This window comes from Dryobates pubescens, chromosome 11, assembly GCF_014839835.1.
Source record: "Dryobates pubescens isolate bDryPub1 chromosome 11, bDryPub1.pri, whole genome shotgun sequence".
Classification (NCBI taxonomy): Eukaryota; Metazoa; Chordata; class Aves; order Piciformes; family Picidae; genus Dryobates; species Dryobates pubescens.
Genome location: NC_071622.1, coordinates 1,364,165 through 1,431,213, shown reverse-complemented (window position 1 = coordinate 1,431,213; position 67,049 = coordinate 1,364,165). Strand labels below are relative to the sequence as shown.

General features: G+C 60.9%; 5 protein-coding genes across 6 annotated transcripts in view; all 5 read right to left on the bottom strand.

Moving 5' to 3' along the window:
- The window catches only part of OLFML2B (olfactomedin like 2B), a 19,050-nt gene extending 15,400 nt beyond the window's left edge, over positions 1-3,650 (bottom strand). The window contains exons 1-2 of the mRNA XM_054165199.1: positions 3,378-3,650; positions 2,041-2,304 (exon numbers count right to left, since the gene is read on the bottom strand). Of these exons, the coding sequence (XP_054021174.1) occupies positions 2,041-2,304; positions 3,378-3,521 (408 nt within the window). The 5' untranslated portion in view covers positions 3,522-3,650. The remainder of the gene's footprint in view (positions 1-2,040; positions 2,305-3,377) is intronic.
- Positions 3,651-19,075: 15,425 nt separating this feature from the next.
- Positions 19,076-25,674, bottom strand: HSD17B7 (hydroxysteroid 17-beta dehydrogenase 7). The gene is made up of 9 exons (XM_009909107.2): positions 25,586-25,674; positions 25,170-25,373; positions 24,965-25,057; positions 23,970-24,084; positions 23,303-23,497; positions 22,001-22,105; positions 20,901-20,957; positions 20,049-20,147; positions 19,076-19,706 (listed from the first exon to the last, which is right to left on the bottom strand). The coding sequence occupies exons 1-9, from the start codon at positions 25,618-25,620 to the stop codon at positions 19,611-19,613; spliced, it is 999 nt and encodes a 332-aa protein (XP_009907409.2). The 5' UTR covers positions 25,621-25,674; the 3' UTR covers positions 19,076-19,610.
- A 1,607-nt stretch (positions 25,675-27,281) lies between these two features.
- DDR2 (discoidin domain receptor tyrosine kinase 2) lies at positions 27,282-46,914 on the bottom strand. Its single transcript, XM_054165436.1, has 17 exons — positions 46,802-46,914; positions 42,770-42,861; positions 39,867-39,969; positions 39,139-39,370; positions 38,920-39,067; positions 38,519-38,624; positions 36,716-36,899; positions 35,792-36,035; positions 35,590-35,652; positions 34,749-34,879; positions 34,040-34,250; positions 32,853-33,076; positions 32,601-32,737; positions 31,515-31,706; positions 30,567-30,801; positions 29,158-29,307; positions 27,282-28,483 (listed from the first exon to the last, which is right to left on the bottom strand). The coding sequence occupies exons 1-17, from the start codon at positions 46,912-46,914 to the stop codon at positions 28,346-28,348; spliced, it is 2,703 nt and encodes a 900-aa protein (XP_054021411.1). The 3' UTR covers positions 27,282-28,345.
- Positions 46,915-51,119: 4,205 nt separating this feature from the next.
- On the bottom strand, positions 51,120-62,399 carry UAP1 (UDP-N-acetylglucosamine pyrophosphorylase 1). Of its 2 annotated transcripts, XM_054165571.1 has the most exons (10): positions 61,856-62,399; positions 61,569-61,773; positions 60,369-60,544; positions 59,633-59,805; positions 58,295-58,488; positions 57,602-57,745; positions 56,729-56,917; positions 55,137-55,208; positions 51,966-52,032; positions 51,120-51,268 (listed from the first exon to the last, which is right to left on the bottom strand). In XM_054165571.1, exons 1-10 carry the CDS (start codon positions 62,184-62,186, stop codon positions 51,176-51,178), a joined length of 1,644 nt encoding a protein of 547 aa, XP_054021546.1. In that variant the 5' UTR covers positions 62,187-62,399; the 3' UTR covers positions 51,120-51,175. The 2 variants fall into 2 exon arrangements, with proteins under 2 accessions (XP_054021546.1, XP_054021547.1); XM_054165572.1 differs by lacking the exon at positions 55,137-55,208 and having other exon boundaries at positions 51,122-51,268.
- Positions 62,400-66,883: 4,484 nt separating this feature from the next.
- UHMK1 (U2AF homology motif kinase 1) overlaps positions 66,884-67,049 on the bottom strand; it is a 17,837-nt gene continuing 17,671 nt past the window's right edge. The window contains exon 8 of the mRNA XM_054165547.1: positions 66,884-67,049. This exon is cut by the window's right edge and continues 1,239 nt beyond it. The gene's annotated coding sequence lies outside the window, so the exon portion shown is untranslated.

Here is a 67,049-nt window from a genome sequence, read left to right as displayed (position 1 = left end):
CTTCCTCACCACCCCCTTGGGGACACCGTCCTCCAGCCATCCACTGCAAGGGAGGCTCTCATCTGGGGGAACCTCCACAGCCCTCCCCCAAACAGCATATCCAAGGGGTCTGAGTCAGAGCATGAGAAAGCCTGGTTAAAAACAGACATAGAGCACGACTACAAACATCCCTCTGCTCATCAGACCATCAAGGAGAGTAACCCTCTGGGGCTGTTAGGAGCAATGAGGTAGCTTGGCCATCGCTCCCAGCCCCCCTTCCTGCAAGCCAGCGTGGGAGCTGCTTCTCACGAGTCACTGGAGCTGTGCTTTCCTCCTCCTGTCTCCCAGCCTCTTCTAGGAGAGGTGGCTGCTCCTGGCATGCCCAGCTCCAAGAGGTCTGTGCTCAGGGAGGAAGCACACCCCTTTTCACAGCTCTGGGGTTTGACTTTCACAGCAAAGGAAAAAAGCAAACCCAAACCCCACGTGTGTATACTTGGATAAGTCTTGTGAAAGAGTTTGGCTGTGGATCCTTGCAAAATGAGCAGGAAGGCCTGGGCCAGTTCCTAGAGGACACAAACTTTCACACCACAGCTGGCTGTGAGCAGCTCCCCAGTGGGAAGAGGCAGCTGGAGCCAAGGGCGCAGCTAGCCACACCGCCGCGGCTCCAAGAGGCTGGCTGCCTCCAACAAGGACAGGGAGAGAGCTGGGAGCTGCTGGTGGAGGAGCTCTGCCTGCCTCCAGGCAAGGGACTACAGGGGTGGCTCTCTCACCTCAAAGGTTGTCCCCTTCCCTGACAGCTCACAACTCCTTTAAGGCCAAATGGGACATCCTGGCTCCTCCTGCAGATGAGGGACCACCTAACAGCTCCAGATGGAGACTCCTCTTTCCCTGAAGTGATGGATTGTCTGCCTGTGCCTGCTTATCCTGCCTAGCTGTAGGGGGTCTTGGACAAGAAGCTGCTAACTGTCTACAGTTGGACAAGATGGAACACATCCTGGAGCTCCAAATTAATTAGCACCAAGCCCCGGTGGCGGCCCCAGCGCGGGCTGCCCCGCGGCTCCCTGCGCACCGCCTGCCTTCCCACCTCAGCTGGGACTAGCAGCACTGCCCCGGGGTTCCTCCCACAGAAACAGAGTCAGAGAGATGTCAGGGTTGGGAGGCACCTCAAGGCTCAGCCAGTTCCAACCCCCCTGCCATGGGCAGGGACACCTCACACTACAGCAGGTTGCTCAAAGTCACATCCAGCCTGGCCTTCAAAGCCTCCATCACCACCCATGTGAGCGCCATCAGCGCTCAGCCATCTGCTCTGGAGATTCCCTAGGGCTAGACCGAGCCAGTGGCCCTCTGGGGAGGATTTCTGCTGCCCCTACCCAGGTAACAAACTGGAAACCTCAGCAGAGCCTGCTGCCAGCTGCAAGCCCAGGAGAAGGAACCATCCAGTATAAGCCAGGAGTCCTTAGGACAAACACCGTCACTCACACCGCAAAAGAGGTGCAGCTTACTGAAGTGACCAAATGCAACAACAACAACAAAGTACAGAAGCACCAACATTTCCAACAACAACAGCAACATTTCCAGGCTGCCATCAGCCAGCTGTGTCACACACCCTCACACTGACGCATCAGCAGCTTCCAGCCGGGGGGAGCCAAACCAGCTTTATGCGTGGGTCCTCAGGAGCCCCTCTCTGCGAGGGGGAAAGCGGCCTGGCAGCTGCTGAGTGAAGCAGAGCTGTCCCCAGGGGGACACTTAGTAGCGCTGGACAAAGGGCAGGGAGCAGCCCAGTGCCTCCTGGGCTTCCAGCACAGGCAAAGCCACACTGGATCCCGGGCAGCATGGGATGAACCCAGTGAATCATCGACTGCAGCTGCTCCAATCAGTTGCTTAAGCTGAGCTTGGGTTTTGTATCGAGCACACAGATAAAAAGGGAACTGGCTTGGGGGGGGGGGAGGGGGGGGGGGAGGGAATCTTTGGGGAAAACAGTTTGTATAGAAAAAGCTCTGGAAGAAAGAAAAGGCTTCATAAGCTCTTCCCTCCCCCCACAAGAGAGTCCCCAGTTCCTACCTTGAGGTCGCTGCTGTCTGCCTCCCGCAGCTTCTTCAGCCTGAAGTCCCCCTCGCAAGGGTTGAGCGCCGAGGGGGGAGCCACACAGGCACACTTGCAGCTGGGTCCTGAGGTGATGGTCTCCACGGTGTAAAAATCCTCTGCTCTGAAAGCACCTTCGTTAATCCTCTGGCAGGCACCGCGGCCCAGGGGTCTGACCAGGCATTTGCACCGGCAGTCGGAGCCTTCGGACACCGCCTTCACCTTGTCGTAGTCACCTAACAGCTGAGCACAGGGCACCCTGCTGGTTAGCTCCCTGCTTGTCCCAGCAAGGGACAAGGACGCTCCAGACCCGGAGGTCGAAACAAGGGCGCCCTGGACACCCTGAGCCTCGAGGAAACTGGCCAGCTCTTTCCAAACCTGCTGACTAAGAGGTTTTCTAGAGAGCTGTCTGCTCCCTGCCTACGAGGGGGGACAAAAATTGGCTTCTTCCACCAAGCTGCTCTGTACTGCATGTCGTGTAAAATGGACCTGACTACTCTGAACTTTCTATGTGCAGAGTTTAAACACGAGCCCCATCCTGCTGCCTGTCGGTGCTCCGTGCCCAGTGTGCCACACGAGTCACCTGCCCACCCTGAGCCCGCTGCCTTTATCCAGGCAAACAGGGCCCGGGCGAGTGAGGGCCACCCCACAACCTGGTGTGGAAGCAGTGTTCCCGATCAGCCCCATACAATGCCAGGAATTTCCTTTACAGAGATTTGCAGACAGCTCTTCTGAAAGCCCGAGCACAAAAATAACTTCGAGGGTATGTTTCCAATAGTCTCCACGTTAGCCATTTCCGAGGGCAGATAATAGCACACGGTCTGATCGGCCAAATCTAACAGAAACCTCCACCGCATCCCACTGGCAGGGAAAGAGAGCCTGGATCCCTCCCTCTGCACACAAAGAGGCTCCACCAAATCCCCTCCCAAGCAGCGCCCTGCTTTCCGAGTCCTCCCAGAGAAACGATGGGACGGAGGCTGTGAGCTGCTCCTCGTTGGGCTTTCAGGGAGTTCACTGCACCCCGGGAAATAAAACTCCCTGCAGCGGCACTCGCCCAGCGCTCAGCAGCGGTGCTGAGTGCGTGCACAGCATCACCCAGCACGGCTGAGCAGGTACCCCCGGCATCACCCGGCCACCCCCGTGTACCCGCAGCACCACTCGCTCAGGGAGCACACACCATCACCCAGCACCGCCGAGCATGTACCCCCAGCAGCGCCCGGGCTACGCACAGCATCTCCCCGGGGGATGCGCGGCATCACACCCACACCGCAGGTACCCCGCACCCCCCGAGGTGTCCCGCATCCCCCCGCAGGTACCTGGGAGAGGATGTTCTCCTGATTGTCCGCCTCGTCCTGCAGCGGCTCGGCGGAGGGTCCGGCCGTGCCGGCGGGGGTGGTCCCTGCCCGGCAGCCGGCGCCCAGCGCGGCCAGGCAGAGCAGCAGCGGCAGCGGCCGAGCCATGGACGGGCGGCGGAGGGGGCCAGGGTCGGGGCCGGCGCGGAGCCGCCGCTGCTCGCTCAGGTGCGGCGCGGCGGGCGCGGGCGGGGCCGAGCCGGGCCGGGCTCCCGCCCCGGTCCTCCCCTCTCTCCCTCCCCCCGCGGCGGGCCGGGCCTCCGGGCGGGGCCGGGCGGGCAGCGGGGCGGGACCGGGGCCGCCCCGGGCGGTGCTTCCCACCTGCGGCGGGGGCCCGGTGCTCCAGCTGCCTCCGTGGGAAAGGGGGAGCCCCAAGCCCCGGGGGAAGTCTGGGTCCAGGGGGAGATCCGGGGGCGGTCGTGGGCACCGTCCACCCGAGGAAGGCGGTGGTGAGCTCCCGTACTTGGGACTTCTTTGGAGGGGCCAAAACGGCCCCAATTCCCTGCTCGTCCCAAGCCAACCTGTGCACAGCACCCCTGTGGTTTGCCAGGCAGCGGGTGGGGAGGTAAAGCCATCCCTGCAGGCTGCCTGGCTCCCACCCTCCATGCGCTTTGTGTCACAGGGAAGACATCCTCACGGGCACGGCACGGCACGGCACGGCACACCATGCCTACAGCTTCCCAGTAAGGCTGCGTGTCTGGGGTCGCACAAGCAGTTCATGCCTTGAACGCCGGCTCCGAGCCACGAGCACAGAGCTCTGCGCGCTGACCGCAGTGTGGGCTGACGCCGTCGGGAAGAGGCTGTGCTCTGGCAGGACCCTCTGGCAGGACCCTCTGGCAGGACCCTCTGGCAGGACCCTCTGGCAGGACCCTCTGGCAGGACCCTGTCCTCCTGCACCTCCTGCCAAACGGAAACGTCCCGGACGCGCTGTTCCCGGGCAAAGCTCAGGCGCAGCATCCTCTGCTGCGTAGGTGTCTGTACTGCCCTGGCTGTGTCTGCCTGGGCCTTGCTAACTCGGATGAAACCTGAGAGTCCCTACTGACGGCGATCAAACCCACGCCAGCACCGAGCCCCAGGCATGGCACAGGCTCCCCTTTGCCTTAGAACCTGCCCAAGGGGCAGAGGCACGAGTGGGTGGCACAAGAGGCAGCATGAAGCTCTCGCTGAAGCAAGGCTGTGCACTAGTGAAGCACCTCCAGTTCTTAACACACATATCCCTTATCCCATCTCAGACCTGATGCCCTTTATCCCATCTCAGACCTGATGCCCTTTATCCCACCCCAGACCTGATGCCCTTTATCCCATCTCAGACCTGATGCCCCTTATCCCACCCCAGACCTGATGCCTGCAGCCTTGGGACCAGCCACCTCTCTAGGGGTGTTCCAGCTCTCCCATTTCATTGCTCTCTCCCACAGACTGGTTGCAGGGATGAAGCTGCCAGACACACACACACAAAATAATACCTTGTGTGGGAGAGGAAGCTGCTGTGGCATGGCAGACAGCAGAAGCTGCTGACTCCAGGGCCAGGACCACAGGCTTCATGTGGTATGGCACTGTGCCTTCCTCTCTTCCAGCCTCCCTGAGAGGCAAAGCTTGTGGAGAAGGGGGGCAGGGGTGTGTGTGTCCCTGCAGCAAGGCTCAGCAAGACAGAGCAGGATGGGGAGCAGCCAAGGAGCAGCCAAGGACAAGGATAGGCAACCTTTGGGCAGCTAGAGAGCAGTAGGAGGGGAAGAGTGTTTCTAAAAGCCTCCTCTGCACCAGCCTCCCTCGAGGGTAAAATGTCCCTTGGGCACCAGCTCCTTCACTTCCATTTCCACTGCTCAGTGCTGACAACAGCTGAGCTTCCCCGGGGGCAGGCACTCCATCTGTCAGCACAGGCTGCCCTAAGGCTGGAAGAGCAGAGCTTTGGGAGGCCCAGCTGCTCTGCAGGGCCTCCAGGAGCTCTCAGATGGCTCAGGACACAGGACCCCCAGCCAGCCGTGTCACCATCAGGGCCAGCAGCTGCCAGCAGCCCCGGGGGAGTCCCACAGCAAGCATCACCTAAACCTTTTCCTAATGCTCACTTTCAAAGGCTTGGAAATGGAGGGAAACAAATCAATCACAGTATTCCAAAGTGAAAAGGCAAGATTCCCACGTACCCTGTGTGACATCCTGTGTTGGTTTCCTTTCTTTATAAGGGAAAGCTTTCTGGTGGTATTTAGCTTGGGTCAAAGACAAGTTTCAGCCTGTCCTTTGGGGCAAGAGGAGACAGCAACAGGCACTTTGGGTTCACTGTGGTCATCTCTAAAGTCTAAACACTGCCCCATCAGGGAACAAAAGGAAGACAAACCCACAGACGAGGAGCACAGGGGAGCAATCAAGTGTGGTCCTGTTTTTTCTGGAGGCTGACCCAGATCCTGGCCTGAGCTCCAGGCCCAAGCATCCTTTTATTTGAAGACTGGCCCTGACCCTGGCCCAGGCAGGAGGCCCCAATGTCCCTCACACCCGACTCCATCATAGAACCATTAGGGTTGAAAGGATCCTCAAGGATCATCTAATTCACACACACCCCCCACCCCCCTCCATGCCCAGGGACACCTCACACTACAGCAGGTTGCTCACAGCCACCTCCAGCCTGGCTGCAAACACCTCCAGGCAGGAGGCTGCCACCACCTCCCTGGGCAGCCTGTGCCAGGCTCTCACCACCCTCCTGGGGAACAACTTCTTCCTCACATCCAATCTCAATCTCCCCATTTCTAGTTTTGCTCCATCCCCCCAGTCCTATCACTCCCTGACACCCTCAAATGTCCCTCCCCAGCTTTCTTGGAGCCCCCTTTGCCTTCAGATACATCCTGTGATTGGTCTTGTGCAAAGCCCCAGCAGCCCAAGGAAGCAGGTAGAGAGTACTCTTCAGGTGCCTCAAGTGAAAAGATCACCAGGTCTATGACAAGAAAGGCATTTACCAGCTTGGTGAGAGGCAACAGAGCATCTCTGTGCCTAGAGCTGTAGGCACAGAAACCTGCTCCTGGCAAGCCCCCTCGGGAAGCATTCTGTGCCCCTCCCAAGCTGCCTGTGCTGCTCCGGGCACCCGTGAGCCCGGGCAGGGCTGTGTGAAAGGTGCTGCCCGCAGACAGGCTGTGCCATTAGGGGTCAGGTCAGGCCACGGGTCTGCCGGCGAGAGGACTTGATGCCGGCCACGGAGAGCCATTCACTTTGCTTTGAAGGCATGCCGAGCTCGGCAGCACCGCGGCCGGCAGCGGCACACTGTGCTCTTGGAGGACAACCTCAGCTCCGGGGCGGCCGGGCGCTCCTCTCGCCGGAGCATCGCTGCCTGGGGGGTTCCTCAGTGCCGAGCTAAGAGCCTGGGCAGGTGCCGGGGCAGGACTCCGGGCAGGTCCCCGAACCCCCTGGCGTGGCCAGGCTGTTGCCCATCAGCAGCCGAGTCCGCTCGGTGAGGCCGCAGCACCACCGCGTGGTCCTGCATCCCCTCTGCCCGCGGCTCTGCCTCCCCACCGCGTGGTCCTGCATCCCCTCTGCCCGCGGCTCTGCCTCCCCACCGCGTGGTCCTGCATCCCCTCTGCCCGCGGCTCTGCCTCCCCACCGCGTGGTCCTGCATCCCCTCTGCCTGCGGCTCTGCCTCCCCACCGCGTGGTCCTGCATCCCCTCTGCCTGCGGCTCTGCCTCCCCACCGCGTGGTCCTGCATCCCCTCTGCCTGCGGCTCTGCCTCCCCACCGCGTGGTCCTGCATCCCCTCTGCCCGCGGCTCTGCCTCCCCACCGCGTGGTCCTGCATCCCCTCTGCCCGGGGCTCTGCCTCCCCACCGCGTGGTCCTGCATCCCCTCTGCCTGCGGCTCTGCCTCCCCACCGCGTGGTCCTGCATCCCCTCTGCCCGCGGCTCTGCCTCCCCACCGCGTGGTCCTGCATCCCCTCTGCCCGGGGCTCTGCCTCCTCACCGCGTGGTCCTGCATCCCCTCTGCCTGCGGCTCTGCCTCCCCACCGCGTGGTCCTGCATCCCTTCTGCCTGCGGCTCTGCCTCCCCACCGCGTGGTCCTGCATCCCCTCTGCCTGCGGCTCTGCCTCCCCACCGCGTGGTCCTGCATCCCCTCTGCCCGGGGCTCTGCCTCCCCACCGCGTGGTCCTGCATCCCCTCTGCCCGGGGCTCTGCCTCCCCACCGCGTGGTCCTGCATCCCCTCTGCCCGGGGCTCTGCCTCCCCACCGCGTGGTCCTGCATCCCCTCTGCCCGGGGCTCTGCCTCCCCACCGCGTGGTCCTGCATCCCCTCTGCCTGCGGCTCTGCCTCCCCACCGCGTGGTCCTGCATCCCCTCTGCCTGCGGCTCTGCCTCCCCACCGCGTGGTCCTGCATCCCCTCTGCCTGCGGCTCTGCCTCCCCACCGCGTGGTCCTGCATCCCCTCTGCCTGGGGCTGTCCCTCCTTAAGATCCTTTGCAATTAAAATGCTTCAGGCTGGGACAGAGAGCCACTGTTGGCCTGCCTGAGACCCTCCCAGGTGCTCCTGCAGGGTGAACAGCCGCAGCACACTCTGCCTGTCCTCACTGGAGAGGTGCTCCAGTCCCTTCACCACCCCAGTGACCCCTCACAGGACTCTCCAGTGTGCCCTTATCTCTTGTGCTGGGGCAGCCCAGATCTGAATGCATCATTCCAGGTGTGGCCCCAGCGGTGCCGAGCAGAGGGGGAGGGTGACCTCCTTCCACCTGCTGGCAGCACTCCCCCACCACAGCCTAGGACACCAGTGCCTTTCCTTGCTGCAGGGGCACGTTGCTGGCTTACAATCAACTTGGTGTCCCCCAGCACCCCCAGGGCCTTTCCCCCGGAGCTGCTTTCCAGCTGGGCAGTCCCCAGCACCTATCAGTGCTTGGGGTTGTTCCTCCCCAGGTGCACTTCCCTGAGCCATGTGAGCTCCCTGCCAGCCTCTTTCCACAGCCTGTCTCTGGATGGCAGCACGACCCTCTGGCATGTCAGCCACTCCTGCCAGTCTTGCAGCAGTGTGGGTGGGAACGACCCAGTCCTGCGCAGGACACGGCCCAGCTACCTCATGGCCAAACTCTGAGAGGTACCTGGCCTCCCTGGTGGGACACATGCTGTTCTTTGTTGTCTGGCCCTTAGGTGAGCAAGCTGAGCTGTGGCAGATCCCTGTCCACTCGTGGTGCACGTTGCAGTCCTTCCCAGCACCTCCCTGTGGCCTCAGCTCCTGTGGATTTCGATCCCGTGCCTGGGGTGCCAGCACCACATCCTGTGGAGAGACAGAGACCAAAGCTGCAGCAGCCTGGTTTGGGTGTCAGCATTCCCACCCCGGGTTTTGCAAGGCATCGTGAGCCAGCCTTGCTGTGCCTTCCAGAGTCATGTGTAGCAAGAGGCTGGTGGAGGAAACCATCGCGTCCCTGGGCCCTGCGGCTCAGAGCTGCTGCCAACGGCGACCAGGGGTCAGGAAGGCAATGCCGCCGAGGGCCAGCAGAGAGCATTTGACCTGAGAAGTGGCCTCAGTGCCGCTCAGCCGGGGACAGCAGGTGGCAGGGAGGCAAGGCAGCCTGGCAAGGGTCCCGCCGGCGGGCGGTGACAGTCCCTTGTTTATCAGCTGCAGCAGGCATCACTGCTGCGGGTGCCTGGGGTGGGGGAAGCTCCCTCCCTGCCCCCGGCCGCCGGGGCAGGAAGTTCATCTCGGGGAGCAGATCGGACAGACAGGAAAGGTCCTGACGTGGTCCTGACCTGCACAGCAATTTGCAAGCAGTGACACTGCTGCTTATGCCTCTGAGTCAAGCAAGGCCTGGCTGAGCAGCCACGTGCCCTGAAAACCACCTTCCCGGGGCTGTCCAACCCAGGTTGCCTGCAGGAGACACGACTGCATCAAGCCTGACCTCCTGGCACCCTCCTCCAGCAAGCCCATGGCAAACAGTGGTGCATCAAGAGGAGTGTGGCCAGCAGGCCAGGGGGGGTCTCCTCCCGCTCTGCTCTGCCCTGCTGAGACCTCCCCTGGAATATTGCATCCAGCTCTGGGCTCCCCAGCTCAGGAGGGACAGGGATCTGCTGGGGAGAGTCCAAGGGAGGGCTGCCAGGATGCTGAAGGGACTGCAGCACTGCCTGGGGAGGAGAGGCTGAGAGCCCTGGGGCTGTTCAGTCTGGAGAGGAGAAGGCTGAGAGGGATCTGATCAATGGCTATCAATAGCTGAGGGCTGGGGGTCAGGAGGGAGGGGACAGGCTCTGCTCATTGTGCCCTGGGATAGGACAAGGAGCAATGGATGGAAACTCCAGCACAGGAGGTTCCACCTCAACACAAGGAGGAACTTCTTCACTGTGAGGGTCCCAGAGCCCTGGAGCAGGCTGCCCAGAGAGGTTGTGGAGTCTCCTCTGGAGCCTTCCCAGCCCCATCTGGATGTGTTCTGTGTGACCTGAGCTGGGTTCTGTGGCCCTGCTCTGACAGGGGGGTTGGACTCGATCTCCAACCCCTGACATCCTGTGAGCTGTGATCTGCCCAAGCCAGGAAAGGAGATGGATTTTTTAAACTGTCTTGAAAATAATACTAATAAACCCAAAACTTTAAAAAAAGAGTTTGTGTGTGTGCCTGTGTCTGTCTGTCTGTCTGTGTCTGTCTGTCTGTCTGTCTGTGTCTGTCTGTCTGTGTTTGTTTGTTTTAAACCTAGGGCAGGCCAGGAGGGCTGTGCCCTGCCAGCTGGGCTAGCTGGCTGGGATGAGCCCCAGGCTTCCCGGGCAGGTCTGTTTGACCTGCTAAGAGCTTATGAGAGCAGGTTAAAGCTGGGCTTAGGAGAATTTGCCCAAGCTGAGCTTCATAGGCATTGAGTACAAAGCTCAGGACAGATGGCAGCAGGATGGAAAAGTGAGACCTCATAAAAGCTCTGCCTTCTGATCAGATCAAGAAGGTTGGAAAAGACCTCGAAGATGATCAAGTCCAAGCTGTCCACCAAGATGGTGAAGGTCCTGGCTTCCTATTCCCATTCCCCAAGCAGTGCCAGACTCTGGACCCTTTCTCACCAGACCCTTTTTGGGCCCCTCCTGTGCTTTCCTGCACGTGGAAGGAGCCTGTGTTGTGCTAGCACTGGTGCTGTGGCTTGCAGCAAGTGTGGCTGCCATGGCAGCCTCAGAGACCCTGCAGCCCCGCTCTTCACCTGTGGGAACCTCTTCCCCATGCTCACCCCATGGGTGGCATGGCCAGGAGAACAGGTCTGGCTAGAAGCCCAGCTTTGATCAGCATGAAAAGTGACAATAAAAGCCAGAGAGGAGGCTCTGCCCCACTGCCCCCCCAGCTCATACCCACTGCCTTCTTCCCTGGGTGCAGCAAAACGCATTCTGCCTCCCCAGGGTGCCAGCTGTTTGTACCCATCCCCAGTGCACGTGTAATTAGACCTGGCTGAGCCCCTGTGATCAAGGTGAGGTTCCACCTGCCAAGGGGAGGTTCCACCTTCCTGTGTGTCAAAACAGAGATCCTCTTGACACGCACATCAGGGCTCACAATGTGACCTCTCTGCTGCGTGGGCCATGAAAAACCCTCCCTGGGTTTTGAGGCCACTTTGCCCACGCCAGTGCTCTGCCTGCCACCTCCACACGTGCCCAGCGCTCCCACACACTGCCATGGCTGCTCCAGCACCACCTGCAAGGGGCTGCAAGAAACCTGGGGAGGGACTTCTGAGGGTGTCAGGGAGGGATAGGACTGGGGGGGTGGAGCAGAACTAGAAGTGGGGAGATTGAGATTGGATGTGAGGAAGAAGTTGTTCCCCAGGAGGGTGGTGAGAGCCTGGCACAGGTTGCCCAGGGAGGTGGTGGAAGCCTCCTGCCTGGAGGTGTTTGCAGCCAGGCTGGAGGTGGCTGTGAGCAACCTGCTGCGGTGTGAGGTGTCCCTGGCCATGGCAGGGGGTTGGGACTGGCTGAGCCTTGAGGTCCCTTCCAACCCTGACAATTGAATCTATGATTTGGTGGGAGGCTGTGATGGGAAGGGACCCCAGCAGCAGCAGCCCCAGGGACCTCACAGAGGCTGCAGAGGGGCCTGTGAGAATCACACAGGCTGGCACTGAAGCCTGGCATGATCACCATGGCACCTCTGGAGAGAACCTTTCAGCTGAAGACACAAAATGAGCAGTTTCAGGCAAAAGCCACGAGTGGACAAGCTGTGCAGAAGGACAGCAATGCCTCCCCACAGCAGCTTGCACTCTCCCCTTCCCACCTCCCCCAGCCCCCCCTCCCCGGCCCCCCTGCCTGTGCTGACCCAGCTGTGCTCAGGGCAGCCCTGCAAGGAGAGGGCCAGGGACAAGCAGGGGCTGGGGACCACGGTGTTGCTCACACCTGGGTGAAGAAAGGAAGCAAAGCTTCCTGGTTTGATCTCCCAGACACCCCCAGAAGGTGCCCTGGGCAGGCTCCAGTCTCAGAGGACTGCTGGGCTTCAGGGCCAGCAGCCTGGAACCAGCCTCTCCTGCCCAACTGCCATTGCTCTGCCCTTCTCCTTGGGCTGCCCCCCTTGTTAATACCCTGCTCTGCTCTCTCCTGGTCTGAACCAAGGGCCTGAGAGGTCAGGGGGGCTGGCATGTGCAGAGGAGCCCGGGCAGAGCTTGCACCCCCTGGGTAGCTCCTGCAGAAGCTGCTGGGGCTCAGCAGTTGGCCACACAGGGGGGTGAGGGCCGGACTGGACTGACTGTCCTGCTCCTAGTGGCACTTCCATGGTGGCCAGGACACTGTGGCTGGACCCACAGCTCCAGTCCCCTGTGCTCTGCCCAACACTGGCATTTGCCTAGCAGCAGTCTCAGACAGGGAGACGCTGGCACAGTCAAGAGGAAAAGGTGGGGAGAAATTGGAGCTTATCAAGGGCTGATAAAGTGATGACCTCTCCCTGGCAGACGTTTAGGTCACCAGGGGTGTTGACAGGTCCTGTTGCAACCCATTGCAGAGCTCAGCTTGTCAGGTGGTGAGCAGCAAAGATCAGCCTGACCTGCAGCATTCAGGGAAGGTGATGGCACAGGCAGGGTAGATGTGCTGGGACATGTTTTGTCAAACTGCAGCTGCCACATGCCAGCAGCACCTGCAGGTGAGGTGCCTTTGGCAAGACACTGAGGGGCAGAGCCAGCCCCAGCATCACCAAGCCTGCCCCAACCCAAGCCCTGTTTGCCCTGGGATATCAATAGCAGCTTGCTGCACCAGAGCTGGTGCCCACGCCTCGCTGAGGGCTCTGCAGGCTCGTGGGCAACCCAAGCAGCCTTTGGGAAGACATCACCATCCCACCAGCTCCTGACCTCACCCACCCTCTCCCCTCTGTCCTCACCAAGACTACAGCTCTACACCACAGCATCATTGTCCTCAAGACTGGGAAGAGAGAGGAGAGCAGAGCCTGGAGGCAGAGCCAGAGCGCAGCCATGCACACCACGGAGTGCCCTCTGCCCCAGGAGGTGCCACACCTTGCAGTGCCTCCTCATTAAACACCATGCCCAGGACCCCAGCAGGCCCAGCAACAACCACCAAACATACCAAGGGCTTTGTATCAAACCCAGGGCTTGTGAGGGAGGAAATGCCAAGGGCCAGCAGCACGTGGACGGGAGGAAGGTGCCGGTGCCCACAGCACTGAGGCAGCTCTCTGGCATCCAGCTCGCCCTACAAGGGTGTTTGGGCACAAGCAGGGACCTCTCACCTCAGGTGTGCTCTGCAAGACCACCTCCCCTGGCTGCAGGAGAGCTGTGGCAGCTGCTGGCAGGCAGAATGTGGGCAGGGAGGATGCAGATCTGCTGCAACTGCATTTCAAAGCCATCAATAAATGTGACAGACCCACAGAATGTTAGAGGCTGGAAGGGAGCTCCAGAGCTCACCCAGTCCAACCCCCTGCCAGAGCAGCATCACCCAGGGCAGGCTGCACAGGAATGCAGCCAGGTGGGGTTGGAAAAGCTCCAGAGCAGGAGACTCCACAGCCCCCCTGGGCAGCCTGCTCCAGGGCTCTGTCACCCTCACTGTCAAGAAGTTTCTCCTCCTGTGGAGCTGAAACCTTCTCTGCTCAAGCTTGAACTTGTTCTTTCTTGTCCTATTGCTGTGCACCACTGAAAAGAGCTTGGCCCCCTCCACTTGCCCCCACCCCTCAGATACTTATAGACATTGATCAGATCCCTCTCAGCCTTCTCCTCTCCAGACTCAACAGCCCCAGGGCTCTCAGTCTCTCTTCCCAGGGGAGATGCTCAAGTCCCCTCAGCATCCTCCTGGCTCTCCCTTGGACTTTGGAGCCTGGGGGGCATGCAGCACATGCTCCTGGGCTCTGTGGGGCTGACAGGCACAGAGCAGCAGCCCTGCAGCCTCCACGTGCTGCTGCTCAGAAATGCCTTCCCCAGACCATCCTGGCAGGTCTGGCCCTACCATCTCTTCAGATGACAAAGGCCTGAGGTATTGCTGCACTCACCTGGTGATCCCCAGAGAGGTGCTGGCTGCAGCGACTCACAGAGCTGCCTCTGGGGTGAATCCCAGGAGCATCTGAGCTGTGGGCAAGCATGCCCAGGTTCCCAGAGCTGAATGGGATGCTCAAAAGCATGGCTGTCCTCTCAGCCCCCTCTCACACAGCCACTTGTGGGGATTGGCTGGGTGCCCCCAGCTCTGAGGTCCCTGCTGTCCCTTCAGGGCGGCATGCTCAGCTGCAGGCGGCACTGCGTGCCATGGCAGTGCTGCAGGCAGGAGCTAGGGTGAGGAGGACTCTCTCTGTGCAGTCAGCCCTGGAAGGGACCCTGAAACACCCCATCCCCTCCTCTCCTCGTGCCTGTCACTGCCCCAGAGGAGCAGAAGCAGATCCCCCCAGGGGACAGGAGTGCTGCAGGCTGACCCAAACCCAGCCCAGCACAACTTCTGCTGAGGCAGAAAGGCAAAGCAAGGCAGCACTGAAGCTGCGCCTCCCTGGTGCAGCCCGAGCTCATCGTTGCCTTCAGCAGCTTGTCTTTTGACAAAGAGGCTCTGACAGCGGCATTCAGCACCTGCAATGCCTTGCTGCAAGATCCCAGAGAGCCTGACCCCGGGCTGGGCTTCCAGCCACCTCCTTTGCCTGCGGCAGCTACCAGCTCATCTGCTTCGCCTTACCGCCGAGTGCCGCCCAGCCCCGGCTGTCCATCCAGTCCGCCCTGTCTCCCCTGCCAGCCCTTCGGTCTGATACAAATCCTTTCATCTGCCCGAGGGTTTCTGGCAGGACAGCCTTCTCAGGCTCCTGTCTCTGGGGACTGATGCCAAAAATACTAATTGCAGCCCTGCAGCCTCTCCAAGCTCTGCTGGGACTGAGGAGCAGCTACTGACGAGCTAGACAGAGGCTGTAGTCTGGTCCCTCTCACAAGCTGTTCCTGAGCCCTTCTACCAGCTTGCCTTTGAGATCTGTCCTTTGGGTACAGCACTGTCTTTTGTAAGGCAAGGCTGAAAAGCCTCCCTGACCCTGCAGGCAGTCTCAGCTCTCTTGGCTCTCCCATTCCCTTGGTCGTGTGGCAGAGGTCTGCTCAGAGCCTCTGGCATCTTCCTCTTTCACAGCTCAGCCTTTACCTGTCCTGGGAAGCTGCAGTGCAGGGCAGTATCTGTAGGAGCAGCTCTGGGACAGGGGCTCTGGGGTCTTCATCCCTGGAGGCTTCAGAACTCTCCTGGACACATCCCTGAACCATCTGGTCCAGCCAGGGCACCCTCCCTGCTCAGAGCAGGGCTGGCTGGAGGTGTGAGAGGTCCCTCCCAGACAAACACCTCCTGAGGCTCCACACTTTGCCCATTCTCAGCAAAACCCACCCAGGCTCACATCCCTCTTTACTCTTCCCTGCCAGACAGCTGCTTGTGCTCCTGCCACCCCCCCAAAGGGGTTTCCCCTCCCTGTTTCTCACCCAGCTCTTCAGAGCTATGTCCCTCCTCTACCCCTAGCCTCTCTGGGCAGCCCTCCTCCAAACCTTCCAACACCAAAGCTGCCCACTCAGAGGTTAACCCTGGAAGCTTCCAGAGGAGCTGGCTGTATCACAGTGCCCATGCTGAGAGGGGCACATGCTGGCCCTTGGGGTTTCCTTCAATCCCATTGCCCTCACCAGCAGGGATTGGAGCCTTGCCATGGCAATCTCAAGCTTTCTCCTCCCTTGGCCATGGCTTTGGCTACTGTTCCCACCCCTGTTTCTGCTGGCAGTGCCCTGCACAGCTGAAAGGCAGCTGAGGGGTAAAGGACTTGGGCTGGGTTTGGAGCAAGGCAACAACTCCCCATGGAGATAAACTGGTGGCTGGGGAGCAGGCAGGGACGAGCAGGGATGCCTCACGCAGCCTGGCAGCCCAAGACGTCACAGGGCGACCACAAACAAGGTTCCACGCTCAAGACCTGCCCTGGAGCACCTCCTGGAAGGCTCCAGACCCGAGGATCACAAGCAGAAAGCTCCTGGTTTAGCAGTGACTCACAGCTGCCACTGCCAGCTCTGCCCCCGGCCCACGCCTGGCATTCTCACCGCCCTGCCTCACCCCCAGCCCTGCCACGAGCCCCCAGGCTGCAGGCAGGACCCAACAGCTCCACCTGCACAGCCCCAGCAGAGGCACCAGCCTCATGCAGTGGCACCAGTGGTGCCTCTGCTAGCCTGGCAAGTGAGGAGGGGATGGGAGCGTGCTGGGAAGAGGCTGGCAGACAGGTACCTGCCTGCTCTCCTTGACCCAGTTGCTGTTTCTCCATCGTTGCTGCCACACCTGGATGTGTCTGCTGGCCAGCAGGGAGTAGCTGGGGGATTAAGCCCCATGCATACACAACTGTTAGCCAAGAGCAGGCCACCAGAAGCCATCCCTCCCTGCAGAGAAGCAGCTCCAGAGCACTGGGCAGCTCTGGCTGCCATCCTCTGGGTCATGGGCAGCCAAACCAGGGGGCACAGCACTCCTGGGGGCTCCATGGCACCCTGGGATAGGACAAGGGGCAATGGGTAGAAACTGCAGCACAGGAGGTTGCACCCCAACAAGAGGAGGAACTTCTGCCCTGGGAGGGTCCCAGAGCCCTGGAGCAGGCTGCCCAGAGAGGTTGTGGAGTCTCCTTCTCTGGAGCCTTCCCAGCCCCATCTGGATGTGTTCTGTGTGACCTGTGCTGGGTTCTCTGCTCCTGCTCTGGCAGGGGGTTGGACTGGGTGATCTCCTGAGGTCCCTTCCAACCCCTGACATCCTATATACCAGACAAAGCTCACAGAGGGCAAGACACAACCCTGCCCTTTGGACAGTCTCCACTCCAAAGCACCAGGTCCTACCTCTGCCTTCAGGTGAAGTGTGAAACCTGGGACGTGGTTACAGTTCCCACTCCATAGAGCAGTCCCAGCCTTTGGCTGCAAAGACCTCCAAAGGTGGAGGAGAGGAGGAGCAGGGGAGGCTGAGCATGGCCAAGGTTCCTTCTACAGAAGGGCATGGACCATGAGCCCTGGGGCCACAAAAGCAGGCAGGAACACTTAGAGAGCAGTGGGGTCCTGTGTCAAGGCTGTAGGACCCTAGAGCACTTCCTCAGGCTGAGGAGCAGTGTTCTAGAGACACCTGTGGTGATTGTGCATCTCCAGCCCTGTGCAGCACCAAACCCATAGAATCACAGAGCTGTCAAAGCTCAGCCAGTCCCAACCCCCTGCCATGGGCAGGGACACCTCACACCACAGCAGGTTGCTCACAGCCACCTCCAGCCTGGCTGCAAACACCTCCAGGCAGGAGGCTGCCACCACCTCCCTGGGCAGCCTGTGCCAGGCTCTCACCACCCTCCTGGGGAACAACTTCTTCCTCACAGCCAATCTCAATCTCCCCATTTCTAGTTTTGCTCCATCCCCCCGAGTCCTATCCCTCCCTGACACCCTCAGAAGTCCCTCCCCAGCTTTCCTGTAGCCCACCTGAGATTGTTCTAGAGAGCACTTCAGCACACCAACCTGAAGAGACAGTCAGCCACTGAAGAAGAAGAAACAGCAGCAGGAAGAGTTGGGGCTGAGGGCTCTGTAGCTGAACCAAGCCACAGCAGCCAGAGCTGGTGCTGGGGCAGAATTTATTGCATTTAGACAAAGGTCCACATCAGCAGAGCCCAGGCTGCTTCCCAGCTCTCAGCAGCTACAGCCACAGCCAGGGGCCACCATGGGCAGCTCTTCAGTGTGTCCCCAGGTGAGGCCAAAAGAGAGTACAGCAGCTTCCCACCCACACCACCTCTGCTACTCACACAAGGGCTGAGCCCAGGGTGCTGCTCAGGCCTGACCTGTTTCTGCAGCAGACACCACCATGCCAGAAGCAGCCCTCTGCTCTGCAGAGGTGCTCAAGAAACAGGGGGGGAGGGAAATCATAACAAATAAAAGCAAGGTGCTTTAAATGTGTCCCTTGAGGCCAACTCAAGGAAGAGCCTCTGCAGAGCCTGGATGCTCCCAGATGTCAGTTCTGTGTTGCTGCAGCTTCCCACACAGACCACTGAGCCAAGCCTGCTGCGGGCACTTGCCCTCCCAGCAGGATGCAGCAGCCTGGGCAGCACAGCCACAGCCCCACCACAGAGGGCTGAGCAGCACAGTGCCCCTCCTAACCTCACCTGGTGCCCAGCAGGCCCAGGGAAGAGCCTGGGCAGTCATACTCCCTCACCAGGCAGCACTAGATCAGTAATTATGTGACACAGCAGGGTGAGCAAGCACCAGAGACATCTGTGTCTCCCAAGTGCCTGAGGCTGGGAAATAGACTCAGACAGCCCAGAGCTGCTCCACACACAAAACCCACACTGAAGCCTCCACAAGTCCCGTGCCTGTCATTAACTGAGGAAACAAGAGAAGCAAGTCCCAACAGGTGGTTAACAGCTCCCCTGTGGCAGAAGAGACCCCTCACAGCTCACAGATGTCAGGGGTTGGAAGGGACCTCTGCAGCTCATCCAGTCCAACCCCCCTGCCAGAGCAGGACCACAGAACCCAGCCCAGGTCACACAGAACACATCCAGATGGGGCTGGGAAGGCTCCAGAGAAGGAGGCTCCACAACCTCTCTGGGCAGCCTGCTCCAGGGCTCTGGGACCCTCCCAGTGCAGAAGTTCCTCCTCATGCTGAGCTGGAACCTCCTGTGCTGGAGTTTCCATCCATTATATAATGGACAGGGCAAGGCAACCTCCCTCCCAGCCCTCCAAGGCAAGCTGTTGGGAGCAAATCCACCACTGCAGCAGAGCCAAGTCAGTCCCAACCATTTATTCATTGCAGCACGTGAAGTACACCAGGTACTTGAAGTTCCCCAGACAGACAGCAGGGAGAATACTTGGTACAGTAGATTGTGCATAAAAAGGTGTTTAAAGAGATAAAACCCCATGGGAACCTCTCACCTCCTGCTCCAACAGAGCAGAGCAGCCCTGAGCACAGGTTAACATCAATGGCTTCAGCCTCTCTAGCCAGTTGTGGCTAGAAGCCTGATGGTGGCCCCAAGGGACAGCAAGACATCAGTTCCCACAGCTGCAGGAAGGGGCAGTGGCTTCAAACCAGAGCAGATTTAGATTGGGTCTCAGGAGCAAGTTCTTGACTCTGAGGGTGGTGGAACGCTGGCACAGGCTGCCCAGGGAGGTGGTTGAGGTCCCTTCCCTGGAGATATTCAAGGTGAGGCTCAACAAGAGGCCCTGGGCAGCCTGATCTAGCTGGGGATGTCCCTGCTGGCTGCAGGGAGGTCAGACTGGAGGAGCTTTGGAGCTCCCTCCCAGCCTGGGCCATCCCATGATTCTCAGGCCAGCTCTTCAGGAAGCTGGCTTTCAGATGCTGAGCAGAGCTTGCCCTGCAGTAAGGTTCAGCCTTGTGGAGCATGTCTGCAAGGTTTGCCCCAGCTTTGGTGTGCCAGGGTGAGAGCAGCTCCTCTGAAGACAAGCCTTCAAGTGCTTCAGGATCCCCCCCAGGCAATGCATTTGAACCACCCAGACAGACTGCCAGAGCCAAGCTGGTGCAGGGCAGATGTTTTGAGAGGCTGCTCCTGAGCTGTGCACAGCTCAGTCATGCTTTTGCCAGGCACTGCTTTGCAGCCCTGTTGAGGCAGCATCCACCCACTCCAGGGCTCCAGTTTTATGCCAGAAAACTATCCCCTAACAAAAAAAGAGACTAAAAAGCATTTCCCTTCAGTTTCCACACCTCCATTGTCAGGAACTGTTCACCTTCTGCCAGGAAGCAAGGTGGGGTCTGAAGCCATGTGCCTGCAGAACAGCAGGCAACATTTATTTCAGTAGCACCAGAAAGGGATGGAAAACAGCTCCTGTCCCTGATACAAGACTGACACCCAGCTGAGACTGCCTTTAGTTAATCTAGCAGATCACTGTATCTCTCCAGAGTTTGCTTCTCCAGTTCCAACAGCTTCTCATACAATTTCTCAGCAGTTTCTTCATCCACATCAATCTGGAAGAGAATAAGAGCAGCACTGTGAGGCCACAACCTTGGCTGCAGCCAGCAGGGACACAGAAGGCAGCTCTGGGGATGGGCAAAGTGCATCTCCAGGGCTCCCCTGTTCAGAAAGAGGCAACTAAAGGCACCAGGTTGCAAGCCAGAACATCTCCACTGCCCTCCACGCTCCAGCCTGAGCAGGAGTCACCCTGGGAAAGCTCAGCTAGCCCCACATCCATTATTGTTGCTTAGCATCCAGCAGGCATTGCTCCCACTCCAGCACCAACCCTCTCTCACGAGGCGGATGGCAGCTCCCTAGCCGAGCCCCCTGCAGCAGGAGGCTGCTGCTTCATTTACCTTTCTGGGCTCCACATAGCTCTTTCCCAATCCAGAAGTGCAGCTGTGGTATTTGACAAGCTCATCCAGGTACTCTGGCTTCTGTTTGAACAGCCACACCTAGGGAGAACAGCACAAATGGGCTCAAGTCCAGGACACACTTATCCCAACCAAGCCTGCAGTCAAGGACTCAGCTGCCAGTGGACACAGGAGACCACACTATACACAGGTGCTCTGAGCAAGCAGGGCAACACTTGATAGCTGGAGAAGCAGTTCTGACCTGGCTCTCCTCAGCTGTGACCTGGTGAGACACTGGAACAGGTTGCCCAGGGAGGTGGTGGAAGGCCAGGCTGGATGTGGCTCTTAGCAACCTGCTCTAGTGCAAGGTGTCCCTGCCCTTGGCAGGGGGGCTGGAACTGGCTGAGCCTTGAGCTCCCTTCCCACCCTAACAATTCCATGATTCTATGCCCTACCCTGTTCATGCCTCAGTGCTAAGCCACTTGAGCATCTTGGCCATGCTGAGCTTGCTCACTGCTGTGCTTGGCACACGCTGTGCCCTGCATTCCCACCTCCACACCCTGGGAGGTATGGAGGCCATCTGCATGACTATGGCTGCCTCACTGCCAAGGGGGAAAGCAGCACTCTCCCTGCTGGAGGCAGGAGCAAGAGTGGTTTTCTAGAATCAAGTCATTTGAGAGGCACCTGCTGAAGGTTATGAAGCCATCACCTGGCTGAGCAGTCCTGCTCACGCCTGGCCCCCACCCTCCCACCCTCCAGCCTTGCTGTGAGGATCTCTGCTCAAGCCAGCAGACCCTGGAAGAGCTGCCCAGAGGGGTGACATGTTAAAAGCCAAGCAAGCTGTCAGCTACTCACATGAGCTTCTGCTCCATTGTAGGGTGTCAGAGTGTAGGTCTTGGCAAAGAATCGGATCTGAGGGGGAAAGCAGCACAGGACAGAGAGCATGGTGTGGCCAGAGGCTTCTCCATCAAGCCCCCTGCAAACCCACCCACAGCAGATGATCCACCAGAGGTGAAAGTGCTTCTCAAAGCTGACTACTGAAGCATCCCTTCTGCACTGCAAATTAGTTTTCCCTGGAGCCACCCAGCAGCTCAGCAAGCCTCACTTGGTTTTGAAGGCCAGGGATGTAGTGTGAGGTGTCCCTGGCCATGGCAGGGGGGTTGGGACTGGCTGGTCCTTGAGGTCCCTTCCAACCCTGACAGTTCTGTGATCACCCCCAAAGCAAGAGGCAAGAGCCACACAAGCCTTGCAGGCACCACCTCTTGAATGGTCTCAGGAGCACCTATGGCAGGGGGCAGAAGGACCTGCAGTCCTGCCAGTGCTGAGGACAACTGAGAAGGCACTGCCCCTCCTCTGACAGGAGAAATGTGATCCCTTAGGATCAGCTGCTGCCAGAAGAAAAGCCAAGCTAGCTGCAGGAGCATCAAGACTCAGAGCATAGGGATGGACCCTGAAAAGCTGAATCCCAAAGGAAGAAAGGCAAGGAAAGCAATGGAAGAGGCAGAAGAGAAGAGCAGGCTTTGCTTTCCAGAAGGATGGAAAGAAGAGAGCAGGAGACACTGCCTTCTGGGGAGAGGGAAAGGACACTGAGACACACAGAACCTGTTAGCAAAACAAGCATTTCAAAGCACAAGTGGCCAAGCTTTGTTCTGAGCTCTGCTGCCACCAAAATGGCAGAGCTCAGAAGCCCACAGCAGGCTGGCAAACCTCCCAAGGAGAGCTTCACAAACGCTGCTGTGGCTGAAGAACTGAGCCCTGGCTCCGTGTACAGCACTGAACCCCCCAGCTCAGCTCAGAAATCAGGGCCCCAGGGTGCCAAAGGGAGTCCAGGCTGCCCAATGCAGCAGGAGGAAGAGCTGTACAGCAGCATGGGCAGACATGCTGCACCTTACTTGCAGTGCAATGTATCAGAGCAGGGCTACCTGAGCTCCCCAGCAGCCAGGGGCTCCACTTACCAGCCACATGATGGGCATCAGCAGCTTCCACAGAAAGACTGGCAAAATCCTGTAGGTCATGTTGGACATAACAAGGCCAGGACAAACAACACTGGAGTACAGACCCTGCAGAGAAGAAACAGAGTCAGTGTGCACACAGACAACAGCCAGAACAGATCATGCTCCTTCCCTCCTTGTGCTCCCCAGAGGAGGAGAGCACAGAACCAGCTAACAGCAGATGGTCTTCCTCTAAAGTTACCAAAGAGTGATCAGATGCAGTGATTTCTGAGACCCCCAAGCTGGAGGTGCTCAAGTTAAATCTGTGCCCATTGTAAGCCCATGAGACAGCCTCCCAGTGCATCCCAACCTCATGGTGCAGCCCACATGCAGCTCAGCAGCAGCACCCCACTAATTACAGCCCACTCAGCCCAAAGGCCACCTCACCTTCAAGGGGCATGTCCAGCTGCCTAGGACTATTTCTCCTGAAGTATAGAATCATAAAATGGGTTGGGTTGGAAGGGACCTTAAAGATCATCTACTTCCAACAGGCAGGGACACCTTCCACTAGCTCAGGCTGCTCAAGGCCTCATCCAACCTGTCCTTGAACACCTCCAGGGAAGGTGCATCCAGGACCTCCCTGGGCACCCTGTTCTTCAAGAGAGAGCAGTCACTGCTGCTGGCTTAGGGCTGCCACTCAGCAACAAGAATCCAGCAACTGCTCACACATCTTGGGTGTGATAAACAGAATCACAGAACTGTCAGGGTTGGAAGGGACCTCAAGGATCAGCCAGTTCCAAGCCCCCTGCCATGGCCAGGGACACCTCAGGTTGCTCACAGCCACATCCAGCCTGGCCTTCAGAACTTCCAGGGATGAGGCTTCCACCACCTCCCTGGGCAACCTGTGCCAGTGTCTGAGCACAAACACTTGAACAGCAGCATGGAGCCATCAAGAGAGGCAGCAGAGCTTGCAGCTCGAGTGCTTGCAGGCACAGCTGCCCGAGCAGCCCTGCTGTGATAGGCAGGCATGCCCAACAGGAGCAGCAGCTTTTTCCTTTGGTCTAAAGGGACAGCTGCAGCTTTTCAACTTAAGGACTGCTCTTGAAGCCCTCTGCTTGCAGGGTTCTGACCCCAGACCCCCAGCAGCAATCTCTGTAGCAGATTCTCCCCCAGCCAGGCTACCGGTTCAGCCTCAGCTGTGTTTAGCTCATTAAGGAACATATTGGATTGCTTTGTTGTTACCAAGCTGCCTTCATTCACAGCTATGCTAATTATCAGCAGCAGGAGCTTATTAGGCTTCCTCAGGCATGCAGGCTTCATCATCACCTGCTTATTGAATTTCCTGTTCAGAACCACGCTGGTCAGGTCAGTAGCATATTTGGAGGAGCTGTATGATTCCTTCCCCTTGGCATGCTGATAGTCAGAAAGGCTGAAGGCAGACTCCCTGGCATTGCTGGAAGAGGTCCAGATGAGTCGTGAGGGCTTCTCGTTGCCACAGAGCAGAGCCTCGAGCTGACGAACCTGCAAAACAATTGTGGACTTGCTCAGCACAGGGACTGTGAAGCCCTGCAGTAGAGCCCTGCAGTCCTTAAAAGCTATCAGCTTCTCTCAGAGGTCCTAGTCTTGGCCATGCTTCACTGGACTAGCCAGAAGCAGCTGCTGCTCAGGTGTAACTTCAGCCCCGGGTCCACCAGGAGAGTTTACAACCATTCTCTTACACAGCTCGGTTGAGTCCCTGAGAACCTAACACAGACAAGTCTTGGTGGTTGCTCTGGATAGAGCTACCTATGGTTTACCTCTATCCATTGCCATGAGATTACATTAACCCTTCCAACAACAATGATCTTAGCCCCAGCATTGGTTATCTGTCAGGCTGCAGCCTGCACCAGTGTCTGAGCCTGTAAAACACAGCTGTGGCATCAGTGCCACCTGTGCCCATCCCTACCCACACCAACCCCCAGACCAAGGGCTCCATCTTCACATGGAGCCTCACCAGGATAAAGTGTCCAAAGAGGTTGGTAGCAAACACCTCCTGCAGTCCATCTCCATTAAGCCTGTCTGTCTGGGTCATGACGCCTTCTGCAGTGGTCAACATGTGAAGCAGCCTCCTGGAAGCCAAGCAGTGGACTTTAGAGAGGAACACCGCCAGGAGATACCTACTGCTCCCCCACTTCAGTCCTCCAGCAGCATCCCCTGCCTCACAGGCTCCACATAGACTCTCTGGTTTCACCTTCAAGGGCTCCACTAACCCATGAGAAAACTAGCAGGAAAAGGGTTACAGAAAATCCCATCCCCTTTATGTGTAAGTGTCTCATTACTGACTGGACTTATCCCTTGCTTCACTTCACCCCAGTAAAAATGCCTTTAAACACAACAGCATTTCCCTTTCATTTCACACTCAGCTTCAAAGCCAGCTCCAACACAAAACTAAGCCCTGGGGCCGTGCTTAATTCAGGTAAGGAGAACACTCCAGTGTCTGTGCCCAACGCTCCAGCAACTGTATTAGACTCTACAGACTGTCACCTTGCTCCCTAGCTCAGCTTCCCCATGATGCTGGCAGCAGAATGGATGCTTATCCCCAAGGTGTTTATAGACTCAGCTTCACAAAATACTGTGGCCCACAGCTGAGATCAACTACAAACACACACAGTGGAATCAAGACATTAAGGAGAGCCAGCAAGAGCAAACTCCACCTTCCCCACAACCCGCTGGTGCTTTTCACTCGAGCCCCAGGATCAGATACTGCAGGCTTTGGGTGAAGACTCACCTCTCACCCCAATCCCACCAGGGATCAGAAGCAGCCTTGGAGCCCCTCAGCACTTCACCCAGCTGCCTAGCCCACCCACACATCCTGTCACAGCAGGGAATGGGGACAGGGCCTTCAATTCTGGAGCAAAGGGCATGCCTCGACCATGGGGGTGCTGCCAGAACCCCCTGCTGCCTGCAAACTAAGGACCCAGCCCCCACTCCCGCCCCAACATCTCCTACCCAGTGAGGAGACCATGCCAGAGTGCCTTAAAGTTCACGTGTGGGTTGGGCATGATCCCAGCATTGAGGTAGACAAAGTCCAGGCGCTTAAACCTGTGCGGTGAAGAAACAGAGGTGAGAGAGGAGAGGTTGGACAAGGGGGTCCGGTGGTGCGGCATGAGGACAGAGAGGGGGCTCGGTGGGGTGGAGAACTGAGATCCAATACCTGCAGCGGAGTTCACGGGCTACACGCAGGACCGAAGCCAGGTTACCTAGGTCCACCTCCACGGTGGAGACCTGGGCATTGGGGTGGGCGGCCAGGATGAGGTCGCGAGTGGCTTCACTCTTCTGAGCGTTGCGGCAGGCGATACAGAGATGGATGCGGCCATCCTCCTCCAGCAGCCGTTGGCACAGCGCTAGCCCCACACCGCTGCAAACGGTAGCGTGTCAGACACAGCGCTCGAGGGCTGGGCCGAGCCGAGCCGAGCCGAGCCAAGCCAAGCCAAGCTTCCTGGCCCGACGCGCCCCGGCTCACCCCAGCCCGCTCGGTCACCGGGGCGGAGCTAGCCGGGACAAGCCCATCCTGGCTCACTCTAGCCGGCTCTATTAGGGTTCTCCCTCCCCCCGGTACCCGCCGCTCACCCGCTGGCACCGGTCACCAGCACGACTCGTTCCATCGCGTCCTGTCGTGGCCGCCGCCGCCGCCCCCCCGCCGCTATAAGCGTAGCCGGTACGTGCCGCCCCGCCCTGCCCTGCCCCGCCAGCCAATCGGCAGGCGCCGAGGGGGCGGACCCCGAGGCGGTGGTGGCGTGATAGTGGGCTGAGGGCGGTAGGGGGCGGGGACACGCCAGCCCTGGCCACGCCTCTTGTGGGTAGACCACGCCCCTGCCGTGGGTCACGCCCCCCCGCTGTGGTGCAGGCCACGCCCCTGCCGCGCCGGCTCCGCTGAGCTGCTGGGGGCTGCTGTGCTGCGTCCGCTGCTCTTGCTTGGCCTTGCCTTGTCCTGCCTGGCTTCCCCTGTCCTGGCCTGCCTTGCCCGTGCCCCACAGCTGCAGCAGGCAGGCTTTCCACAGGCAGTCACGTCCCGCTCTGCTCCCCCCGCCCCTTGCCTCAGAGATGTTTTTCAGCCACACACAAGTGCCATCAGGTCACTGTTTCCTGATGCTGCTTTGGCAGAGGTGTCTGGGTTTGCAGGTCCCACTGGAGGTCTCAGGTGCAGCCGTACTCGTGGTGGGGGCAGCGTGGCAGCTGGAGCAGGGGATGGGCACACCCAGTGCCCCAAGACACTGTTTCACCCGTGGGCATGCACCCCTTGTGCAGAGTGCCCAGGGGCTCGGGTCGGTGGGAACTCTGGTGCACATGGGGCAGACTGGTCCCTGCCCGGCCCGGTGCTCTCAGCTCCCTGCTCATTGAGGAAGGGCTGGGAGGTGACATAAGAAATCCTGAGCAGTGTATCCCAGGGCAGAGGCAGGCAGGTACCAATTATGTGACATAAAGCTTGTCCTCGCTCCGGGCTCGGCCCCGGAGAACCATGCTGCCACAGGCTACATGGTCAGCACCGGCAAGACCTCTGACAGCCAGCAGGACCACGGGCAGGCAAACCAGAGCACACGCCCCTACCCCTGCCCTCCCATCTCCCAGGCTTGCTGTCCCACCTCGGTTTCTGCCAGTGGACATGTCCTGACAGAGATGCTGAGCCTTAGAGCACCCTCCTTATCACCCAAGGAGATGGGCAGCTGGTGTGGGTCAGCCAAGGGGGTCCCTTAAGCATCCTTCCTCCTTCTCCTACGCCGCTGTTACCTGCCTGTGGTCCACCAAGCTCTCCCGACGCAGCACCTGCGAGCACACGGTGCAGCCCCCACACACGGTGCAGCCCCCACACACGGTGCAGCCCCCACACACGGTGCAGCCCCCACACACGGTGCAGCCCCCACACACGGTGCAGCCCCCGAGCTCCTCCCCCCCGAGCGGCCAGCTCCGGGCTGGGCTCCCAGCAGTGCCCCTGGAGGAGGCGAGATGATTTCTGAGGTGCTACAAGGAAAGCAGGCAGGCAGATTCACGTAGCAAGTGTCTCTTCAGCGGGTTTGCCCCTATGCCTAGGTGCATCTACTGAATACATGTATCTCTTAGCAATAGTGAACTAGAAACTGTGCCACGCGTGACTTGGTGGTGCTGAACTAATGCATACACAAGTAGGGAGGGCTCCCTGTGACCCCTCCGAGCACAAAGTCCCTCCCGTCCAGCTGCAGGAGGATCCAATTCGGAGGCACGATGGCAGAACCTGCCAGGCCTCCTGGAGGCACACAGCTTTGGCACCTGCCCAGTTTGCTCATGGAGCTGCTGGGATGACGGCCTGGTGCCAGACTGCCCCTAGGATGCTAGGGGCAGCAGAACCCAGCCCAAGTGCTCTAGCTGAGCTGTGATCCCCGGGCACAGAGCCAGGCAGAGCCAGGGTGCCTGCTGCTCCATGCCCACAGGCTGCTGCAGGCTTGGGCATTGGGCAGCAGCTGTTGAAAGCTCTATGTGCATTCCTCTCATGACAGCTGAAGATGCAGGTTAACCCCGGGAGAGGAGGACCTGCAGATGTCCCTTTGGAGCTTAATGGTGCCAACATCCTGCTGCTGGCTGCTGCGCAGCACCCACAGGGCATCCAAAGTGCACTTCAGGGGCAGCTGAGCAGCTCTGGAGTGGCTGTGGCTGGTGAGAGGAGGCCCTCTCAACACAGTCTTACTGGGGTGGCACGCTCACTCCTCCCTGGCTGGCAGCAGCTGCCCACTCCAGCAGCTGGGCAAAGAGCTGAGAGCACTATAAGGGGGTCTGGCCAGCAGGGATGGGACCTCCTGCCCATCCAGTACAGCTTGTCCAAAGCCCAAAATGTCCAGAGAGGTCCTGGGTTTGCCTTGTAATTGCACAGCCCACTATGAGCTAGTGGCTACTCCCAGCACCTCCTTGAGCAGGTAGTGGCTGCTGGGTGCTCCTGGTTCCAGCAGGCACATAACCTGCACGCATCCTTTCCCCCAGGCGCCTGCCTTGCACTCGGGCTGGGAGCTTCCTCACAGAGAAGAGTCCAGTTGATGTTCCTCCCCTTTGGTCAGGGGGGAGAAGCTGCTCTGTCCTGATCATTGTCATCAAGAGCAAGCTGCATCAATAAATAACCCTTGTCTCAGCCCATAACGCTCCTGGGCTGGGGTCAGCCAGCCAGCAGGAGGTCCGAGTTGTCCCACGCCGTGCGCGGCTCTTCGTGCTGCCCTCGGGGTTTTCTCTGAGGCTTCACTGTACAATGAGAACAAGACCAGCTGCCTGGGTGTGGTTGCTAAGTCCGAGTGAAGTGGCTTTGGTTTGCATACAGGGCTCCTCGGGGGCTGGGGAGGAACGGGGACCAGACTAGGGGCAAGCAAAAGGTCATTCTTCACTGGCTGACTCCTGGAGAAGGCGATGGATGTCCTGGAAGGAGGGACGGTCTTTAGTGTCCCGCCTCCAGCAGCTGAGCATTAGCTTATACACTGAGTCAGGGCAAAGTGCAGGCTGGGGAAGGTAGATCTTCAAAACAAAAGGCAAAGATGACAAAGGAAGAGAGTTACTGCCATGAAAAGCAAAAAGCAAACCACTCCCGAGGAAGCCCATTGCTCTGTGCTCCAGCGCAAGCGGGGGCTGTGCTGCCAAGTGCTCAGAGGCAAGGGGATCCCCAGCCAGCACAATGGGGAGCTGGGGACACTTGCTCTTAGCTCCAGGCTGGAACAAACACTGGAGAGGCAAGCAGTGCCTTGGGCTACATAAAATCATAGAATCAGAATTGTCAGGGTTGGAAGGGACCTCGAGGCTCAGCCAGTTCCAACCCTGGTGCCATGGCCAGGGACACCTCACACTACAGCAGGTTGCTCACAGCCACCTCCAGCCTGGCCTCAAACAGCTCCAGGGATGAGGCTTCCACCACCTCCCTGGGCAACCTGTGCCAGTCTCTCACCACCCTCACAGGGAACAACTTCTTCCTGACATCCAACCTGAATCTACCCATTTCTAGTTTGCCACATTTGGCTCTTCACCAGGATGCCTTCCCAGAGGGATTCCTGCCCTAAAATACTCCCATAGCCAACCTCCCTGTCTGGTCAACTCAAAGCCTTTCCCCTGGTCCCTGGTGCCCCAGCATACCACTGCCTGTCCTGTCCCACCCCATTCCATCCCATCCCATCCTGTCCCATCCCATGCTGCCCTACCTGGCGGCCCTGGTCCCGGAAGAACTCTCCTGTGTTCTCGATGACCTGCTCGTCAGAGAGCTGGGAGTAGGGCTGCTCCCGGCACAGCGTGAAGGTCTCCCACAGCGTCACCCCGAACGCCCACACGTCGCTGGCTGTCGTGAACTTGCCCTGGCCAGAGGCAGCAGAGTGGGGTCAGACTTGGGCACTGCCTTCTCTTATCATAGAATCACAGAACTGTCAGTCTTGGAAGGGACCTCAAGGCTCAGCCAGCTCCAACCCCCTGCCATGGCCAGGGACACCTCACACCACAGCAGGTTGCTCACAGCCACCTCCAGCCTGGCTGCAAACACCTCCAGGCAGGAGGCTTCCACCACCTCCCTGGGCAGCCTGTGCCAGGCTCTCACCACCCTCCTGGGCAACTTCTTCCTCACATCCAATCTCCATCTCCCCATTTCTAGTTTTGCTCCATCCCCCCCAGTCCTATCCCTCCCTGACACCCTCAAAAGTCCCTCCCCAGCTTTCTTGGAGCCCCCTGCAGATCCTGCAAGGCCACAATGAGGTCTCCTGGGAGCCTTCTCCTCTCCAGACTGCACAACCCCAACTCTCTCAGTCTGTGCTCACAGCAGAGCAGCTCCAGCCATCTGCTCCCCCTCATGGCCCTTCTCTGGACACCTTCCAGCACCTCCAGATCCTTCCTGGCACAGAGGCTCCAGAGCTGGCCCCAGAGCTCCAGCTGCGGTCTCAGCAGAGTGGAGCAGAGGGGCAGAATCCCCTCCCTGGCCCTGCTGGCCACACTTCTCTTGCTGCAGCCCAGGCTCTGCTTGGCTCTCTGGGCTGCCAGTGCTCCCTGCTGGCTCCTGCTGAGCTTCTCCTCCCCCAGCACCCCGAGGTCCTTTTCTTCAGGGCTGCTCTCAAGCCAGTCCCTGCCCAGCCCTATATAAGTGCTTGGGATTGCCCCAACCCAGATGCAGAACCTATCTTGCTTTACAAACCCTGTGTACCCAGGACAAAACCTCTTTCTGGAGGCTTCAGCTTCCAAATATGGGCCTGGAGGGGTTGCAGGGGAAGGTGGTCCTGCAGATCTCCCCTCTCCCTGGGCCAGAGCCTGGTGAACTCCAGGTCCAGACTGCAGTGACTGCTCTGAGAGCTGGGGCTTAGTAAAGACCCAGCTCCCTGCAAAGATCAGTGCTCCCTCTTCCAGGTCTGACTGTGGCCAGGAGAAAACATCAAGCACCCCACTCACAGGCAGGGACACCAAAAGATCACCACAGCATCCCCACTCCACCTTGAGAAGCTGCTCCCATTCCTGCTTCCTGTGTGCTTCTCCCCAAACCCAGGCTCCCGGGACAAGAGCCTTCCCTGACCCCTCGGCACGAGCCACAGAGGCAGCGAGCAGCCTCCGCCAGGGGACCCCAGCCCCTGCATACCAGCAGGATGCTCTCCCAGGACATCCAGCGGATGGGGAGCACTGCCCGCCCCTGGATGCGGTAGTAGTCCCCACTGTAGAGGTTCCTGCTCATGCCAAAGTCGGCAATCTTGATGGTGTACTGCTTGCCCACCAGGCAGTTGCGTGTGGCCAGGTCGCGGTGCACGAAGTTGAGGGAGGAGAGGTACTTCATGCCCGAGGCGATCTGGGTGGCCATGAACCGCAGGTCCCTGTAGCTGCCAGCGGGGAACAAGAGAGGACCGAGTCACAGAATCATCACTGCATCAACCAGGTTGGGAGAGACCTCCAAGATCACCAAGTCCAACCAATCACCCAACCCTAACTGATCAACCAGACCATGGCACTGAGTGCCCCAGCCAGTCTCTTCCTGAACACCTCCAGGGATGGTGACTCCACCACCTCCAAAGGGCAATTTCTCTGTCTGGGAAGAACTTTTTCCTCACCTCCAGCCTAAACCTCCCCTGGCACAGCTTGAGACTGTGTCCTCTTGTTCTGGTGCTGCTTGCCTGCTTGGGAGAAGAGACCAACCCCCACCTGGCTCCAACCTCCCTTCAGGGAGTTGCAGAGAGCAAGAAGGTCTCCCCTGAGCCTCCTCTTCTGCAGGCTAAGCAACCCCAGCTCCCTCAGCCTCTCCTCCCAGGGCTGTGCCCCAGACCCCTCCCCAGCTTCCTTGCCCTTCTCTGGACACCTTCCAGCAGCTCAACATCTTTCTTGAATTGAGGAGCCCAGAACTGGACACAGGACTCCAGGTGTGGCCTAAGCAGTGCTGAGCACAGGGCAGAATGACCTCCCTACCCCTGCTGGCCACACTGCTCCTGACCCAGGCCACTCCAGGGAGGACAGCAGGCAGCGGGTGCCTGCCCCGCCAGGAAGGGTGCCCAGAGCAGGCAGCTGTGCCCAGCCTCGCCCGCCTGGCTGGCAGCGCTACCTGACGGTGGGTGCGTGGCTGGCAGCGGGGCTGGCTGCCTGCTGGCGGGACAGGAACTGGTTGAGGTCTCCGTTCTCCATGTACTCGGTGATCATGCAGAGGGGGTCGTCCGCGATGCACACCGCCAGCAGCCGGATGATGTTGGGGTCCTTCAGCCGCGACATGATCTTGATTTCCTTCAGAAAATCATTCCTTGCCGGGACAGAAACCACACAGCTCGGACAGACGGACCCAGAGGGGCGTGGGGGCGCACGGGGGCCAGCCGGGCGTGGCACCCACCCACCCAAAGCCTCCCGGGGGGGCACACAGGTCCTGTGCCCAGGGGTGGGGGTCCATGAACAGGGCTGATCTGTACACAGCTGTGGGGGGATCTCAGTGGGTAGATGGACCCAGAGAGATGTGGGGGTGCACAGGGACCAGTCAGACATGACACCCACCCACCCAAAGCCTCCCGGGGGGGCACACAGGTCCTGTCCCCAGGGGGGGGGGTCCATGAACAGGGCTGATCTGTACACAGCTGTGGGGGGATCTCAGTGGGTAGATGGACCCAGAGAGATGTGGGGGCGCACAGGGACCAGTCAGACATGACACCCACCCACCCAAAGCCTCCCGGGGGGACACACAGGTCCTGTCCCCAGGGGTGGGGGTCCATGAACAGGGCTGATCTGTACACAGCTGTGGGGGGATCTCAGTGGGCACTGGGGTTAGGACCAGCAAGGCCCAAGAGTCCTGAACTGCAGCTGCCCAGACAGCCCAGGCATGTGGTCCTCGCAGCTGCAGCAAGCACAGGGCTGCTGGAGACTGGGAATGCTTTCCAAGCATCCTGGCTCTCCTTGAGGGGCTCCATACAGAACCATAGAATTGTTAGGGTTGGAAGGGACCTCAAGGATCAGCCAGTTCCAACCCCTCTGCCATCAGGTTGCTCACAGCCACATCCAGCCTGGCTTTAAAACCCTCCAGGGCTGAGGCTTCCACCACCTCCCTGGGCAACCTGTGCCAGTGTCTGAGGGTGAAGAATTTCTTCCAACACAGACTATGTGAGGGGCGATGCTGGGAGATGTGCACCCCCCACCCCGAGCCCCATACCTGGCATTCTTGTTGGCATCTGCTCGCAGCATCTTCACAGCCACCAGCACAGGACAGTTGGAGCTGGCATCCAAGCCTTCCAGGGCAAAGTCCTTGCCTGCAAACTTCTCCATCCCTTCCACTTCACAGAGGTGAACCTGCAATGTGGGAAGCAGCACCCACTACCTCCACCAGCTGACAGCCTCTCCCCAGGCCTGCCAGCTGGGAAGTCTCACCCAAGCCCGGACAGAAGCAGGTCCAGCTCCCACTCACCTCCCCGAACTGGCCTTCCCCCAGCTTCTCCTTGAAGCTCAGCAGCTTCCTGGGGAACTCCTCGACAGCCACATCCTTGCCAGAGAGCAGGTCCATGGTGAGGGCTGGCACCGAGTAGGTGTTGCCGCCCGTCACGCCCTGCAGGTTCACGATGTCGGCCTCGGCGTAGTGGGGGACGCCCTCAGGGACACTGGCCAGGGATGGCTTCGTGGGGCCACTGCAGCCTAGGGGGCACAGCAGAGCCAGTCCTGCCATGGGTGTCCTGCTCTGCACCCTCTGCTTCCCAGGGCTTGCTCATGCTCCAGCCACAGGCTTCTCTGTCGTGCCCAGAGCCACCGCGCTGCCCGGGCATGGCCGAGCGCCTGTGCACTGCTCTGCTCCTTCCCCATCACCCACAAGCGGCACTTGAGCAGGGATCAGAAGATGTTGGGGGTTGGAAGGGACCTCTGAAGATCGAGTCCAACCCCCCTGCCAAAGCAGGACCACAGAATCCAGCACAGGTTGCACAGGGATGCATCCAGATGGGATCGGTGCCCAGCCTCTGCGTCACCGGGGAAGAGATGCCGGAGCACGCCCAGCGCCGCGGCGCGGACACAGCCCAGCCTAGCGGCGGGCACCGCTGACAGCTCCCGGGTGCAGGGTGTGCAGGCACTTGGGCAAACTCCCTCCCACCCCTCTGCCAGAATGTTTGCAGACCAGCCAAAAGCTGGGGCTGAGGAGAGGGGGCTGCAGCAGGCTCCGTGCAGGGTAGATGGTTCTAAGCATGCAGTGCATAGAATCATAGGATCACAGAGTTGTCAGGGTTGGAAGGGACCTCAAGGCTCAGCCAGTCCCAACCCCCCTGCCATGGCCAGGGACACCTCACACCACAGCAGGTTGCTCACAGCCACCTCCAGCCTGGCTGCAAACACCTCCAGGCAGGAGGCTTCCACCACCTCCCTGGGCAGCCTGTGCCAGGCTCTCACCACCCTCCTGGGGAACAACTTCTTCCTCACAGCCAATCTCAATCTCCCCATTTCTAGTTTTGCTCCATCCCCCCAGTCCTATCCCTCCCTGACACCCTCAGAAGTCCCTCCCCAGCTTTCTTGGAGCCCCCTGCAGATCCTGGAAGGCCACAATGAGGTCTCCTGGGAGCCTTCTCCTCTCCAGACTGCACAGCCCCAGCTGAGCAGCATCCCAGCCCTCACCTGTGTCGTCCTCTCCCGGGCTGAACTCGGGCAGCTTGCGGATCAGGCGAGAGGGCTCCTGGTAGTCGGGGCCCAGGGGGTAGATGCGGTCGTAGGTGGAGCTGGACTCCTGCTCGCTGGAGGAGGAGGAGTGGTGCTGGTTGAACATGCTGGACTCGCTGGGCAGCGAGAGGCTGACGGTCATCTCGTCGTCCAGCATCCGCCGGGACGCCTGCGGGAGCGGCGTGAGGAGGAGCTGAGGCAGGGCTCCTCGCAGCACCGCGGGGTGGGGTCTCCTGTGCTCTGTGGCTCCCTGGCACCGTGGTGGGCTCCAGCCCTCAGTGCCACTCTATGGTGCCCTGTCCCAGGGCTACTGGTCCTGCCTCAGGAAGACATTTGTCCTCACGTCCTCCCCCTCCGGTGCCTGCCTCTGTGGAGGCGAGCTTGGCTCTGTGATTGCCCTCAGTTAGCTGGGGGCTGTAGTAACATTCCCTTGGGCTCTCCTCTTCCCCAGCCCAGCCTCAGGACAGAAGGTCCCAGACTCAACCACCCTGCTCAGCTAAATCCTCTTGCCTGGGAGATGGGTGTAAAACACAGCCTTCCCGACGAGGGGAAGCGAGCATCAGCCCCCACAGAGAGCTCCTCTCCCTGTGCTGAACTCTCAGCAGGACCTGCCCAAGATGAGCCCATTGCCTGGGGACACCCCACCAGCCACCCCACACTCGCCCACCTTCTCCAGCATCTTCTGCCAGAACTGCCTCCACAGTATGATGACGATGATGGCTACCAGGATGAAGATGATGGCTACCAGGCACCCGATCAGGATGCGTGTGTTGCTGTCGTCTATCTTGAGCGTGGGGTCTGCCCAGAGAAGGTGACAGCAAGAGCCAATTACACTGGGGTGTGGGGAGAGCCCTCACCCATCTCCTTCATCAGATCACAGGATGCCAGGGGTTGGAAGGGACCGCTGAAGATCCTTGAGTCCAACCCCCTGCCAGAGCAGGGCCACAGAACCCAGCACAGGGCACACAAGAACACATCCAGATGGGGCTGGGAAGGCTCCAGAGGAGACTCCACAACCTCTCTGGGCAGCCTGCTCCTGGGCTCTGGGATCCTCCCAGTGCAGAGGTTCCTCCTCATGCTGAGCTGGAACCTCCTGTGCTGGAGTTTCCATCCACTGCCACTTGTCCTATCCCAGGGAGCAAGTGAGCAGAGCCTGTCCCCTCCCTCCTGACCCCCAGCCCTCAGCTATTGATAGACATTGATCAGATCCCTCTCAGTCTTCTCCTCTCCAGACTGAACAGCCCCAGGGCTCTCAGCCTCTCCTCCCCAGGCAGTGCTGCAGTCCCCTAATCATCCTGGTAGCCTCCCCTGGACCCTCTCCAGCAGATCCCTGTCCCTTCTGAACTGAGGCACCCAGAGCTGGATGCAATATTCCAGGGGAGGTCTCAGCAGGGAGAGCAGAGGGGCAGGAGAACCTCCCTGGCTCTGCTGGCCACACTCCTCTTGATGCAGCCCAGGATCTGGGTCTCCCCCTCCAGCTCAGGGTGATGTGCTTTCTGATGCCTTACCGTAAGTGGTGGGGACCATGGGCATCTCGGGGGGGGGCATTGAGTTGTTGTACATGGCTGCATCTGGCAAGGGAGAAGAGGAGACCATCAAGGTTTGGGGGGGGGGGACACAGAGATGTTTCACAGCCCCACTCCCTCCTCAAAAAAAACCCCAAACCCTCCAGGAGGGTCTGGCCCCCAGGGGACTTGTGTTGACAGATACCCGACTGGAAGGTGATCTCACTGAACATCATCCAGGTGTCAGCGAAGTAGTACTGGCACTTGATGGCGCTGGCCATGCGGTGCAGCAGGGGCACGGTGACGAAGCGGGCGCTGGGGTTCACGTCGTCCAGCACCAGCGCCGAGGAGACGGCGCCCGGCTCCCACTCGCTGCCGTCGGCGCGGAAGTAGCACTGCACCTCCCTGAAGATCTTCACCCCTTTGGCGAAGAGGTTGTTGCAGTGGACCTGCGCGGCAGCCCGGTCAGCCCAGCCGCCGCCGGGGGCGGGAGGGGCGGCCGGGGAGAGAGGAAGGGAGAGAGGAGAGGGGAGGGGAGAGGGGAGGCAGGGGAGAGGGGAGAGGGGAGGCAGGGGAGAGGGGAGAGGGGAGGCAGGGGAGAGGGGAGAGGGGAGGCAGGGGAGAGGGGAGAGGGGAGGCAGGGGAGAGGGGAGAAGGGAGGCAGGGGAGAGGGGAGAAGGGAGGCAGGGGAGAGGGGAGAAGGGAGGCAGGGGAGAGGGGGAGGGGGCAGGGGAGAGGGGGAGGGGGCAGGGGAGAGGGGGAGGGGGCAGGGGAAAAGAGAAGGGGGCAGGGGAGAAGAGAAGGGGGCAGGGGAGAAGAGAAGGGGGCGAGGGGGGAAGGGAGAAGGGGGCAAGGGGGGAAGGGAGAAGGGGACAAGGGAGAAGGGGGCAAGGGGGGAAGGGGGCAAGGGGGGAAGGGGGCAAGGGGGCAAGGGGGCAAGGGGCAAGGGGGCAAGGGGGCAAGGGGGGAAGGGGGGAAGGGGGGAAGGGGGGAAGGGGGGAAGGGGGGAAGGGGGGAAGGGGGGAAGGGGGGAAGGGGGCAAGGGGGGAAGGGGGGAAGGGAGAGAAGGGGGAGAGGGGACAGGGGAGAGGAGGAGGGGGAAGGGGAACGGCGGGTGGGGCACGCAGACCTTCATGGCAGTGAAGTTCCTGATGCGGTCGAACTCGAAGGTGATCTCCACGTAGCCGCCGGCGGTGCTCTCGTTCCGCCAGCCCACGTAGTCGTAGCCCGGCCAGACGTGGTACTCGTGGGTCTGCGTGAAGTCATCCAGCCCTGACACGCCGTCAGTCAGCTGGCCCAGGCCCTCGGTCATGCTGGAGGTGCAGGGGAAGGGGGGGAGGGAGCGTGAGTCTCACCGACCTGCTGGGGTGGGTGGGAAATGCCACCCCCAACCCCCCCCCCCAGCACAAAACTGCCAGAGCAGCTCAGATGGAAAGCAAATGAAGCTCTGTTCACAAGCCAAAAGGACGAGCTAAAATAGGAAATGCAATGAATGTGCACAGAACATACAATATTCACAACTGAGGAGTCACAGCAGTGCCAGGGCTGGAAGGGACCTCAAGGCTCAGCCAGCTCCAACCCCCTGCCATGGCCAGGGACACCTCACACCACAGCAGGTTGCTCACAGCCACCTCCAGCCTGGCTGCAAACACCTCCAGGCAGGAGGCTGCCACCACCTCCCTGGGCAGCCTGTGCCAGGCTCTCACCACCCTCATGGGGAACAACTTCTTCCTCACAGCCAATCTCAATCTCCCCATTTCTAGTTTTGCTCCATCCCCCCCAGTCCTATCCCTCCCTGACACCCTCAAAAGTCCCTCCCCAGCTTTCTTGGAGCCCCCTGCAGATCCTGCAAGGCCACAATGAGGTCTCCTCAGAGCTTTCTCTTCTCCAGCCTGAACCACCCCAACTCCCTCAGTCTGTGCTCACAGCAGAGCAGCTCCAGCCCTCTGCTCATCCTCGTGGCCCTTCTCTGGACACCTTCCAGCACCTCCAGATCCTTCCTGGCACAGAGGCTCCAGACCTGGCCCCAGAGCTGCAGCTGTGGTCTCAGCAGAGTGGAGCAGAGGGGCAGAATCCCCTCCCTGGCCCTGCTGGCCACACTTCTCCTGCTGCAGCCCAGGATACAAGTAACCCCCCCTGGACAAAACCAGGGGTTTACCAATACCTTCCTCTTCTTCCCCCCTGCACAATGGACAAGAGAAGAACAGGGAAAAGCAAGGAGTAGCTTGTTAGTACTTAACCACAACGAGAAGGCAGCCAAGGTCAGCAAGCCAGCAGAAGCCACCAGTTAGTATCTGCTGGAGTGCAGGAGACTGAAAAGAGAGAGAGTTCGTTTACACAACTACCTTTATGTTAGATATCAGACCAGTGGGATGGGGGAGATTGAATGTTAGGAAGAAGTTGTTCCCCAGGAGGGTGGTGAGAGCCTGGCACAGGTTGCCCAGGGAGGTGGTGGCAGCCTCCTGCCTGGAGGTGTTTGCAGCCAGGCTGGAGGTGGCTGTGAGCAACCTGCTGTGGTGTGAGGTGTCCCTGGCCATGGCAGGGGGTTGGAGCTGGCTGAGCCTTGAGGTCCCTTCCAGCCCTGACAGCTCTGTGGTTCTATGATTATTTAGACCATATCATTGTTTTCCTTTTTACATCCAGTGGTAAATTATTTACATCCTATCACTTTCTGTTCCAGATCTGAGGAAAATATTGCTAGGCACAGCCTAAACCTGCCACACCTGCCAGCACCTGCTGCCCAGCAGCTCCTCACAGCCCCTGGGGAGTTCAGGAGGGGTGCAGCCTCCCAGAGCCCTCCATGCCCCCTGCTTCAGGGAGACCCCAAGTACTTGGCCTGGTGAGGATCATCACTTCAGCCTGCAAAGGCAGGGAAGAAACAAGGCCATCCCCTCCTAGAGCCACAACGTGTGCAAGCCTGCCCAGTCCTCACCTGTACCCAAATGCTCCATCATACACTGAGTCATTCAGGTAGATGACAGTGCCCCCGGGAAGGACGAGCTGCTGCCCGGCCGGAGCGTTGTAGGACACCAGACCATCTGTGGGGAGGGAAGGGTGAGCAGACACCCACATCAGGCACCTCACTGCTGGTGACCCCAGCCAGCCCGGGCTTGCCCCCTGCCAGCCATGGATTGCCCCCTGCCAGCCCGGGAATGCCCCCTGCCAGCCCGGGGAATGCCCCCTGCCAGCCCGGGGAATGCCCCCTGCCAGCCCAGGGATTGCCCCCAGTGGGACAGACAGCACCCATCAGGACAAACAGCACCCATCAGGACAGACGCCCCCCCCCGGTGGGCTCTGGGGGCCCAGGGACAGGCAGGGGACCCCGGGACCCACCCAGCCAGACGCAGCCATAGAGCTCCACGCGCAGGCAGACGTTCATGGAGTGGTCAGTGACGGGGATGAAGCGCACGAAGCGAGCGATGAGCGGCGGCTCCAGGTCCTTGAGGACAATGTCGTAAGGGTTGGTGTTTCCATCCAGCACCTGGGGAGAGAGAAGCGTGGTGGGGCTGGGCAGGATCGGCCCCCCGGCGCAGCCCCCTTGCACCTCCTCACCTGCCTGCCGTGGCGGTTCCTCCAGGAGATCCAGCGGCTGCCGTCCCGGCTGTAGTTGATCTTATACATGGGGACAAACTCGTTGCCGTGGCCCCCAGCGTGGCGTCCCTGGGTGCCCACCAGCGTGATGAAGTGCAGAGCACGCAGGTCAATCTGCAGGAACTCCTTCAGGTCGTCAGGCTCCACTGGGATTTCAGGGCACCAGGCACCATCACCATCCTCGGAGTCCAGTCTGCGAAGCCAGAGCGGAGGAGCCGTTAGCAGGTGGCCAAAGCCAGCCCAATGTCCCTTTTCATAGGACCACAGAACTCTCAGGGTTGGAAGGGACCCCATGGATCAACCAGTTCCAGCCCCCCTGCCATGGCCAGGGACACCTCACACTGCAGCAGGTTGCTCACAGCCACCTCCAGCCTGGCTGCAAACACCTCCAGGCAGGAGGCTGCCACCACCTCCCTGGGCAGCCTGTGCCAGGCTCTCACCACCCTCCTGGGGAACAACTTCTTCCTCACAGCCAATCTCAATCTCCCCACTTCTAGTTGTGCTCCATCCCCCCCAGTCCTATCCCTCCCTGGCACCCTCAAAAGTCCCTTCCCAGCTTTCTTGGAGCCCCCTGCAGATCCTGGAAGGCCATAAGAAGGTCTCCTGGGAGCCTTCTCCTCTCCAGACTTTGCCCCTCCGTGGCAGGCCAGGTCCTGCTGTGGCTGTCACAGGAAGGTTCCTGCACTCACCGGCCGTACTTGGCAGCTGTGGACTCTGACCATTGGCTGGAGGCTGAGATGTCCTCATCAGGGATGTGCCCTCCCGACATTCCCAAGGGGTACCGGCACACTGCTGCAACGAGACGGGCAGGGCGCTGAGCGGGCACCCCTCCTCGCCTCCCCAGCCAGCATGGGTGCTGAAATGCAGCACGGCGCTAGCGGGCTGGAGCAAGCCACCACATCTGCAGCACCGCGGGCACCACAGCCTGGCCAGCGCGGGCACAGCACTCGCCGTGCCTCTGGCTTACAGAGGAGGGGTGAAGCGTGACGGGATGGTCCTGCACCGGCAGGCACCTGCCTGGGCAAACGGAGCCACCGGGCAGGCACAGATGCCAGCCCAGATGGAAGCAGAGCCAGGAGGAGCAAGGGGAGGCCAAGCTCCAAGAGCTGCTAGACACATCCAGTCCCCAGCCCCAGAGCTCCCTTTGGCCTCGCTGGGCAGCGTTTCAGCTGTGCTGGAGGGAGAGCCCAAGGGCTGGCACTGTTGTCCTTATGCCCCTTGCTGTGGGGGCATCTAGAGGGCTCTTTCCAGAGGCCGCTTGCCCCAGAATCCTATCCGCAGCAACCTGTTCTCTTCCGTGCCTCCCTGCTGCTCCCTCCACCTGCCTGGGGGAACAAGTGACAGGGCAGCCACTCACCCTCCCTGCCAGCCCCACGGCTCATGGCCAGCACCGCTCCTGCCTGGGCCCTGAGCGGAAAAGTACCTGGGGTGGCAGTTGGGCTGCGTCCCCGAGCGGCACCGCATCCACCCCGCTTCCCCGGAGTTATTTTTTCACGCCCTGCTGCCAGGAGAGCTGCTGAAAGGCTGACTTGTCTGGCCGTGTTTACCGTCCGGCCGCCGGCTCCAGCCCGCAGCCCTCCCTCTGCACGGAGCCCCGAGCAAACCCCTGCCCCGCAGCGCCAGGACCAGGGAGAGGATGCAGTGCTGGAGCCCCGAGCAAACCCCTGCCCCGCAGCGCCAGGGCTCGGACGCGGTGCTGGAGCGCCGAGCAAACCCCTGCCCCGCAGCGCCAGGGCTCGGATGCGGTGCTGGAGCCCCGAGCAAACCCCTGCCCCGCAGCGCCAGGACCAGGGCTCGGATGCGGTGCCGGAGCCCCGAGCAAACCCCTGCCCCGCAGCGCCAGGACCAGGGCTCGGATGCGGTGCTGGAGCGCCGAGCAAACCCCTGCCCCGCAGCGCCAGGACCAGGGAGAGGATGCAGTGCTGGAGCGCCGAGCAAACCCCTGCCCCGCAGCGCCAGGGCTCAGATGCAGTGCTGGAGCGCCGAGCAAACCCCTGCCCCGCAGCGCCAGGACCAGGGCTCGGATGCGGTGCTGGAGCCCCGAGCAAACCCCTGCCCCGCAGCGCCAGGGCTCGGATGCGGTGCTGGAGCGCCGAGCAAACCCCTGCCCCGCAGCGCCAGGACCAGGGCTCGGATGCGGTGCCGGAGCCCCGAGCAAACCCCTGCCCCGCAGCGCCAGGACCAGGGCTCGGATGCGGTGCTGGAGCGCCGAGCAAACCCCTGCCCCGCAGCGCCAGGGCTCGGGTGCGGTGCTGGAGCGCCGAGCAAACCCCTGCCCCGCAGCGCCAGGACCAGGGCTCGGATGCGGTGCTGGAGCCCCGAGCAAACCCCTGCCCCGCAGCGCCAGGGCTCGGGTGCGGTGCTGGAGCGCCGAGCAAACCCCTGCCCCGCAGCGCCAGGGCTCGGGTGCGGTGCTGGAGCGCCGAGCAAACCCTTGCCCCGCAGCGCCAGGGCTCGGATGCGGTGCTGGAGCGCCGAGCAAACCCCTGCCCCGCAGCGCCAGGGCTCGGATGCGGTGCTGGAGCGCCGAGCAAACCCTTGCCCCGCAGCGCCAGGGCTCGGGTGCGGTGCTGGAGCGCCGAGCAAAACCCTGCCCCGCAGCGCCAGGGCTCGGGTGCGGTGCTGGAGCCACCTCCTGCTCCCGCCCGGTGCTGCACCGGCAAGGAGCCCACGTCCCAGCACGAAGTGCCATGAGCGCTGGCACAGTGAGGAGCATCCCTACTTGTCTCCACCTCTCTCAGTTGTGATGCTCTGTGCCAAATGCCCACTGAATTCTTGCCAAAGGTGAAGGCAGCCCAACTCCTTTGCCCTACACAAGAACCACCCTGTCCAGGCAAAGCCAATGCTCCCAGCCCTCGATGGCTGCAGGAGAAACAGAGTTGCTTCCCATGCAAGCTCCAGGGAAGAGCCATTCAACCCATGCCATGAATGGAAGAAGTCTTTGAAGGGACTTGACACAGGGGTTCCCCAGGGGAACCCTGACACGCTGGAGGAGCCTTGACTCTGTGCCCATGCCTGCAGCACAGGAGGGGGCTGAGCCCTGCAGAAACAGCCACTCCAGCACACTTCTCCTGCTGCCATGCAGTGCAGTGTTGTGGTTTCTGAGCAGAGGCCAGGCACCCAGTCAAGATGCTTTACTAAAGCCAGCCTTGGTCTGCTGTGAAACCACCAAAGCAAGCATGCCCCAGCAGCAGCAAGCGGTGCCCCAGCACCTTGCCCTCTGCACACCGCAGCCTAAACCCTGAGCGAGCTTTGAGGAGTCCCCAGCAGAGAAGGACCCCACTCAGAGCCCAGAGCTCCAGTTGCAGTGTGCTGCCCATACCCCAGTGCCCTGCCAGCACACTGGTGCCAGGACAGGTGGCACACAGAAGATGCCTTCTGGGTCACTGGTGGTGGCCAAGCTGTGTGCAGGACAGCAGAGTGCCCAGGCAGGCAGGGCCCCTGGGGCCATCCCACCCTGCTCCCAGAGCTGGGGGAGTCCTGCAGACAGCAGAGGTGCTGCAAGCCCAAGCTTGGACACCCTAGCAGGAGCATGGCTCAGGGAAGCACAGCTCACTGCTCTTTACAGTCAGCTGGTTCCCATCTCACTTACCAGGGTTGACCTGGGCTCTTGCAGCCTGTGGGACATGCAGCAGCAGCAACAGCAGCAGGGCTGGTCTGGGGGTGGCCGGCATGTCAGCAGTCCTGTGGAGACAGAGCCAGGGCCCATCCTGCTGAGGCAGCTGAGCCATGTGGAAATGCTCATCCTGCTTGAGTAGCTGGTTGAGAAGGAGAGAGCTACCCCAGCATGAGAGCCTATGGCCACACCTCAGCCCCTGAGGAGGAGCAGAGCTCCAAGCCTCACACTTGTGATGGTGCTCGAAGGGGTCTTGGTGTCCCCACCCCCTCCACCACCACCACCACCACCACCCCCACCTCAGGAGCCACAGCATCACAGTGCTGCACCAGCACAGCTCTGGCACAGGCAGGTAACGTGGCCCTGCTGCATCCCTGGAGCCAGCCACAGAAGATGGCTACAGGACCCAGATCAAGCTCCCAGGGCTCTGCTCGAGGCCGACACCATCCAGCTCCACCGATGAGCAGAAGGGCTCCAGCTGGGCTGCCCACCCCTGGATGGCTTGGAGAGCAAGACACTGCACAACCCCAGCATGGAACACATAACAGCATGGCACAGCATGGCACAGCATGGCACAGCGTGGCACAGCGTGGCACAGCGTGGCACGGCACGGCGCTGCCCTGCCTCCGGACAGCTGATAACAGCCTGAGGTTGGCAGCCTGTTCACCGGGAGAGTTGTCTATGGCAGAGAGGATCTCGGGGCCATGGGTGGCACAGAAAGGTGTGACAGAGGGCACGGGAGCCAGCTTGCACCCACTGCCCTCTGGGGAGCAGGGGGAGGGCTAGGGGGGACCCAAGGGTCTTGGCAATGGGGGATTTGGCTACAGCAATGGGAGGCAAAGGGATGGTGCTGGCAGGGGTCACAGGATCAGAGGATGTTAGGAGTTGGAAGGGGCCTCAGGAGATCATCCAGTCCAAGCCCCCTGCCAGAGCAGGAGCATAGAACCCAGCACAGGGCACACAGAACACATCCAGATGGAGCTGGGAAGTCTCCAGAGAAGGAGACTCCACAACCTCTCTGGGCAGCCTGCTCCAGGGCTCTGGGACCCTCACAGAGCAGGGTGCAGCCCATGGCAGGAGGTGATGCTCCTGGGCCCAGCCCTGGGATGTGCCTGCCCTCTGCGTCAGCGCTGCCACAGAGCCACTTTGCAGGGCAGCAGACACTGCCAGCAGACACTGCCATGGCTCTGACTAACCCCTGGCTGCCAGGAGCTGCCAGGAACCCTCAGAGCTCAAACAGCTCCTGCTGTACCCACATACCTCTGGGGAGCCACCAAGGGGCATGGCACCATACTAGGAAGGGCATCAGGGACACCCTTAACACATCACCAGCGCTGCCACAGACTGCCTGGGTACCTCCCTTCCCTCACTTGCCAAGGGGACGTTTGCTGTGCTGGAACAGCCAGCACTCCTCTCTTTTTCTTATCAAAAAAGGCTATTTTCATCTCTTTTCCTTGCATATTAACCTTTGCAGGAACAGCTTGAACAGCCTGGGGGGTTAAAGGGACCACAGCTGCTGACCAAACAGGACCTGGCTGCTCTTGTGTGCTGAGGTGAATCCCACCTAGTTTCACCACACCAAGGATGTTCCTGTATCTACCTAATGTGGGGACCCACACTCTCCACCACCAAGAGAAAGCCCAAACCCATCCTGAACCCAGGGGATGCCCCCATGCTGCAGGGCCCCACTGGGAGGGGCTGGATCTAGCCCTGCTCCCTGGCAAAACCAGGGCTTGACCCAGCCAGAGCCGTGCCAGCACCCAAGGGGAGTGCAAACCCTGGGGGCTGGAAGCCCAGGGACCACTGCTCAACACCACAAGCTCTGCAGGAGGTACAAATCAACAGTGGGGGTGAGGGTGATTTCCCCACCCCCCATTTCTCCCCCCCTCCTTTTTTCCCCCCCAACCCTTCCCACCCCCCCACCCCTTTTTCCCCCTCTTCTTCCTGGGAAGGTTTAGTTGGCTGCAGCTAACACAGCTGCAAGTAGGAATGTCAGCTGCATGGCTGGGAGGTGCACACGAGGCTGCTGTGTTTGGTGATGGCCACTTCCCCCAGCATTAAAAATCCCAATTTCCTCCTGCATTCCAACAAAAAACCATCCAGGGATCTTTCTTTCCCCACACCCCCTCCTGCCCCCTCCCCCCCTATTCTTCCAGGCTGAGTAAACTCTTCGAGCATCAGGAGGCCAGATGCTGTAGTGTCCCACAGGGAAGTCATTTACATTTAGTCCAATACAGGGAAACGATCCTGGCTCAGCTGCCGCGAAGGGCTCGCAGCTCCTCAGGGGAGGAGCAGGGCTGGGGAAGGGGGGACAGGAGGGAGACGGTGACTCAGGCTGGGGGCTAAGGGACAGGCAGTCAAACAGAGCCAAGCAGCGCTGGCAACCCAGCTGGAAATCATTTTTGTTCCAGCAGCCCTGCAAAAGAGATAGCTTCGCAATGTTTTGTCTGAAAATGTTTGCTGAGAGCTTTTCGATCGCTGGAAAGTTTCAGCGCGGAGAAGTTCCTCCGCGGCTCCTCCCTGGTGCCGCCTGCCTTCGGGAGCTTCCCTCAGCTCCTGCTCTTGGCTTTTCTGCTGCTGGTTGGTTGGTTTGTTTGTTTGTTTTTCCCCCCTTCCTTCTTATTCTGCTGAAATCGCCAGGGAGAATGAGCAGGAAAACAAATGAACCTCAGGTTTGTTTCGAAACAAACCCCACCCAGGCTGTGGTCCCTCTCGCCCTCAGCCCCTGCTGGCTGCTCAAGTCCCCAGCTCACTTCCCAGGTGGATGCCAGGCTAGAGGGCTCATCAACACCAGAGCAGCATCGCGTGTGGGGAGCACAGGGGGGGCTCGACAGCGGCAGCCTGAACCCTCTGCACACCCAGGTGCGGGACAGGGGTCTGCCAAGGCTCCTGTCACAGAGCTGCCATCCTCACATGAGCCCATGAGCTGGGAGGGTGGGCAGTCGGGACGTGCCAAGGCCACGCTGGAGAGAACATCCCCCAGTGGTGAGAGGCTCCCTGTGACCCTAGACCATGACCCAAGGCATGCAGTGTTTTGGTAAGGGGGTTCAGGACCCCCTCCAGCTGCCACTACAGCCCCCAGCATGCCACGCCACGGGCGCAGCCTCGGTGGGAGCACAGTACAGCATGCTGGGACCTGTAGTCCTCACCTCTCCAAAAATGCCATTTTAGACCTTCTCTGGGCTGGCTGTATCCCCATTTTCTGCAGCAGCAAGCACCTCCCCAGCTGCAGGCTGCAGCTGAGGGCATCGCAGCCATGCAGGGCGCAGAGGGCAGCGGGCACTTCCTTGCGGCTGTCAGTACGTCCCCGTGGCTGCCAGCTGTCCTTGAGAGACCTGCCAGCAGCACAGCCCCTGGCTGTGGCACCCGGCAACGTGGTCTTGTGGGTGCAGCTCCTTAGCAGCTGAAAGCTTGCAGCCCTTGCTCCTCGCTCCGTGCCACGGCGCACAGTGCCACCCTGCCACGGCGCCTGGCATCGCCCCGCCACGGCGCAGGGCTGCGCAGCACCGCTCCGCTGCCCTGCACGGCTGGGAACCCGCAACCGGGAACCCACAACCGGGACGAGAGGCAGGATGCTCAGCAGCACCACGGCAGAGGTCCTGTGTCCCCCTTTTCCCGTGTGCGCCCTGGTGCCCGGCTGGAGGACCTTGGGGACGGCAGGGCCTCCCTGGCTGGCCAGCACCGCCGCCAGCTCTGCCAAGAGACACACGGGCGGGAGCCGAGCAGGGACACCAGGAAACGCTGGGCTGGCAGGAGGCACCGGGGGGAAACGCTGGCAGTGGGGGGCAAAGTGGAGAGATGGAGCCAGATGTCACCTCCCGGAGCGGAGACGCAGCCCTGCCGCTGCCCCAGCGCCTTCCCGGACGGCTCCGCACCCCGGCCCCTGCCCCAGGCTCCGAGGCGAAGCAGAGCTGACTCCACATCCCCCAGCACCCCAAACCCCGGGGAGGGGGAGGGTGGCAAACGGCTCCCCGCGTACCCGAGAGCAACTCACCAGAGCCGGGCGGCCGCAGCAAGCCGGCGAGCAGGCTCCTTGCCCCTCGCCCGGGGCCGGGGGGGAGCCAGGCGAGGAGCAAACTTTCCCGGGCTGATGCAAGATGCCTCTGGGAGCTCGTTTGCATTCTGCGGATTCCTGGGAGCCGGCCAGAAATCCCACAATCCTACATCTTACACATTTGGTTTCAATTAGGGAGCGGAGAGCGAGGTTGGGGGGGCGGCGGGGGGGAGCCAGTCACCAATCCAGGCTGGCTGCTCAGCAGAGGTTATTTTCCTCGGCCCCAGGGAATGTGTGCAAAGCTATAATTTACAGCAAAACCCATTCATAGCGAGAGAGAGAGGGAGAGGAGGAAAAGAAAGAAAGAGAGAAAAAAACCCCTGTGGCTGGGGCTGGAGCTGCAAGCAATGGGCAGTGCTCTGCTGCCGGCTGCCGAGCCCAGGACCCTCCCCCTGCGCCGCGGGCTGCGTGGATCAGGCTGCATGAGGCCGAAGGAGGAACTCCACCAGCCCCTGTGGCCGCTCTGGAAGGTGCCACATAGGCTGCCCTGCTCCGGGCCCCCCGTGGGATGGGTGCCAGGCTCTTGCCCAGCCAGGACACTGGCTGGAGATGTGACCTGTCCTGGCACACGTGTGGCAGTTTGACAGAGTCACAGCAACATTCAGCTTGGGACAGAGCCTCAGCATCACCAAGTCCAACCCAGAGCCCTGCTGTGCAAGGCTCACCCCTAACCCACAGCCCCAAGCACCACAGCCAAGCCACCTTCAAACACCTCCAGGCTTGGGCACTCCACCACCTCCCTGGGCAGCACATTCCAGTCCCTGACCACTCTTGCCATCACAAAATTCTTCCTCCTGTCCAGTCTGAACCTCCCCAGTGGCAGCTTGAGGCCATTCCCTCTGTTCTGTCACTGATTCCCTGTGAGCAGAGACCAGCAGCAGCCTCTCCACAAGGTCCTTGCAGGGAGCTGTAGACAGCAATGAGGTCTCCCTCAGCCTCCTCTTTTCCACACTAACCATCCCCAGCTCCTTCAGTCTCTCCTCATCAGATTCATCCTCCAGGCCTTTCCTTGCCCTGCTCTGCCCTGGCTCCAGCACCTCCACACCTCTCTTGTGTTGGGCTGCCCAAACCTGGACACAACACTGGAGGTATGGTAGTGGTTTTAAGCTGATGCCCAGGAAGTTTTCCACAGACCTTGAGTAGAAAGTGACAGAATGCAAATAAATTACCACTGGCTGTAAAGGGAGAAGGGCTAATTAATCCCATGGGGCTGATAACTAACATCAAGTCAGTTGTATAACTCCTGCTCTTCCTCAGCTCTTCGCTCTGGCAGATACCAGCTGGTGGCTTCTGCTGGCTTGCTGACCTTGGCTGCATTCCTCTGGTGGCTGAGTCCCAGTGAGCTACTCTCTGCTTTTCTCTTTCTTTCCCCCTTGTAAAGAGGGGAGAGGGAGGGAAGCTCCCTGGGTAACCTCCCTGGTTTTGCCCAGGGGGGGCTCTTGTGTTGCTTATAAACTGTAAACCCATGGAAGCATTGCAGACCTCGTACAGCCTCACTGCATTCCACACCTCTGCAGAGCGTAGTCCTGCTTCTGAAGAGAGCTTCGTTTGCTTCCCCTCTGAGCTGGGCTGGCAGGTTGATTTGGGGGGGGTTGGGGCTGTAACTTCAACCCCCCCCCAACACAGCGTGGGCAAAGCACTCTGGCTCCCCAGGCTGCCTGCTGAGCTCCTGGCTTTGCATCATTTCCAGGCACTCACTTGGCACTGCAACACGGCAGGGAAGAAATCCTCCTCCTCAGCTCCCACTCATTTTTGTGCAATAGCAAACCCCATAATATTAAAAACAAATTTCCAGGCTGGGTTGTTTTGTTTTGTTTGGGTTTTTTGTTTGTTTAGGGGTTTTCTTTGGGGTTTTTTCCTGCCCTGTGTTTGATGCAAGCACCCAGGACTGCTGTGGGAGGGCAGCAGCACCCCCAGCAGCAGCCCAGGGGCTCCCCCACAAAGCATTCCCATGCTGCAGGGCTCCTCAGCCCCAGGGCTGCAGCCTTGCCTTCCAACCAAGCTCCTCCTGCCTGCTCTCCAGGCAAGTCACAGGCAGGGGAATGCCATCCACTGCCCACAGCAAGGCACTGGGGACTCTTCCTGCTGCCAAGGGGCTTAGCCCAAAGCCAGGTGGCAGCATGGTAACACAGCCAGGGCAGAGCACCACAGCTACCTCAGAGCTGGCAGGGAGGGCAGGCAGGAGCAGGTCAGTGCAGTGCCTGCTGCAGGGCTCTGCACCATGCCCCAGGGCTCTGCACCATGCCCCAGGCTTGCTGGCCCAGATCAGCTGGCAGGGGAAGCCCTCACCCCCACACAGGCTGCCCTGGGTGCATGCCAGCACAAATGCCAGCCAGCTCCAGTGGCCTCCTGCTACCTGCAGCTCAAAGACCTCGGTGGAGGCCAGCACCACAGCGCTGGAGCCCAGGACCTAGAGCAAAGGTGTTGGTGTGCAAACAGAGTCAAAAAGCCAAAGAAAACATCTCCCACTCCACTCCTCCCAGTGCCTGGTGAGCCAACCAGAGCAGAGATCCCCCCAGGCTCACCGTGCAGCCCCCCTGCTCCTGCTGCTGACCCTGGGAGTGTCTGCATGCCCTCGGAGGAGGGCCACGCTGTGCTCCAACTGCTGTCCGCCAGCTCCCCCAGAGCAGAGACATCCCTTCCCCACAGCAGCTGCTCCCAGAGCCCAGCAGAGCCAGCAGGCAGGGGGAGGTGGGGGGCACAGACCACCCACAGCACTCTGCACTGGCTCCTCACTTCTCTTCTGGCCCTCATCCCAGGCTCTCTCCCCTGGGACCCGGAGCCGCCAGCCAGCCTTGGCCACACGCAGCCCAGCTGGCCCACGGCAAGCCACCGTCAGCCACACTGCTGCCCAGGACCCCCCCCACGGCCCCAGCTTCCCAGGCACACTGCCTGAGGGGGCTGAGTGCTCAGGCTGAGCCCAGGGTGCCCCACAGCCCTGTGGCTGGGACTTTGTGCCTCCCCCCGAGGGCAGCAGTTTGGGCTCCATTCTCATCCCCTGCAAGGGAAAATTCCTCCCCAGGTGTCCAGGGGGCAGTGAGCAGCGGTGCCACTCTGCCCCAGGGGCTGCAGCAGGACCTGGGGCCAGCAGGGGAGCCCTGCTTCAGGGCAGGGGGCTCTGGCAGGACCCGAGGATCCCACCCTAGAAAAGCAGAGGTTATGTGATGCTGCTGGAGGAGACTATGATCAGGGGTTGGAGCAGCTCTGCTACAAGGCCAGGCTGAGGGAGCTGGGGGTGTTCAGCCTGGAGGAGAGAAGGCTCCAGGGAGACCTCATAGCAGCCTGCCAGGACCTGAAGGGGGCTCCAGGAAGGATGCAGAGAGACTGTTTGCAAAGGCCTGCAGGGACAGGACCAGGGGCAATGGCTTCAAACTAGAGAGGGGCAGATTGAGATTGGATGTTAAGAGCAAGTTCTTGACTCTGAGGGTGGTGGAACACTGGCACAGGCTGCCCAGGGAGGTGGCTGAAGTCCCTTCCCTGGAGATACTCAAGGTGAGGCTGGATGAGGCCCTGGCAGCCTGATTTGGTTGGGGATGTCCCTGCTGGCTGCAGGGAGGTCAGACTGGAGGAGCTTTGGAGGTCCCTTCCAGCCTGGACCATTCCATGCCAGGCTGGTTGCAGCCTGAACGCTCTGGCAGCGCTGCACAGCCACCAGTCCCAGCTGCTCCAAGCCTGCCACCAGGGGCAGAAATTCAAGAGGGAAGCACAGCCCTCCAGCTCCTCCAGAGAGGCTGCAAACCAGAACCGTGGCACCCCGTGTGCCATGGCCAGGCTCCAGGAGCAGGGCCTCTGCTCCGCCACCCTCCCTGAGCCACCACCAGATGACAGGCGAGGAGGGACTCAGGAGTTTAATGAGGTGCTTCCAGTTGTGCAGTGTACAAAGGATGACCAAAAAAGGGAGAAACAATGATAAAGGGCCATAGTTTAAAAAAAATAAAGTCATGTAGATCTGAGAAACAAAAATAAACCTCCAAGGCCCAGCCCAGCCCCGTACCGGAGAAAGGTCCTCTGCGTGCCCAGGGACTGCGCCTATGTACACATGGCCAGAAGTGAATGCCCACAGCCTGGAGTGCAAAGGGCAGTGCCATGAGCTGTGCTTCGTGGCAGGGGAACCCCTCAAAGTGTTTGGTTTCTGTTAAATTAAAATATAAATAGAAGCAGAGAGCCTGGCAGGAGCTGAGCCTGGCAGGGGCCGCGCCGGCAGCCTCCTCCCCGCGGCAGCAGGGGGAGCAGGAGCAGCCCCGGCCGGGACAGCTGAGAACCTTCATGTGTCCAAATCCCCAGCTCTCAGCTGGGGCTGGCAGCCCAGCGTGGGCTCTGCACCACCACTACAGCCCATTCTTCACCAGCTCGTGGATCCCGTCCTCGTCAATGATCAAGGGTGCACGAAACTCCCGGTCCTTCACGTACTGCTCCAGCCCCTAAGGGAGGCACAGGGGGCAGGGGCACAGGGGGGCAGGGGCACAGGGTCAACCAGGTTGGGAGAGACCTCCAAGATCACCAAGCCCAACCACTCACCCAACCCTAACTGATCAACCAGACCATGGCACTGAGTGCCTCACCCAGGCTGCTCTTAAACACCTCCAGGGATGCTGACCCCCACCCCCTCCCTGGGCAGCCCATCCCAAAGGGCAGTCTCTCTGTCTGGGAAGGACTTCTTGCTAAGATCAAGCCCAAACTTCCCCCTGCACAGCTTGAGACTGTGTCCTCTTGTTCTGGTGCTGCTTGCCTGGGAGAAGAGACCAACCCCCACCTGGCTCCAACCTCCCTTCAGGGAGTTGCAGAGAGCAAGAAGGTCTCCCCTGAGCCTCCTCTTCTGCAGGCTCAGCAACCCCAGCTCCCTCAGCCTCTCCTCCCAGGGCTGTGCTCCAGACCCCAGGCAGCTGGTCAGGAAGGTATCACACATCCTGTGCTGTCCACCTGCTGAGCTGCTCACAGGTGGCTCTGGTCCCTTCCTGTGCTAGTGGCTTGGGGGACACTGCCTTGCCAAGTTCCACAGTGAATTCGAGCCCCATCTCCCCAGCCAGGGCTCACACACCTGCCCCACCAGCCTCCCCCCACCAGCCTCCCCCCACCAGCCCTGACCATCTGCAAGGGCTCTGGAGAGCCACTACTCACTTCTCCTCCATAGGAGACGAGGGGAGAAATTTCACACTGGATGGGCAGGTCATTTGCATCCTTCAGGCTGCAGAGGAAGCAAGAAGGTCAGGAGGGTCAGCCCCGGTGCTGAGGCAGGGGCTGGTGCAGAGGTCAGAGGCTGCTGGAGTCCTGCAGCAGTGCTGCCTGGCCCAGCACAGGCTGCCAGCACACAGCTGCCCTGGGTTAGTCAAGCCTTGCGTGCCCTCCGTGGAGCAGCGAGCTCAGGTTTAGGTATCAGCAGCAGCTGAAAGGGAAGAGAGCTTTAGAAGTGGCTTTAAAGGAGGATCCTCCTGCCCCTCCCTGTGTGTAACTGTGGCAGCACCAACGACCTGAGACTGCTGGAAGGTGTCCAGGGAAGGGCCACGAGGAGGAGCAGAGGGCTGGAGCTGCTCTGCTGTGAGCACAGACTGAGGGAGTTGGGGCTGTGCAGGCTGGAGAGGAGAAGGCTCCCAGGAGACCTCATTGTGGCCTCCCAGGATCTGCAGGGGGCTGCAAGAAAACTGGGGAGGGCCTTCTGAGGGTGTCAGGGAGGGACAGGACTGGGGGGGATGGAGCAAAACTAGAAGTGGGGAGATTCAAATTGGCTGTGAGGAAGAAGTTGTTCCCCAGGAGGGTGGTGAGAGCCTGGCACAGGCTGCCCAGGGAGGTGGTGGCAGCCTCCTGCCTGGAGGTGTTTGCAGCCAGGCTGGAGGTGGCTGTGAGCAACCTGCTGTGGTGTGAGGTGTCCCTGGCCATGGCAGGGGGTTGGGACTGGCTGAGCCTTGAGGTCCCTTCCAGCCCTGCCAGTTCTGTGATTCTATGACCTGGCCTGGCCTGCAGCCCTGCTCTAGTCGATGCTGCATGCAAACCCTTCCTCCTCCTCGGGCTGATGAGAGATGCACTCACAGCACCTCCCTGTTTGTCTGGTCACAACAGGTCTGTTTTAAACTCTCTCCTTGTTAAGCACAGCCTGAGGACACAGGGTAAGCCTGTCTGCTGGCTCAGAAACACTCCCTGTGGCACTGCCTGTCCCTCCTGCCTCTTGGATCAGCTGTCTCAGCTCCCTGCTCTGTGTGCCTGAGCTGGTGAGGACAGCAGCAGGTCCCCACCAGCGCTGCCTGCTGCAGCCTGGCCCTCAGAAGAGCTGTGGCAGCACAGCTGGGCAAGGGTCTCCTGTCACCAGCCTTCCTAGGACCCCTTGGATGCTCCCTGGATCCAGCTGGCATGTAAGCCTGTCCCAGGAGGGGAGGGCTGCAGTCATGGGGAGCTAACAGCAGCCCCCCAGGGTGCCACTTCACACCTGTTTGCCACCACACAGATGGTCACTGCAGGACATCAGCTGTGCCAATGCTCCTTTCACCGGGGTCAAAGCTTGCCCCTGCTGCCACAGGCTTCCTGAGCCCCCTCCTGTCCCAGTAAAACTCCCCCCTCCTCCTAGCCTTGCCCTTGCCCTTGTGTTTGCCTCAGAATTGTTTGGAAGGGAGATCTGCCATTACCTGGTGAGGAAAGATCAGTGCAGGAGGAAGTGCATCCTTCACCTGAGATCAGAGCCAGTGCCATGGCCTGGCTGCAGGCCTGAAAGCACTTGGAGCCTTCAGGTAAAACCAGAGGCCCCAGGTGTACCCCAGAGAGAGTACCAGAGGACACAACTGCTCCTGGGGGGTTGTAAAGGTAACAAACTCCTTCCCTGCAGCCTTCCCAGCCCCATCTGGATGTGTTCTGTGTGCCCTGTGCTGGGTTCCATGCTCCTGCTCTGGCAGGGGGCTTGGACTGGATGATCTCCTGAGGTCCCCTCCAACCCCTGGCACCCTGTGACAAGCTGGCTCAGCCTGCAAGTCCTCGATGCTCACCGGCTGCAAGCCCCAGCCCCACCGTGCCCTGTGCCTGCAGAGGGACTCGCTGCTGTGGCAGGAGTTGCCTTAAACACTGCTGCCAGCTCTCCTGTTTGATTCTGCCGACTTTCAAGCCCTGAGGCAGGGTCTGTGCCCTGGTGTGGGGATCTGGATCTCCAGAGCTGAGGTCACAGGAAACACAGCTGGCCGCCCACGCCGAGCTCTGCACACGCTGACATCAAAGCCTGCCTGACGTTTGCTCCACGCTTCTAATCCCGCCCGAGCCCGCCGGGACGCCTGCTGGCCGACACCGGCAGCCGGCCCCGGGCCCGGCTGGGATGGGCTCAGGCTGTGCCCCGCGGCGGTGTGAGGGACAGGAGTGGCATGGCAGGCACAGCGCCCTGCCCGCCGCTGGCCGGGGGGGCTGCCTGCTGCCATCCCGTGCCAGCTGCCCAAGCCCCTTCCCAGTTATCCTGGGGGGCAGCAAGAGGAGTGTGGCCAGCAGGGCTGGGGAGGTTCTGCTCCCCCTCTGCTCTGCCCTGCTGAGCCCCACAGCTGCAATCCTCTGTCCAGTTCTGGGCTGCCCAGGTCGAGAGAGACAGAGACCTGCTGGGGAGAGTCCAGGGGAGAGCCAGGAGGATGCTTAGGGGCCTTGAGCAGCTCCCCTGGGAAGAGAGACTGAGAGCCCTGGGGCTGTTTAGTCTGGAGAAGAGAAGGCTGAGAGGGATCTGATCAATGCCTATCAATAGCTGAGGGCTGGGGGGCCAGGGGAGGGGGCCAAGCTCTCTTGGGTGGTGCACAGCAATAAGCCAAGGAGCAATGGAGACAAAGTGGAACAGAGAAGGGTTTAGCTCACCATGAGGAGAAACTTCTTTGGTGTGAGGGTGACAGAGCCCTGGAGCAGGCTGCCCAGGGGGGCTGTGGAGTCTCCTCTGGAGCCTTTCCAACCCCACCTGGCTGCATTCCTGTGCAGCCTGCCCTGGGTGATGCTGCTCGGGCAGGGGGTTGGACTGGGTGAGCTCTGGAGCTCCCTTCCAGCCTCTAATGCCCTCTGACACTGTGAGCCTGCTGGCTGGCACTGCACAGAGGAGCCCAGGAGGGAGCAGATGCTGCCCACCACCCTGAGAAGCAGTGACTGCAGGGGTAGGGGGTCCTGTAGCAAGACATGCCCCGTGCCCAGCATGCGCCCCGAGCCCCCCAGGCCCTGTTAGTCACTGCGGGTGCCCGCTCACCACCGTGCCCAGCGCCGTGCCCGCAGCCTGGCACACACTGCTTCACCTCCAGCCCGTTAGTCCCTAAGCACAGCCCCACCACCATGCACCCTGCAGGGTATAGTTACTTGTCATTGACATCTGGGGTGGCAGCTGACCTTCCCCAGCCTGGGGTGGCATCTGACCTTCCGCTTGAGTGGCTACGTGGGAATAAACAAGGGTTAGCGAGGGTGGGGGGAGCAGGGCTGAGGTGTGCTGCTGCCCCAGCTGGGGAGGGGGGAGCAGGGCTGCACAGGGCTGAGGTGTGCTGCTGCCCCAGCTGGGGAGGGGGGAGCAGGGCTGCACGGGGCTGAGGTGTGCTGCTGCCCCAGCTGGGGAGGGGGGAGCAGGGCTGAATGAGGCTGAGGTGTGCTGCTGCCCCAGCTGGGGAGGGGGGAGCAGGGCTGCACAGGGCTGAGGTGTGCTGCTGCCCCAGCTGGGGAGGGGGGAGCAGGGCTGCACGGGGCTGAGGTGTGCTGCTGCCCCAGCTGGGGAGGGGGGAGCAGGGCTGAATGAGGCTGAGGTGTGCTGCTGCCCCAGCTGGGGAGGGGGGAGCAGGGCTGAATGAGGCTGAGGTGTGCTGCTGCCCCAGCTGGGGAGGGGGGAGCAGGGCTGAGGTGTGCTGCTGCCCCAGCTGGGGAGGGGGGAGCAGGGCTGAGGTGTGCTGCTGCCCCAGCTGGGGTGGGGGGAGCAGGGCTGCACAGGGCTGAGGTGTGCTGCTGCCCCAGCTGGGGAGGGGGGAGCAGGGCTGAATGAGGCTGAGGTGTGCTGCTGCCCCAGCTGGGGAGGGGGGAGCAGGGCTGAATGAGGCTGAGGTGTGCTGCTGCCCCAGCTGGGGAGGGGGGAGCAGGGCTGCACGGGGCTGAGGTGTGCTGCTGCCCCAGCTGGGGAGGGGGGAGCAGGGCTGAATGAGGCTGAGGTGTGCTGCTGCCCCAGCTGGGGAGGGGGGAGCAGGGCTGCACGGGGCTGAGGTGTGCTGCTGCCCCAGCTGGGGAGGGGGGAGCAGGGCTGCACAGGGCTGAGGTGTGCTGCTGCCCCAGCTGGGGAGGGGGCAAGCAGGGCTGAACGAGGCTGAGGTGTGCTGTTCCCCCCCAGCTGGGGTAGGGGGGAGGTCTGTCACTTAAGGGCTGCTGTGACTTCAGCCCAGCAGCTGCAGAGTGTGCTTGAGGGAGCCACCCCCAACCCACACAGCTAACCTCGACTGGCAGGATTCAGTTCACAGGCACTGAGTCAAGGAGGAAAGCTCCTGCCAGTCAAGCAAGTGCCCCTCCTGCAGCCATCACCCTGCCTGCAGCCATCACCCTGCCTGCAGCTGTCTCTGCCCCACAGACCAGCTGGCAGAAGGGAGGCAGGGCTAGTCCCTTCAGCGAGGCTGGTTTGGGCTGCACTGAAAGGACGGAGCGCCGGGGAGCGCCCGGGAGCGCCCAGCGCCTCACACCGATCGCGGCCGGGCCGGGGACCGCCCGGGAGCGCCCGGGAGCGCCCAGCGCCTCACGCCCACCGCCGCCGGGCCGGGGACCGCCCGGGAGCGCCCGGCGCCTCACGCCCACCGCCGCCGGGCCGGGGACCGCCCGGGAGCGCCCAGCGCCTCACACCGATCGCGGCCGGGGACCGCCCGGGAGCGCCCGGCGCCTCACGCCCACCGCCGCCGGGCCGGGGAGCGGCAGCAGCAGCAACTCACCGCGGGATGGCAGGGAGGCGTGTGCCGTTCTCGTCCACGAAGTGCCCTCCCGCGTTGAGAACCCAGCAGTGGTGCAGGGACATGAGCGCCTGCCGGGCCGTGGTGGGGTTGTCCTTGCCGTTCTGGCTGTCGGCGTTCTTCAGGGGAGAGAACTCGTCCTCACGCAGCACCTCGTACACCACGAACTGCCTGGGGAGGAGCAGAGGGCAGCAGGGTCACCTCTGGGACACGTGGCTGTGGCCCTGGGCTTTCTCCTCTGCCTGCATGGCTGAGTTCGGACCAGGGAGCCCCCAGCCCACACCCACAGGCTGCCCTCACGGCCGCTGAAGGAGAGAGAAGAGGGCCTGGCTTCTGCTGCTCCTCTGGCCCAGCTAGAGGCATGCAGCACCTGTCCCTCCTGCTGCTCACATCCCTGCATCCCTGAATTGATTGTCAGAGTTGGAAGGGACCTCAAGGCTCAGCCAGCTCCAACCCCCTGCCATGGCCAGGGACACCTCACACCACAGCAGGTTGCTCACAGCCACCTCCAGCCTGGCTGCAGGGATGAGGCTTCCACCACCTCCCTGGGCAGCCTGTGCCAGGCTCTCACCACCCTCCTGGGCAACAACTTCTTCCTCACATCCAATCTCAATCTCCCCATTTCTAGTTCTGCTCCATCCCCCCAGTCCTATCCCTCCCTGACACCCTCAAAAGTCCCTCCCCAGCTCTCTTGTAGGACCCCTTAAGACAGGATGCAACTGTCCCCTGCTGATGAACAGCACAGGAGCTGGCCTCGTGCCCCGAGCCCAGGCACTGCCAGTGGGCACAGCCCTGGCACCCACCCAAGGGAGAGCCAGCAGCCTGAACCCCCCAGAGAGAAAAGGAAGAGCATACTTGGAAAACTGGAAGATGTCAAAGACAAATTTTTCCATTTTGATCCCATTGGGCTTCTCAGGCTGGATCAGCTGCCCCGTGCTGATGTCCACGTGGGGGATCTTCTTCTCAGCTACGTGGTGCTGCAGCTGGGGTTCATAAGTGCTGCAACAGGCCAAGAAAGAGCTCTCACTCCCCCAGCAAAGGCACATCTCCAAGCCCCTGGCTCAGACGCTTCTGTGGCAGGACAGCTGCTCTGTCCTGACCCCCAGCCCCCCAGAGGCACAGGCTTGCTCAGCCCCCCAGCAGAGGACAGCCAGGAGGAGATGGCCTCTCACACCTCTGCTCCAGCACCAGCAGCCAGCCACAGCCGAGGGAAGTTGCACCTCAAGGAGAGGGAACCATGCAGGGAGGAGAGAATTAGGCCATGCAAGCTGGGGCCAGGGAGCAGACCTCCCAGGCATCACCCCAGCAAACAGCTAGAGCTCAGCCAGTGGGAAAGCAAGGCACAGGTGGGTGGGCAGCTGGTGTGCTTAGCACCGGCACTCCTGCCCCCCAGCAGCAGCCCCCAGCACTCCTGCCCCCCAGCAGCAGCCCCCAGCACTCCTGCCCCCCAGCAGCAGCAGCCCCCAGCACTCCTGCCCCCCAGCAGCAGCAGCCCCCAGCACTCCTGCCCCCCAGCAGCAGCAGCCCCCCAGCACTCCTGCCCCTTACTTGACCACATCCTTCAGGAAGGCAGTGGTGAAGTAGTGGTTGGCAATGTTGCCGGCGTTGAAGAGCAGGCGGCCGTCGGGGCCCCGTCTCTGGGCAGTGCCCAGGGAGATCTCGCTGTACTCCACCACCTGGTACACACCGTCCACTCGGCACACCACACCCACTGGCTCTGTGGGGTTGGTCTTCTCCACCACCTGCCCAACAGAAGCACTGTCAGGCAACGACCTGTAGCCCCCCTTCCCCCTCCTGCCAACCCCCCATGAACGAGCTTTCCTGTGCAGGGATAGGGATGCTGGAAGCCACTCCTAGGAGGCACTGCTTGTGATGGTGACCTGAGGAGGCTGGGAGGGCAGGGCTGAGTGATAGGGTATCAAGGCACACCCAGAGGGCGTGGGCAGCAGCTGGCACCAAGCCTGTGTGTGGCTGGCAGAGGGCACAGATATATTTAGCACCCAGCCTGCCCATGAACAGGCAGCTCGCTGGACACAAGCAGCAGGCTGCTGACTCAGCAGAGCCATCCCCCTGCATCTGACCTCCCTCCTCTTCCTCACACCCCACACACCTCCCTCTGGGCACGGGCTTCCCCTCTACCCATCACAGCCACCACAGCAGGGCAGCATGATACAGAGCTTTTTCCTTTCCACGTTCTGGGGCTCATTTCCTCCTTTTCTCTCGCCCAGGCCAGAGGAGGAACTGCTTTCCCTTTCCCAGCTCAGTCTCTGAAAGCTTCAAGGTCAGAAGCCCTCTCACCTGCTTGCCAGAGCCCAGTGCAAACACAGTGGCACAGCCCCTTTGGCTGTTGGCTCAGCCTTTAAGCAAAGCTTCAGGTGTGCAACATCCTACTGGAGGCACAGGGCTGGGCTCAGCGTCAGCACCCAGCTGCACCCACTGCATCCTGGTCTCGTGCCCAAGACGTCATGGCTGGGCACAGCTGGCAGCCAGTGGCAGGGATCCTGGCTGCCCATGCTCCTCAAAGCCATCTAAACAACAGCTGATCAGCACACAGGTGGGGACAGAGCAGCTCCCCCACAGCTCTTGGCCCCAGGGACTAGGGAACTGGTGAGCCCTGAGACTTTCAGGTGCACACACCCATGAAAGGCAGGAGGTGAGCAGTGCCAGGCAGGGATGTCCCACATCCCCCAGAATGCCAGAGCTGAGGGGAAGGTGGAATTCTGGCAGCACATGCTACCCCATCAGTAACCCCCTGGTGCTTAGCTACCCCTCCTGGCTGTGAAAAGCCAGCAAACGAAGGCGAGGAGCCAGGGAAGCCAGGCAAGGACCAGGCCAGACCTCACCCTGCTGCAGGGCAGCAGTGCCTGCCAGCCCCTGCAAACATACCTTGGCCCCACAGTCTGCTCCCTTCTCCAGGCAGAACCCGATGAACCTGGGGTCAGCCACCTTCACCAAGATGTTGTCCACACAGTAGACATGGACACTCTGCACCCCCCTCTGCTCCATGTCCTCCACGATGCCATGCGTGCCCAGGGCCCGGTACAGGCCCCCATTGCCATCTGCAAAGGAACAAACCACTGGGGTTGCACCAAGCTCTTTGTTTCTAGGGTGTCAGGGAGGGATAGGACTGGGGGGGATGGAGCAAAACTAGAAGTGGGGAGATGGAGATTGGATGTGAGGAAGAAGTTGTTCCCCAGGAGGGTGGTGAGAGCCTGGCACAGGTTGCCCAGGGAGGTGGTAGAAGCCTCCTGCCTGGAGGTGTTTGCAGCCAGGCTGGAGGTGGCTGTGAGCAACCTGCTGTGGTGTGAGGTGTCCCTGGCCATGGCAGGGGCTTGGAGCTGGCTGAGCCTTGAGGTCCCTTCCAACCCTAACAATTCTATGACTCCATGAACATTTGGTACTCCTTTCAGCAGCCAAGGCTGACCCTCCCTCCACACAGAGCTCCTGCAGAGGGTCACTGGACCAGCCATACCCCACCCTCACCCTCCCTGCCAAGACAGACACCTCCCAGCCTGCGTCATTCGTGGGCCACGTCACGCCGCAAGCCCTCCACAGGCTGCAGCTCCAAAAGCTTGTCCTCAGCACCACGTCTCAGCCCTCCTGCCAGCTCCCAGCCACCCACCTGGTGCCATGGCGATTTTGCCCTTCTCCTCCAGCAGGATTTTCCCATCAAAGCCCAGGGCAGGCAGCATGCCCTGCTGGAAGAAGATGACGTTCTCCTTCTTCAAGCCGAAATAGCGGTGCTTCAGGAAGAACTCCTTGGTGGACTCCATGGTGCGGCCGCTCGTCATGATGTACCTGGCCCAGCACAGAGGAGACCCAGCAAGCAGGGATCAGCAGCGGGGTCTCACCCCCCTCTAGCACCCAGGACAGGCTTCTTCCCCCCAGCAAGCTCTTGGAAGGGTCTGCCCCGCTGCAGCCCCATCGTTTTGGCAAGCCCCTGGAACAGCTTCGCCCCTGCTTGCGACACACATCTCCAGAACCCTGCCACACCCTGTGGAGTCACCAAGCTGCAGCAGCCAGCTCCCCTCTGTGTCTTCAGCCTCCTGCTGCTCACAGCACTGCCAGCAGCCCCTCACCTCCCAGCCCCTGCCTCACATGGCTGCTGGCTTGCCAGCAGGCTGGCCGCAAGGGCTGTGGGGTTGAGCCTGACAGCGTAGGACCTGACAGCACAAGCCTCTGGGCAGGACAAGCCAGTAACTCCAGCAGCAACAACAGTGCTGTCTAAAAGGTCTGTGGCCACCCTCATGGGGGAGAACTTCTTCCTTACATCCAACCCAAATCTGCCCACTTCTAGCTTTGCTCCATCCCCCCCCAGTCCCATCACTCCCTGACACCCTCTAAAGTCTCTCCCCAGCTTTCTTATAGTTTCCTTCAGATCCTGGGAGGCCACAATTAAGTCTCCTCAGAGCCTTCTCCTCTCCAGACTGAACAACCCCAACTCCCTCAGTCTGTCCTTAGAGCAGAGCAGCTCCAGCCCTCTGCTCCTCCTCCAGCAGCCTTTGGGCTGTCAAGGGGGTCTGCACCAAGCCACAGGTTGTTGGCCTGCTGACACCAATGGAGCCCATACCAACATGCAAGCCCTTGACCAAACAATGAGGCTTTAGCCCAGGTAACACCAACAGCACAACGCCAACCCCTGACCCTTTAACCTACCAACACCAACTGTGTCGATACCAGCTGGGTCCTGCCAATGCCACTCTACAGGACCTTAAGCCTCCAACACCAATGGTGCCCTGCCAACGCCACCCCACGTGCCTGGCTCCACCAAGGCCACCGCTGGGGGTCACCGACCCTCCAAAGCCCGGGGCAGGGCACTCACCAAGGGATGTGGCAGGGGGTCCCGTGCTGCTCCTCCGCTAGCTGCTGCAGCCGCCGCAGGCGCTGGGCCTGGAGGTGGAAGAGGGTCTTGCGGGAGGGCAGCCCCACGTCGCACATGCCCTTGGGGTAGGGGACGCCGAGGCGGGTGCCCTGCCCGCCCGCCAGCAGCAGCACGGCCACGCGGCTCCCCGCGATCTCCGCCAGCCCTGCGCCCGGGAGATCACACACGCGTGGGGCCCGCCGCGCCGACGCCGCGCCGCGCCGGGCCCCGCCGTCCCCTGCACCTACCGCGGCTCTCCCAGCGCGGCAGCAGCTCGCGGTCGCGGGAGGCGCTGCCCAGCACGTCCCGCGGCACCGGCTCCATCCGCGCGTCCAGCCCCGCCGCTACGGCCGCCCCGCCGCCGTCCCCACGGGCGCGGAGAAAGAAGCGGTTGATCTCAGCCACGTCCATGTCGCGCAGCTCCGCCGCCAGCGCCCGCCGGGCCTCGCTGCCCAGCTCGGGCCAGAAACGCAGCACGTGGCTCTGCCCGCCCGCCGCCAACCGCTGCCGCAGCGCCGCCGTCACGGCCGCGTCCCCGCCGGCTTCGCCCTCCACATCCACCGGCACCGTCGCCTCCATCACGCCCACCGCTGCCCGGCCGCCGCGCCCCCGCCGGCCTTTTATACCCCCCCGCCGCCGCGGCGTGGCCAATAGGCAGGCGGCGACGGCACGTCCCGCGTCCTCACTGGCTGCGAGACGCGGCGGCACCGCCCCGCGCCACGTCGTGCTCACCGTCCGTCCAATGGGCGCCAGGAGCGAGGGGGCGCGTGGCAGCCCACCCCCACCCGGGTCCCGTGGTTCCGCCAATCGGAGCGGCGGCGGCGGGGCGCGCGCCGGCCACTGCCATGGCAACGACCGCCACGTCAGCGCGCGGCCCCCGCACGCTCCCGGCAAGGGGCGGCCCCCGCTGCCCCCCGGCCCCGCTGCCCCCCGCTGCCCTTCCCCGCGTCCCGTCCGCGCCCCGGAGCCCCCGGGCAGCGCCGTGGGACTGCAGGAGGGGAGGAGGCACGGAGGGGAACAAAACCCCAAACGCCCCGAAAAGGGCAGCCGAGACCGCTGCAAGGGAGCGCCGCCCCCTGGCCGGCCGTGCCCCGGGAGCCTTGCGCGGCCAACCGCACCGCAGCGGAGCCTCCGTCCCGTTACGGGGGGGGGCGCGGGCTGCGGCCAAAAACGCGCTCAGCCCGCGGCCAGCTCAGCCCGCGCACCCCCGCCCGGCTCCGGAGCCGCGGGAGCTGCAGGCAGTTGTGCAACTCGCGGCATTTCCCGGAGCAGAGCTCCGCGTCACCCGCGGGCGCTTTCCCCTCCCGATGAGATCACTTCGGAAACCGTTACGCCGGAGCGAGCACGGAACGCGCCCGCGTACGGCGTGAGTAAGCGGTGCTGCCGCGGGAGGCACAGCCCCAGGCGACAAGAGCTCCGGCCAGGCAAAGCTCACGCTGCTGCTGCCCCCGCGATATTCAGCCACGCTGGGGCACCCAGCCCCTAGAGCCGCGGGAGCCACGCACAGGAACACAGAATCACAGAGGTGTCAGGGCTGGAAGGGACCTCAAGGCTCAGCCAGCTCCAACCCCCTGCCATGGCCAGGGACACCTCACACCACAGCAGGTTTCTCACAGCCATCTCCAGCCTGGCTGCAAACACCTCCAGGCAGGAGGCTGCACCACCTCCCTGGGCAGCCTGTGCCAGGCTCTCACCACCCCCATGGGGAACAACTTCTTCCTCACAGCCAATCTCAATCTCCCCATTTCTAGTTTTGCTCCACACCCCCCCCCCCCCCAGTCCTATCCCTCCCTGACACCCTCAAAAGTCCCTCCCCAGCTTTTTTGCAGCCCTCTTCAGACACTGGAAGGCCACAATGAGGTCTCCTGGGAGCCTTCTCCTCTCCAGCCTGCACAGCCCCAACTCCCTCAGTCTGTGCTCACAGCAGAGCAGCTCCAGCCCTCTGCTCCTCCTCGTGGCCCTTCTCTGGACACCTTCCAGCACCTCCAGATCCTTCCTGGCACAGAGGCTCCAGAGCTGGCCCCAGAGCTCCAGCTGTGGTCTCAGCAGAGTGGAGCAGAGGGGCAGAATCCCCTCCCTGGCCCTGCTGCCCACACTTCTCTTGCTGCAGCCCAGGCTCTGCTTGGCTCTCTGGGCTGCAAGTGCTGACTGCTGGCTCCTGCTGAGCTTCTCCTCCCCCAGCACCCCCAAGCCCTTTTCTTGAGGGCTGCTCTCAAGCCAGTCCCAGCCTCTATTGGTGCCTGGGATTGCCCCAAACCAGCTTCAGGACCTTGCACTTGGCCTTGTTGAACCTCATGAGGTTGTCCTGGGCCCAGCTCTGCAGCTTGTCCAGGTCCCTCTGGCTGGATCCCTTCCCTCCAGCTGTCAGCAGCACCACACAGCTTGGTGTTGCCAGTGAACTTGCCGAGGGTGCCTCAGTGCCACTCTCCATGTTGGCAAGATGACAAGATCACAGCCCTGTCCCCAAACCCCAGAGGGTGCCCCAGAGCCTGCGCAGCCAGGTGGCCTTTCAGCAGCAGCCCCCCAAGACAAAGGTGCTGGGCAAGCCACTCTGTACTGAAGCATCATTTATTCATCACCTGGATCAAGCACACATCTGCTCAGCAACGGTGCGCGAGGCGGCACGAGGGTCCACAGCTAACCCGAAGGGAGGCACGTGGTTACAGGATCTGGCACAGCAGGAGAAGCTTTGGAAGGCTCTGGAAAGACAGCCTGGGTGCAACAACAAGTGCTCAGGCTCTGCTGTTGGTAGGAGGCTGCAAGCCAGGGACAGGAAACACCAGGAACACAGCCAAGATCAGAGCTGACTTGTGCTTCGGCAATGGTTGGAGAAAAGAGTTCCCCTCCTTGCCTCTAAGAGGTGGAAGTGCAAACAACCTGCCCCCTCCCTGCTCCCTGGATGTCAGGGAGAAGTCTTCCCAGCAAGAGAGATTGGCCATTGGGATGTGCTGCCCAGGGAGGTGGTGGAGTCCCCATCCCTGGAGGTGTTTAGGAGGAGACTGGATGAGGCACTCGGTGCCATGGTTGAGTTGATCAGATGGTGCTGGGTGAGAGGTTGGACTGGATGATCTTGGAGGTGTTTCCCAACCTGGTTACTTGTGTGGTTGTGTGTGACTGTGACAGCAGGGGCAGAGGAAGGACAGCCATTCTTCACCTGGCAGTGGCACTGCCTTCTCTGCTCAGCTCTGAAACCCAAACACCACTGAGCAACAGCTGAGCACCGCTGTGCTTCACTCACACACAGCGCTCCCAGGGGACACAGCCCCTTGGACTGCCTCCTCCTGGGGAGGAGGGCTCAGTGCCCTTCCCCCCACCCAGCAGATCTTCCCCTCAAATGCAGCCTGCTGCTTTCCACCTCCAGCTGTCTCCTGGCTGGGACTGCACAGCTTGGTGCTACACCAAGGGCTGGGGGGGTGGGGGGAGCTGTGTCAGCAGCACAGACCAAGAGACTCTGCGAGCATCTCAGCACTTCTGCAGCTCAAGCAGGCAGCAATTCAGGGGTGAGGAAAGCCAGGCCCATCCAGGCACACACCACAACAGATGCCTTGGGCTCAGTCACCACACACATTGAGATACAATCCAGAGCTAAGGAACTCAGAGGTTTTAGCAGGGCTGAAACTTAGGCCAAGCCACCAACAGATCACTGAGAAGCTTAAGAGTGAGCTTCAGCTTGATAGAAAAAGGCTCTGAAGGCAGAGGGTGAGGGATAATGACAAAATGCTTCTGCTCTGAGGTGCTTCTAAACCTCCCTGCATCCCACAGCCTGGAGAGGGAAGCCAGGGGCTGGATCCAGTGACAGGACAGAGCTCAGCATCTTCAGCTCTTGCCAGGAGGAACAGTTGCAAAAAGCAGCTTTGGGTTTTCCTGTGTTTAAAGCCCAGTCCTCAGGCCTGGTCAGTGAGCATCTGGAGAGGAAAGCTGCTAGCAGGAGTCTGCAGCTTGGAGATTTATTCAGCTCCTACTTGAAGCAGCTGAACAAACCCCCAGCCAGACTCTGGAGGAACAGCTCTGCCCTGCTGCAGGAACAGGCAGCAGCTTCTCTCTAAAGATTAAGCCTGGCACAGCTTCTCTGTCTTAGTTGTAAAGAGCTATGCTGGGAAGATGAGAGAGCTGCTCCCAGCCCTAGGCAAACACATGTGAGAACTGAAGTGAAGGCAAGTTCTGCACCTGCACCTCAGCATCTGCCCACTGCAGGTGACAGGTCCCACTCCCTGCACCCAGCAGAGCTCCTGGTGGCCACAAGCAGGCTGGGAGTCGGTGGGGCAGCTGCTCTTGGCTCTGCTGCCCACTGCCAGGCAGACAATGCAGCCACCTTAATGCTGCTGACATGATGGCATTTCCAATGTGGATTTCTGGGCTCAGCCCCCCAGGGACAGCAAGAACTGAGAGCTGAGGAGGCCAGTCAGTACCTACCAATGCTTAGAGAGTACTTCAAACACCCTGTTCCCACAGGAAAAGCCCTCTCCCTGTTAATCACCCCATTCCTCTCAGACACTGGAGGTGCTGCCCTGCAAGGGCAGCCTCATTAAAAGCAATGAATCACACTCCCCACCTATGCAAAGCTGCCTTACAGCTACATGCAGCAGAGCAGCACCATTCCCAGGAACAGCCTCAGCAAGCAAAGCACTCCTCAGAACTCATGCTGGCATGGCTGTCCTTCCCTGGAAAAGCCACCACCTTGAAGGCAACAGAAACAGGCAGAGGGGTTGGTCCTTTCTGGGGGAAGTTTGGGAACAGCCAGAGGGGACAGGACTTGGGAGAAGGAGTCAGGCTCAGGAAGCACTGCAGACAGCACTGCACCTCCTGACACATTGCACACACATGCACGGGGCAAAGGGAAAGGAAAAGCAAGAGGAACTGCTCAGTGCAGGATGCCAGCAAGTCCAGCAGCAGCGTGGAGCCAAGGAAGGGCAAACTGCAAGGTGATTCAGGTCTCACTCCAGGGAAGGTCAGAGGTGGTCTGGGCAGCTGCCCACAGGTGTTTCAGCTGGAGAAAAGAAGTCATGAGGGCTCTCCTCCTCACCACAAGTGGTACCAGGGCAGAAGCCAGACTGTGCTGGGCCCCCTTTAAACAGGGCTGTTCCACACTCTACTTGCCAGGAGCAAAGTGCTCACCTCTGCAGGGAGAGGCTCCACTGGGTGCACAGGTTTGCACCCCTGGGAAACAGCCAGCACCCACCTCACGGTGGCAGCTGCACAAAGGAGCTTCTGCCTCTGCTCTGAAGCCACACAGCATGCTCTGGGGAGGGAGCAGTCTGATCACGGGCTCCCAGGCTGTCAGGGCTTGGAAGGGACCTCTGAAGCTCATTGAATCCAACCCCCCCTGCCAGAGCAGGACCACAGAATCTAACACAGGTCACACCTGATGACTGACAGAGGCCTTTCCATGCAGGATCTCAGATTACCTCAGGCCCTTTGTGTGACCTGTGAAGGACCACAAAG

Bases quoted from the DNA above. Each gene is read 5' to 3' on its own strand.
- HSD17B7 (XM_009909107.2), bottom strand. From the start codon at position 25,620: ATGGAACGAGTCGTGCTGGTGACCGGTGCCAGCGG. The intron at 20,958-22,000 runs GTAAGTGGAGCC...TTTCCCCCTCAG, and splicing joins TGATGCCCATCATGTGGCTG to ATCCGATTCTTTGCCAAGAC. The intron at 20,148-20,900 runs GTGAGTAGCTGA...TGTTCTCCCTAG, and splicing joins ACAATGGAGCAGAAGCTCAT to GTGTGGCTGTTCAAACAGAA.
- DDR2 (XM_054165436.1), bottom strand. From the start codon at position 46,914: ATGCAAACGAGCTCCCAGAGGCATCTTGCATCAGCCCGGGAAAGTTTG. The intron at 35,653-35,791 runs GTATCTGTCAAC...CTCCCTTGCCAG, and splicing joins TGAGATCACCTTCCAGTCGG to ATGCAGCCATGTACAACAAC. The intron at 34,880-35,589 runs GTAAGGCATCAG...TTCTCTGGGCAG, and splicing joins CATGGTCCCCACCACTTACG to ACCCCACGCTCAAGATAGAC.
- UAP1 (XM_054165571.1), bottom strand. From the start codon at position 62,186: ATGGAGGCGACGGTGCCGGTGGATGTGGAGGGCGAAGCCGGCGGGGAC. The intron at 58,489-59,632 runs GTATGTTTGCAG...TCTGTTGGGCAG, and splicing joins GAGCAGACTGTGGGGCCAAG to GTGGTGGAGAAGACCAACCC. The intron at 56,918-57,601 runs GTATGCTCTTCC...GCTCCTCCCCAG, and splicing joins GACATCTTCCAGTTTTCCAA to GCAGTTCGTGGTGTACGAGG.